Below are 65,776 nucleotides of genomic sequence, written 5' to 3' on the forward strand. Positions count from 1 at the left end.
TTATGGTAAAATAAAAGAGGAATATGATGTTTTCTTTTTTTTTCGTACTCTTGTGTCATAAATATTGACCTTTCTGCACTATAGAAAAAAGGTAAGTAAGCACTGACATTAAAAAAAAAAAATAAATCTAAAATAGCACAATCAGAATAATATGCGGTTTAAAAGATTGTATGATAACTAATGCAACGTGTTCGAAGACAAGAAAATTATTTTCAAAAAGTATTTACACAGACATTTCGGAAAATTAACGCTGTCTCCATTTTGCTAGAATTCAAGTATAATTTTAACATCGCATATAGAGATATTCTGACGTCACAGTTACATTGCTTATAACATTACGTTACAGACTCGATATTCCTTGAACGCTCCGCCCAACCTTTTGATAGCTCAAATTTACTAATAAATATTCATGAGGAATTAGTCCCAGGGGATAGCTCTGATTTGTCAGGGAGTAGTCATCTAATGAGGGAAATACACAATTTTATAAAATTAAATTGATATAGAGTAATAACGGTAATAATAGTAGAGGCATAATAATTTTCTATAGTTTACTATAGTGAACACTTTGACACTTTGATCTACTAAAGTGAACAATACAACACTTTGATTTACTAAAGTGATAACGTTGACACTTTGATTCACTTCAGTGATAACTGAAAACTTTGATTCACAATGGTGAACACTATAGAAACTTTGATTTACTATGGAAAAACCTTTATTTACTATGGTAATATATTTGCAAAATTTAATTTTCTATCGTTGACACTTTAAAAACTTGCTATGAAATAATGATGACATCTTTGACACTTTGATTTACTCTAGTTTACTATAGGTAACTATAGTAAACTATGGTTACCTATAGTATTTTTTGTTAGGGATATCTGCTACATGCTAATAGTAATAAATGGGAAATATGTATAAATAAACTGTGTATTTAACACTTACATATCTATCATATGTTTCTAATTTTATTGAAACTGCTGCTGTTAGGGATTGAATGCCAAATTTTGTCCTCTTTTCCGTTCAATTTTTAAATAAAATGTAGAGACAATTTATTTTGTAAATTTGTGGATTTTTGAAAAATACTAACAATACGGTGCTTTTTTTTCCAGATAGTCTTGTCTATTTTGGTCGTGTTTCCTTCAGGTGTATAAGCTAGTTTACCTGTAGAGCAAGGAAATACGTGTGAAAGTGTTTACAATAGTTAACTATAATGATTTAAAACTTTGAAAATTTCATCAGGTAAAAAAAGTGTTTTCAATGATTACGCCGTCGTAATTACCCGCCAGGTGGCGCGCGAGTTCTAAGGGGTATAAAAAAAACGAACATAGCGGAGAATTACAAACACTGGACGGTGCTGCGTTTAAAATGCGAATCTTCGCAAACAGTTGCTGTGATCACTGGGAGAAAGATTGATTTAATCGAAAGGTAAAAACATTTTTTTTAAGATATGACTTATTTACAACTGACAAAAAATATTACAGGTCAAAATAATCATTTTCCTTATGTGAACAATGTCGTCGCAATTACATAGGTCTAGTCGACATGTGCAAATATTGCACTCGCGCAAAATCATAGACATTTTACCTTTTTTTTTTTTTTTTTTTGCTTAGTAATAATAAAGATGATTCAGTTGCACTTACACTCTTTTAACTGATATTTTTTACTCAATAATGCAGGCTTGAAGCATACGACCGCAACAAGAATTTTAGGCAAAACCCTATCGTAATACCCGAAACAGTAGATGTGTTTTGGCCAACATGCAGATTCCAACAGTTAAGACAAGAACACAGACAATTGCTACCCAAGTTATCAACTACCCAGATCGAGAATTATTTTTTGTACAGAATGGCAGGTCAGTGGAAAATTAAATAACATCACTGTAGGTGAAACACAGTTAAGGTTTTTTGTTACCAATGTTAAAAAACGTATATGATTTTTTTACTCATTAGAAGATAACAAATGACCTCCGATATCAAGGCCCTAGAGAAAGGAAAAGATCTTCTGAAGGGTAACAGAATCTTAGCCTGCAGTATGTGTGTTTCCAGTGATGTGTACCTGTCTGGGATAGTTGGTGCAGCTATGAAACAAAAGGTTTTTATTTTTTCAGTAATTGGCTACCTCAAATATAATCAGTATTAAATTTGTATTACAATGATTTACTCTTTTTCTTAGTATAGGAAGAGTGAAAATAGTCAGAAACATTCATACTTAGTAATGCTAATGTAAACCTAATAGACAATATAAAATTTAAGTTTTATACATGCAATTATTATTTTAAAGAACCTCTGAATGTTACCTTTACCTATAGTTTTAACATAGTGTTTTATTTTTAGTTTTTAACACTTCTAATTTGTCTTCCAGGTTTCATATAATTTTAAAATAAGGTTTGGAAGAACCCATGGGGAACCCTTAAATTCACATTGTGAGTGCCCAGCTGGGAAAGGTCCATATGGGACATGCAAGCATATTGGAGCGTTTTTGTTGATGGTGGCAGCATTCATCGAAAAGGGGGAGATTTCTGTGATGAAAGGCTGCACAGAAAATTTACAAAATTTCCATGTGCCGAAGAAAATGTATGAAGGTTTGTATAATACTGAAAACATTCTATTATAAAACAATAGACAAAAGAGATAACTGAGCATTTATTTTAATGTGTTTTCTGCTTAATATAGATTTCAGGGCTAAAAAGTTCAGGATTTCCTAATGACTCTCACAATTGTAATTAATTTAGAACTATGAAATTCTTTTTTTACATCCAGGTAAGCCTCTTATTGCGGACAAAATCCGTTGGAAAAGGAAAATCTCTGAGGACATGCTTGAGGACCAAAGAAAAGAAAAGTACATGTACAAAAAAAATTCCACTGGATACTCAAGTTATGTTTACAACTGTATGGTGAATTATTGTACTGCCTCCTCCATGGACATAACTTTGAGATATTCAACACCTTCTACAAGTCTACTTTTAGAGAACTTTTTATTTCTTGGTATTTTTGTGCATCACGATGAATATGGCCGGAGCATATAGTGTTTGTCATGTTAATCTGTTGGTGCATCAAATTTTGTGTTTAAACCGATTTCAAAGAAACTTAAACAAGATTTAAAAACCAAATTCATTCACTGATATTGATGCGAGCTAGCACATTCAACTGTTGCATAACATTATCATTTCACAGGGGAGTGACACCCCCCTCCCCCCTCTATAGTAATTTTGCCTATATTAGAAATATTCATAAATAAATAATTATTTATTTCAGGTTGCATGTAGATGTCATGATTACCTTCAACTCCCCTTCACAGAATACATTGTAGACAGAGCACTGTGTGTAAGTTTTTTTTTAATTGATGACCTTTATTTCAATATTGCTTATTGATCTTGACTAATTTAATACTTACATATTTTTAAGGTAACTCCAGAAAAAGCAGAGACTATAGATAAAACTACAAAGCTACAAGCTAAAAGTAAATAATGGTTTAATGAGAGAAAGTGGAAGAAAACAGCATCCAGGTTCGGAGACATTTCAAAAATGACTTGCCGCAGAGAAATGTTCGAGTTTATATCAAAGAAATTAAATTTCTACTTCACCTATCATGCATGGTAGACAATATGAAATCAAAGCTATATGTAGATTTGAGGAATTTTCTGGTCTCAAAGATAAAAGATGTGAACTATCTGTATCTACAGATTTGAAGTTAAATGTCCTTATACTGGTAGAAATGAGGAAACCAAACCTGGGAAGAAATTCCCATTCCTTGTTGAGTTATCTGATGGCATTGTTACACTTAAAAACTCTCATAAATACTATGATCAACTGCAAGCTTTTTCTTTCCAAAAGAAAAATGTGTCATTTTGTTGTGTTTACTTTCTGTGAGATTTTGATTCTGAAAATTCAGTATGATGATGATTACATCAGGTTCAGTTTGCTACCAAAGTTGGAAATGTTTTACAAGAAACACTTTAGACGTTATGTTGCTTCTTGTTTGTAATTTCACTAAATAAGATGTTGACAGTCAGAATAAAATGTACATGTTTCAAGAGATGGCAAAATGTAGAAAATGCTAGCCCCCACTTTCAGATAATTCTTGAAAAAGAAAATTTACATAAAACTTTTTGTATGTCAAGGCTAGCAATAAAAAAATATTTTGTTTGATGTATTTCAACCAACCCTTCAAAATTACCCTTACCCAATTTTTTTTGTAATTTTTTTACCAGCAATTTGATTTTGTTTTTTCAGTTTCTGTAGTAAAATTTCTCTAGGATGATTTATGATTTTAATTTTTATTGCAATAAATAATAAAAATGTACAGTATAGTCATCTATATCTAATGAAAACATCAATATATATCCAAGTCTGTGATTTGTATGACAGTTATCATTTGTCCAATACTATACAGAAAAAACAAGCAAACAAAACAAAACCTAACTACCTACCCACCTTGAAAATGTGGGTTGGAGTTCACTAAACAAAAAAAAATTAATGATGGCCAAAGGTTGTAAATTTTGCAATTTTTACACTATAGAAAACATTTTTGATTTGTACCAGGAAACATACCATTATTACATTAATAAATTATGGAAAAATTCTTTTCAATTTATTTAATCAATCAGGCATACCCATCCACAATTGGTTTCCTAAAATTTGACAGAGAAAAAGCAAAAAAAAAAACAAACACTATTCTAGATGCAAGAATACATTTGCTAGATGGAAGTGGAGATCTTAGAATTTTGTATCTCTTATTGAGGCCAATGATCCTCTCTACGTGTATTCGTTTGGGCTGCAGTTCTCTTGTCCTTTACAACATCTTTTGGTTCAAGTTGAGATTTTCCCTTAAGCATTGTAGGAGTATTAACAAACACATCCATGGGTGCAACCAAATCTTGCACCATAATGCATCTGTCTGCCATTATACTATCTTTTGGTAAAAGCCTGTTTGATTTTGGCTTTGTTATATCAGAACACTCAATGATTTGTCTGTCGGAAGCAGAACCCCCAAAAGCATCACTAATAAAGGAAACTGCACCTTGTGGTGAACAACCGGTCATTGTTTTTAAAGTATCGCGATGCTTGTATCCAGACCATGTCACTGACTGGGCAATTACATCTGACGGCTTTTGAATTGGTATTTCGGTTGCATCAAGAATCACCCTGGTAGAGGGAAACTTTGAGAAATCCTCTGGCATGTGTTTATCAATAATATCTCGAGAAGGCCATATATCAAGTTCTTTCAGCTGAAAGTACATGAAGTTAATCCACATTTTAACTATTTTTGATACAGCTGTTTTACTAATCTCGAACATAAGATTTAATTCAAAATTCTCCCTAGCTTGGAGAAGTTTGATCAAAGTTAAGAAAAGCTGATCAATGGGTGAAATTATAGTTGGTTGATTTTTAAGATCTGAAGCTGCTGGGCCAAGACAACGAAAAAAAATTCAAAATGCTCAAAATCTGTAAATCCCGTGTAAAGTTAATTGCCTCAGAGCTTGTCCTAAACTTTTCAATTGAATAGCGACCATGAAGATTGATTGATTGATTGTATATTGTTTAACGTCCCTCTCGAGAATTTTTCACTCATATGGAGACGCCACCATTTGCCGATGGAGAGCTGCAAATTTTGTCCTTTACTCGGCACTCAGGGCCGTTGAGCAGGGAGGGATCTTTTTCGTGCCAGCACCTACTGCGACACGGGACCTCAGTTTATACGGTCTCATCCGAAGGACCGGTCTCCACGTCCCGCAGTGGGATTCGAACCCGCGACGTAAGGATTGACTCCTTACTTCGCGACTCTAGAGCAGACGATCTAACCACTGCGCCACGCGGGCGACGCGACCATGAAGAAGACTGCATTGAATACTCTTGTGCGAAAATTTCTCAACATGGGCTGAATTCATTTCTACTCGATTTTCTCTTTCCTCACTACTAATGGGAGACTCAACTGTGACCTCTTGCTGAACACCATGACAGTACTCAGTAGGTGTAGACATAGTGGACACACTTGCTTTATTTTTTGAGACTGAGGTTCCACGTTGTCGCTCTTCAGATGGAGACCTAAATTTTGAAAACTAATGGAACAGCATTCTCCTTAAGGCGTGCTCGTCCACCTGCAAATTTGAGAACAAATATATATTTTCAATGTAATTATGTCAACATCATAAAAAAATCATTGAAAGGATTAATCTGACCATTTTATTTGTATTTCAATAAATTGGAAGGCTTTGAAAAAAAAAATGTGCAAGAGTAAAAAAATAACAAATTTTGACGTATCCATGCAGAAATGTTTATGCCATAATGGGCTGTCTTCTTGATGGCATCTGAAACTAAAACTAAACAAAATCACAAAGCATCATAAAGTAAAACAAACCAATAAAAGAACAAAATATTAGTGCATGCACTTGTCATACAGATATAAAATACCCCCTGAGGTTGGTGTACAGATTTATATACATTACAAAATTAATTTATGCAGGGACTTAGTGACATGTGATGATAACTGTGCATGCACTAATTCTAAACTCAATAAAAATGAATGACACTAACATGTTTATTTCAAAAAAACCGATAAGAAATTTCTATGACACATCGATCTCTAAAATGAGTGTTTACACGAATGTGTGTCAGAGGAATCTCGGAATTTTTCGTAACAGTTTTTCACACTAAAATTGCATTGGGTTTTCACTTAACATAACTTCATATGTTATGAACATTTTTTTCTGTAAAAATTCGCATACTAACCTAATAGTGTGCACTTGTAATCAGAGGACATAAAATGTGCCCTGCAAACGACATCGTTTGGTCCATGTTTCCATAGTTGTTTGGTGAACGGATCCATGCGTTTCACGGCGTTTCTCTATTTTTTTAAGCATATGTTTATCTGCAGGGCTTTTGTGCCCCCCCAGACCCACAGCAACCGGGCACACAACTTCAGCATAATGATACTGTTTACAGACGTAAAGCAGAAGTTGCCTATACCCCTTAGTTCCCGCGCGCCACCTAGCGACTAAAAATAGTGCAGCGTAAACTATTGTCATTCTATTTCTAATATTTCAATGCATTTTTCCACCACAGTATTTAATGATATTCATCACCTTCATCACCTACATACGGAGTGTATATATCTCACTTCATTCGATACGCAAGAGCATGCTCTACGCATGAACAAATACTAAAACAAGATAAATTATTAAAAAGCAAGTTGATGAAACAAGAATATCAGCAGTCTCGTTTAAAGTCATCATGTCGTAAGTTCTATGGCCGATACCATGACCTTTTCAGCAATACAATTTATCATTCAGTCAAATTGTGGAAGTCAGTGGGTATCATTTAGTGAGCTCATTGATCACAGAACCTCTGGTTTCTTCTACTGATATATATTATGAATGAGTCACAGTTTTTTTTAATATAATCTGTGTACAGGTATATTTGATTTAATTCGATTGTCCTAAATCACTGTAATACAGGCAAGTAGCATCGTTAAGGAGGATAAAACAAACACGTTTAACCTATTTTGCCACATTTCAAAACAGTTTTCAATTGAAATAAGATAGAAAAAAGAAGGATATGGGGATAACGAACAGTATTCAGTCTCAAAGTCCATAAAACAATACAAAACAAGAGCAGAGCAACACGGACCCCGAAACATCAGAGGTAGGATCAGGTGCCATGGATGAGTTAGCATTCCCTGCCAACCGGTCACACCCATCGTGTGCTCCTTGTCATGATCAGGAAATAACGGAAAAATCCATCGTCAATTCAGTGTATAATAACTGACTAACAATTAGTATGAAAAACGTCAGTCAGCATTTGACTCAATGATAAATTGTATTTGCTGACAAGGTCATTGTATCGACCATAGAACTTACAAAATGATGACTTTAAACGAGACTGCTGATATTTTCGTTTCGTCACTTGCTTGTGAATAATTTACTTCGTTTAAGAAATTGTTCATACGTAGAGCATGCTCTTGCATATCGAATCAATCGAGATATATATACTCCGTATGCAAGTGATGAATGTATATAGCTGCAAAAGTAAGGGACGTTAACGACAGAAAAGTTAATGTCATCACGTTTATCATATAGCTAGATTGTTAGATAACCATTAGTGTTTTTTTCAAGTAAAATATCTAAATATAAAACAGAAGTGTCGGACTCTGTGGCATCTTTTATCTCAAAATCGTTTTTGAAACAAGTGTGAGTTGATACTAGGTACGAAATGACAATCCGGATTTGAAACTTACCCAACCCCTAATGTAAAACATTAGTTCAAGGAGGGACAGCTGTATCATTTCCTTAAAATGTTTTTGTATATTTGCTGCAATTGGATTATTATCTATCCATTAGCGATTTGTCGTCTTTTCCATAACAACGAAATGTTGCAATGCTCGAAATATTTGTACATTGCCCTGATTGAAATTTAATATTTTAGCATCGTTTTACATACTTGTAGGTACTTAATTTGTTAATAACATGAGTTAACAATGTGTTGATAAAAGCATTTATTTTCCAGAGTTTTTTTTCTTGAATAGATTAACAGCTAAGTTTTAATTTTAAAACTATAAATATCGTAGATAATTTTTGCCATGAAATAATAACGATAGCTTAGTTATTAAATTTAAAAATGTGTACATCCTTACCATCAAAAAGATACTTTTACTTCGGAGAAAAGACTGAACAATAAGTGAACGGTGAACAGGAAGGCGATCGCAAAGTAAACTCAGCAAAGAACAATCGGTGAACGTTTTGTGAACGTTGAACGCGAGTGAAAGGTGAAGGCTGTACGAAAAACTGTGAAAAGAGAGCAACCGGTGAACACACACTGAACGAATGCTGTACGGTTGATGAACCTATTGAAGATAAAATATGTTGAATTCTGTATGAATTTCATTTTGGGGCCAGAGGTCATTACGCAAACGAATCACAGAGCGATGTGCTATTTTGTCTGCATATTTCTGTCACGGTGCAACTTATTTTTGGTTTTTAGTTAATAACGATTGAAAAGAACTGATAAACAATATAGATATTTTTCAACCACTTGGTGTACACTAAATCTTCTTTTGTAGTGAATAAGGTTTTTGAATACTCTGATTAGCCTAAAACCACACTTAGCTTTTTAACCCGAAATTCCTTTGGAGTTATGCAAACTAAAAAGGCGATACCAGCGCATTTGACTTCAAATATTTTAAGAACTTATGAAATTGTCAGATTATTTTCAGCGGCAATCATACTTCTTTCACTATATTAAGATATTTCCTGAACTAGATTGCTTAAAATGAATGTAAACATTCAAATGTTGGAGCGAGGTGAACTACTCCTGGGTCATTGCACATCACAACATAGCAATACGGCAAGAGACTAAGGTACGTTTCTTTTCCCGTTCACAATACAATCTGACCTGATTTGCTTCGTATTGAGGACGTTTAATCCTGTGCTTTTGAGTCAATTTTAGTCTAGACCTTTATTTCTAAAATTCTACATCAAATTGAACTATATTCAATGAAAAACCTGTGATTAAATTACATTCAAGTAGGGTTATTCTTTAAAATATATAGTTTGTGGCGGAAGATTTTTTTTAGAAGAATATGATCAACTGTTCCTTTTTGGACTATATACAGTTCTATTAATTTTATATACATATTTTGCCACGCTGGTTGCACACAAAGCTGTTTTTTGCAGTGGTTCTTAAATATCTATTGCATTTCTTTTTTTAATGAATTCTTTCAAAAAATAATGACAAATATTGTTGAACACATTCCAAAAGTTCAAGAATAAACTGAGCCAATTTTAACATAAAATTTTCACTTTTTAGTAATATCTTACATTTTACATCATATACCCCCTATTTTGATGTTCTTTTCTGTATATTTAAAATATCTTTTCTGCATAAATTTAGCTAAAATTAAGACTTTATAATAATTTTCTTGCTTATTAAATTTGCGATGCAGAAATTCACATTCATGAGTGCAGAAAGGTCGAATAATTGATTATTCAGAGGAATTTGAAACGTTTTCTTTGTCACAATTTTAAAGTCTCTTTTTTAAATAGACTTATAGTTTATTTTGTTCCATGCTTTATTTAGATAAAAACATTTTTGTGAAAAGGTAGAAAATATATAGAGGATATCTATATTGTGTGATTTGATATTGGCTTTATCCAACGAGTTGAGTTGGTGTATATATTCGCTAGGCTTGCCGAGCGAATACACGCCATTTCAACGAGTTGGATAAAGCCAGTATCAAATCACACAATTATTGATGTTCTTTTTATCTCATACGACTTTCGTTTTAACAAAACTTTGAGACTTCCCCTTCAAAACTACATGAATGATTGCTTATTCAAATTAATGACGTATAACTTGATAACGTAGCACCGCTGATGTTGACATTGCCTCGAAAGAAAGTAGATCTGTTCAAAATTTAGAATTTTTGCTATCTGCGTCTTTGAAAACATCATGTGACAATTGCTGGAGCTTTACATCAAACGAACTGACTGAAAGTAGTAAGGAATAAGGGGATCGTGAAAATCAACTTTTTTTTCGATGGCAGTACAAAACGCGTTAGGCAAGGCTAGGGGCCTAGGCCTAGTTGTCTAGATTCATTGCTGATCCATGGTAAGTTACACCTACTTTACTAGGTAGGCATACGTAGTATGATATAAGAAAGCATTGTTGAAAATGTCAAAGGAGTCTTATAACAACAACTTAACTGGCAGGCTTTACTTTCTCCGAAAACGATTTAGGGGGGGGGGGGGGGGTTAACATCTATCTTCAAGTAGACAATACAGCTGGTTCCTTGATAAAATAAGACACTTCTTTGACATATACCAGTCTTTTTCTTGCTTTTAACGATATTATTGTCCTTAATCATTAATTTTATAAGGACAACAATTTTCACGAATAAAAGTTTCAATAAAATAAAATCTTGAAGCGAGGGATCGTGTCAAAACCGGAAATGCTATTGATAAAGCATCTACCCGTTGATAAAGCATAAGTTTATCCAACGGCCTGTATCACCAACACGTATGAGATAAAATATTTTATTACGACACAAATTTCAGTGCAAAAAGGTCATTTCAAATGTACTATATCACCAAAAGAAGCATATTGACCCTCATTTCGGATTTGATTTTTTACGATGCTACATGTGTAGAAACTCAAAATAAACTTGACAAAGGTTTAAGACATTAAATATCAGGAGCCAACCTCGTTAAGAACGTTGGGAATATGACACCATCGATTTTTAAAATTCACACTTCTGATCTAAAATACGTAACCATAATTTTCGCTTCTGTCAGTCCTGTTTATCGTCAGTTTTAATTTAAATAATTTTGAGTTTCTTTAATCCAAATTTAGCATAAAACAGACTAGAAGTAACTGCTTTCATTGTTTTTTGAAGGTGACAACATTGTCTTTGTATGTAAGGCTCATTATGTAGATTTTACTTTAGCAGAACTTGGATTTAATTCTACAAATGGTTAACTCATAGTTTCATTTCTCATTTCTCAATCTATTGGATTCCTATGGGTACAAATTGCGCTCCGTTATTAGCAGTCTTATTTTTGTATTCATATGAAGCAGAATTTATGGAAAATCTTATGCGTGAAAAGAAGAATACACTTACTGTGGCCTTCAACTCGACATTTAGATATATTGACGACGTATTGTCAATAAATAATGATAATTTCCATTCCTACGTCGATACGATATATCCTGGTGAGCTTGAGATAAAAGACACCACAGAATCCGACCCTTCTTCTTCATACTTGGATATTTTACTTGAAAAAGACACTAATGGTAATCTAACAACCAGGCTATATGATAAATCTGATGAATTTAACTTTTCTATCGTCAACTTCCCTTACTGATACAGGAATATATCTCCATCACCTGCATACGGAATATATATATCTCAGTTGATTCGATACGCAAGAGCATGCTCTAAATAAAAGAAATTTCTTAAACGAGGTAAATTATTGACAAATAAGTTGATGAAACAAGAATATCAGCAGTCCCATTTATAATAATCATTTTGCAAGTTCTATGGTCAATACAATGACCTTGTCAGCAAATACAATTTATCGTTGAATCAAATACTGGCTAAGGTTTTTTTTCTATACTTATCGTTATTAACCTGGTATGCAGTGAATTGATTATGGATTTTTCTGGTATTTAACAATTATGACAAGGAGCACACGGCGGGTGTAAGCGGTCGGTAGGGGATGCTCACTCCTCCATGGCATTTGATCCTACCTCTGATATTTTAGGACGTTCGTGTTTGCTCTGCTCTGTATTTTTTATGGTCTTTTGATCTTGAATACTGTTCGTTAACTCCATATGTTTTCATTATACAATGGTTCAAAAGCAAGGTCAAGAAAGTAGTTGATTTAAAAAATTATCAAATGTGTAAACTTCTTCTTAAGATTGTTCTCTTCCAATCAAACACAATCAATAAATAAAATGAAGATTAGAAATTATCGACAAATATATAATGTAACACATCTGAGGGTTTTTCTAGTCTGGCAACAAATTGATGCAGGTGCTGAACCAACTGTGCCATCTGACCAGAGCGAAAAAGAAGACCGCCTGGCAAATGCACATTGGTCATTATTTCCGAACAAAATGACAAACATGATAATTTTCACTTGAAAAGTTTATTTTCCTATGAAAAAAGATCACTCGAATTAAGATGATTGAAAAAAATTAGATTATTATTATCTAACTGTGCATAGAAACATCATTCCTGTCTTTCAGGTGTAATGTATATGAACAGAGCAGTTGATGTTAATATAATTTAACTTAGAAAATAATGTGTGGGAACATGGTATTCCAAGTTTAGAAAGAATATCACAACATATGCTTCTTATATATATGAATTAAATTGGAATACAATGACAGATGATACAAACAAATTTTTATCAGGAAATTACACAAACAACCTGTATCCTTGGTACATGAGTTAAATGGACACGTCTTACTGCATAACTTTGTATATTTAGCTCACCTGAGCTAAAATCTGAAGTGAGCTTTTCTGATTACCCGTTGTCCGTCGTCCTTAACTCCGTTCCTCCGTCTGTAAACTTTTTTTTCATTTTCAACTTCTCCTCAAGAATCACTGGGCTAAATTTAACTAATCTTGGTAAAAAACATTCCTGGATAAAGGGAAAATTTTATTCTTAAAATAATAGACCAATTCTCCTTCCAAGGTGAGATAATCAAGAAAATACAAAAATAGGGTAAGGTTATTAAAAGCTCTTCCTCTCAAGATTAACTAGGCTAGAAAAGTACAGGGGCCAGAATAAAGTATCAAAGTTTTACATAGAAATACACGAGGGCTGTTCAATACAAAATGTTCTCGGTGCTCAAAAAGCAGCAAAAACGCTTTTCAAGTATTTACAAATGTACCCTTCATTATTTCTATTACTAAATTTTTTTGAATCACATGTCCGTTACATTTTTATCCAATTTCTGACTGTTTTTAAATTGCATTTTTGAGCATTGCCCTTCGTATACTGGAATATGGCAGATCCTATGACTTCCTTGACATGTCTGATTTTCTGCATGGTGTTTTGTTTTTCAAGTTTGGAAAATGAAACAAGTGAAAGGATAACAGTTATATATTGTTGGTTCGACAAAACATTAACAACCTGTTTATCCCCAAAACTACTTTACTCTGCATGGCTTGTGGGTCTGGACGCAGACATGACAAAATTTAAAGTAGTGGATTACTGATTCTGGTTCCATCCTCTTATAAAAATTTAGGTCTTATTTTGCAAAAGATTGCTTTCTAGACTTCTCCAGATATTGAACTGCCTCTCCGAATAAGAATTTGAACAAGACTACTAATACTTAAGAAAATGACATATAAAATTATTTTTATGCTGATGAAATTTGCTGCTTTTTTCAGACCTTGGCTATTTTTGTAAAGTACATCTCATTGTAAATGTGTTTTAAGGGTTTAAAGAAATGAAAACAAGTTTGAAGTTCGACAAACGTGGATAACTTCAATATTTGATTTTTAAAGATAATTGTTCATGTATTCTAACACGCTGTTGTTTTCACTCATTTTGAAAAAGAATAGGGTACATATAACCATTGAGTACTAAGCTGTTTTTTACAGTGAAATGTTTCTTTAAAACATTGCTAACTCCACCCAAAATAATGCCTATCAATTCTGCAATCTTTCTTATATTCAATCAGACATTATCAGTGATTATTTGTTAAATCTTTGTAAACATTGCATTGTTGTTGTAAGTATTTGTCGTTAAGGACGGTACACATTTTTGATGCCAATTATATCATTTTTGTTCATTGAAATCCACCTGCTCATGTGTGTTTAAAACATACATTGGTTGATGTAAATTTTACATATTTCAGTTAATAAATCTTTGTGATTCTTAACAGGTTTTACTGCAGCTTTAATGGAGCGTTTAATTCTTTACTGATTCTTGGCTATTCATTTTGAATGCAGTGTATCGAATAGCCCTTGTTTTCCACCGTCTCAGAACGAATCTATGTGATAAAAAATGATCGAATAAACTTTTATCAACTTATTAAAGATTCAATAATTAGAGAAAGTCAATCCTAATGGTAATATGATTTTTATGTTGATTGTTATTGAGCTGATGACATTGTTTCTTGAACGTCCCTAGTATAAAACAGACATTAGTTGCTGTCATATTCACATATTTCAGGGAATATTTCTGTAGAATTCATAACAAGTTTTCAGAGCTTTCATGAAGCGTTTAATTCCGCTCTTGTTCACTGATTCTTTACCATTCATTAATGATGCAGTGTATCGAATATCCCTTGTTTTCCAGCTTCTCACAAGGAAACTGTGTGATGAAAAGTGGTCAAATAAACTGTAATCAATTCACTAAAGATTTATTTATGACAGAAAGTCAAACTAAATGTCATTTTATTTCTATATTGTATGTCATAGAGCTCAGGAAATTATATATTGAAAAACCCTCGTATAAGAAAATAAATATAATTAAAAAAATCTTCTGAAGAACCACTGCACCATAAAAGCTAAAACTTACGTTAAAGCATCCTGGGGTAGAGTAGATTCTAAATTGTTCACATCATAACTTCCACAGGTAGGGCGGGGCCACAATAGAATAGAATCCAAGTTTTACATGGAAATATATACGCAGCACAGTTAAGGTTACAGAAAAGAGGCGGGGCCTAAAATTTACGGGAAATGTTTACTATGACGTCACACATAATATAAGGTCTTAAAAATACCACAAAATTAAATCATTTGCTATTTCAAACAGCTGGGTAGCTGTATACTACATACAAAATATTACATGCACTTATGTCATTTGTTAAATCCCACACATCAGTATACATGTATAAACGATGTATCGATCACAATGCACTCGTCAATGTGACGTCATCTCGCAAAAATGACTCGTTTGTTCACAGTGAGAGGCTGATCAAGTAACATTTTGTACAATGAAAATTTCTTTTGTTTTCAAATGAAATATTATTTGCAGTTAAATAAAAGGCCCTTAACTTGAATACGATGGATATTTTAGCATTTTATTTTCAAACTCTCCATACATCCCCCAGATAAGTGATACTGTTGTGTGTTTATATTCAGATTCATTGGAAAAGTAATGAAAGGGTCCTAATAAATCGATTTATTGCAAGGGCATGCCGTTAATGTATCTTTTTTAAGTTTTTACACTTAAGATATTTGAAAAGTGCTGCGAACCTCATGGAATCATGCAAATAAATTAATTATAGCTATATTTAATGTAATTGACCAGCAAAATATTCAACCTGTCGCCCAACAAATTAAATTTTAGCAATTAAATTAGGGAATCTATAGGGTCTATAGGTTCGCAGCTCTTTTCACAAACTACATATAGTGTTGAAAAGGATTTTAGATTAAACTAAGATTTTTAACTTGGTTTTGCCCTTGCAATATTGGAATTTAAAGATGACTTCTAAACTGCAAGTATAATTGCTTAAATCATGTTACGTCGACATTACGTGGCAAGTCTAAATAAAAAAATCTAAATGTCCCCAACATGTAGATTTATACCACATTGCATTTTTGATAAATTGACGTCCAAAAAAGAAACTCCCATTGTAATAAAGTATGTATTTTTTTATCTTAAAGAATCGCCGATATTTCCATTTGTAACCTTAACTATGCTGCGTAGGAAAAAAACTTTAGATATCTTCTCAAGAACCACTGAGCCAGAAAAGCTGAAACGTATATGGAAGTATCCTGGTGTAGTGCTGACTCTGAATTGTTCAAATCATGACCCCTGAGGGTAAAGCAGGACCACAATAGAGTATCCAAGTTCACACTGAAGAATATGGGGAAAACTTTACAAATCTTCTACTCAAGAATAGCTGGACAAAAAAACCCTGAAACTTATGTGAAGGCATCCTGTTGTAGTACAGATTGTAACTTGTTCGAATCATGATTATTTTAGGAATGTCAAGGACAAGATAGTTCTACAAAAGGATGATCTGTTAAATGACAGAATAGCCAACGTTAAGTACTCAGGTGAGTGATATAGCCCATGGGCCTCTTGTTAATTATAAGTTCCACAATAATGGGATTTGATATGAAAAGATGTATTGATTAATAAGGATGGTTGCAGAAAGGTAAAATTTTGAACATTTTAGATTTCGCATTTCTTATTATCTAGATTTTTTGCTCACTTTCCAACAATAAACCCCCCAAAATATATTCATATTCAGGCATCCATTATTTTGTTTGTATCATCTGTTAAATCTACAAAAATTGCATGGCAAAGAGAAACAAAAATACTATTATTAAAATTGCAAAACATCTAAATTGTAAAAGAAAATACGACAATATAATGTCTAGAAGAAAAAGTGCATAATGTCTTCAAAACTACACGTATTTATCACAAGTATAATTAGAATGTGCATTCCACATGTTGTAGTTATTTCTATTTTAGTAAGCTTAATATTCAATACAAGCCGAACAATTAATACTTTTGACAACACTATAATAGACTCAATGGAGATATTGATATTTCTTGAGTAAATGAATAAATACATGATCAATACATTAAAAGTAAATAGGAATTTATTTTATACAATCTACAAAGTTGACCTCAGAACATTTCTAATATGAACGACCTTTTTTTTTTTTTTTTTTTTTTTTTTTAACATATAAATATATGATTCAAATTTGAATCTTAAAGGCATAAAGCGTACATAAGCAAGGATAGAACGGAATAAAATTATATATTTTTAAGGTCCTATAAATAGGAATACTAAGTAAGTATTCGATTCAACCGAAGAACGAAAAAAGGAAACAAGGTATGTGTAAGCGATTATTCAATATTTTGAAAATATATTTTTTAAATAAAAAAGATAAAAAGTTTAATTTTTATATTGTATTACAACCTTGTTGATATTTATTATAGAGTACATTCGAAACCATATTATAGAAAAAAAGAAAATATTAAATTACTTTTTTAGACTTGAAGCAGCATTTTCAAAAGAGGGGTTGGTGTGTGTGAGGGTGTGTGAGGGGGGGGGGGGTCCCAAAATGATCTAATAAGCAAAAAGAGAATAATTTTCCAAATACTTGACATTGTCAGAGCACAATCTTATATTTTACTCCTCGATCTTACTACGGGTATGTCATCTTCAATTGAAACATAATTTCAGCAAATATTAAATTTTTTTTGTTGATGAAAATAGTGTTTTTCATGATTTCTTGTAAATCTGGGGTCTATTTCCATGCATACTTTGGATTTAGAGAAACAATATGCATTACTACTAAACTCATATTTAAGATTTGTTTGAAATGTTTATGCTGCAATGTCACGTCTTAACAAAGATGAAAGCAACGGGACTAACGATGATAATAACAGGAGTTACGCAACAGAAGGTTGCACTGCATTTAGTGTACATCAGTCTGCTTTGCAGCGGTTGAATGTACGTCTCCAAATGCGACAGCAAGGAACACGGATGACAGACCAAGAACTGGTCGACCGCGGGTTGCCACATCCAGACAGGGCAGTCAGATCCCCCTTCAGCAATCAATTCAGAACTGTTGTACAAACTACTGATATAATTGCTGGTCGAAGAAATCAGCACGAAAGGGCATAAATTGTTCGCAAGAGACTGAAAGAAGCTGTTATTCGTCCAAGACATCCGTACATTGAAAACCCACTAGCGCTGATACGTTAGAAAGGACATATCGATTGGTTTTCCCTTAGACTTTTGAGGGCAATAAAAATTATATTAATTGAACTTTTCAATTTACAACATACGACATGTTTGCTTTTTTCACAACATACTCTAAAACCAGTTTTATGAAAATAAGGTTTAAACTGGAAATTAACTTACATTATCATGTTTGATCTGAATATATATATATTTTTTTAGTATATAAAGAACTTTATTCGGTAATAACCAATATTTGCCCCCCAAAATCAAACTTTGACAAAGAAATAATTAATAATGTTCTTTAAAAGGGTATATATGCTGACTTCAAAACACTGAATATTTTGATTAGCAATGACGTACTATGTTTGCAATGACGTCACGAAAATGACGTAAATTTAAAATTTCCATGATTTGTACAGAAAAATGTATATTTTACATCGATATTTTGATTAAAAATCACCGAGCACAGATTTGATCAGGCTTAATATTTTGATATTATGTGTAGAATGATAATATCAATGAAATATTGTTCCTGAAAAAAACTTGTGCTCTATAAATTTTAAAGCTAAAATTTTTGAAATTTTGTCCATTTTGTCCTCTTTCTTAAAAATGACAAAAAAATCGAACTAGTTTGTGACGTCACAAAAACAAAAATTCTCAATAAACTACTTTGAAACTATAATATGATCTGTTAATTTATATTTCTTATACAATTTATAAGATTCAGCAAATATCAAGAATTTTTCAAAATTTGACTTTTGTGGGAGCAAATATATGCAATATACCGCATATAGTTCTTTTAAAAATTATTATTTATGTATTCAAACCATATTTTCTAATGATATTAGCTAACGAATTATTATAAAATTAAAAATCTAAGCGACTCCCCCCTCCCCACCGTAGAAATATTATAGATTACGTGCAAGTAGCTATTTGTACGTTAATATGTCAAGTCAAAAGCAGAGATGGTTACTTTAACGCATTGAAAAGGGATTTAAATCTATCAATTCTGCTAAGCATATTTCAACTACGTTCCTTCCTCCTCCCTTTTCTAATCCAAGTTGTTTTATAAACATCAACATTAGCTTTTTGCACTGTCAGTCCAAAGAGTTGAACTCTCTATATATGAGCATCATGAGAAAATGTATTTAAATCTCTCAAATCCAGATTGCGCACAAGTTTTTCGCTCCCTTTTCCTACCAGTTGTTTTCGAAAAATCATCTTTAACTTTTTGTACAGTCTTTTGAAAGCTTTCCACACTCTTATCAATTTGAAGAAATGTTTTGAATTCATTCAGCATCTTTATTCTTTTTTCATACCCTACTTGCTTTTTAGTTTCTTCAGCTTGTATCATTTGGTCAATTTCTTCAACAGCTGAAAAAAGACCAGGTCTTAAAGCAATTTCTTTCAACCTATTTTTGCACAACTCCATTTCATTCATCATTTCTCTTGTCGAATCAAAAAGACTATCTATGTCATCTTCAATTTCCTTTAGATATTTTTCATTTGTCATTTTCTCTCCTATTGCCCTTTCGTAACGTTCTTTCTTTTCTCGATAAGTTTCTATTTTTTTCTCGGTAACATATTTAAAAATATATTTTCCGTTTTTGTGCTGTTTCCAGTGGCACTTGCCGCTACAGACCTTGCAATTACCTTTAGAATCCATTGCAGAGCAACGAATTTTCTGGTCATCATCGGCAAATTCACAATTATCATGGCAAGACATGTTACAAATGAGACAATTGGTAACATGCTGCCCTGGGGGCAGATCAAGCTTTATCTGCTTTGTATATTCTGCTTCATATGTAAAATCCCGGTTACTTTCGATTTCATTCAGATGCTTTTTGAAAAGCGTTAATGTATTTTGTAATTCATTAATTTTTGATAGACCTGCTTTAACCTTGGGTTCAACATTTGCTAAAATAGCCTGCAGGTGCTCCCTTTGTTTAAGAACTTCTTTGGTTAACACAAGGCTCTTTGGTGTAAATAATTTCAGGTTTTGAAAGAAATCTTGAAGACTTTTATAACACAACTCCCAAAAATTAGGGGAAAGAGAAGCGTTTTGCAAATTCTTATTGCTTGCGAATAAAGCAGAATTATTGAAAGGAAACCAGAACCGAAAGGGTAGATCGGCTGCTTTTAGACAGGAGAGAACTGGAGGCTCTGCTCCGTCGGAAAATGTTATCAGTGTACAAATATTTGATTCAATATCTTTTCCAAGAAGAGACATTATCGAATAAAATATATTTGTCTGGGTAGCTGTAAGACGCGTGTCAGGGGCTTTGACAATAAAACAAACAGCATCTATGAATGATACGCCTTGTTTGCCTTCAGTTGAAAATAAATGACTTATTTGATCAACAATTGCCTTGTTCTTCTGGATTTTACGTGTATCTCCGAATCCTGGTATGTCTATGATGTTGAGAGTGTAGTCCAACCGACTTCCTTCTTGTGGGTCGATCTTGTATATGGTGATCCATTCTGCTGGACACTCTGCCTACGTAAGAATAATAACAACTATAAATACACATTCAATTATCTTTTTTCGTTTATAATATTTACCCTCAACATTAAACTTCTGTTATTTGTTTAAGGAACTCCTAATCATCTCCACACGTGAAAAGAGTATGCCTCACAAGAAGACATTAAATAACATCTGTGATTTTGTTGCTTAGTTGTTTTAGCCAGCAGAATTAATGACGTTTTATTATAAAAATCAGACAGTTCAGTAATATCTTTTTGCTACATGTATGTAATTTATTAAATTACACTTACTGGCAACTGCTAAAAAGAACTTCAATTACAAAGTACCCAAATTACTTAATAATAAGTGATTCTTCACACGCAATCACATTTACTTATTTCATTGACCAAATCTCTACTAATGAATAAGAATATCTACGTGATTTTCAGTCTTTTTTTCTTCATGATCTACTTTGACCAGGGTGAATCGGAAAGGGTCTTCAAAACTGACACCCAATATATAATTCATAAAACTGTCCACCAGTGTGCTCTTTCCCGATCCTTTCTCACCAACAAGCATAATTGTTCTTTCATATTCAATTCCAATTGAAGGGTTTCCTAATCAATGAAATGTTTTAATTAGTACAAGAAAAAAGAAAAATAACAACATCAATATTGTGTTATCATGAAACTTGGTTATTGTGAATATACCTAAAGTAAGATGCCTTGTCTTTGCACGGAGATTACAGGCCTCTCTATTTTCCTCGGCTACTAATTGGTACATTACGGGATCCGTACTTTTAATTTTGATAGAAAAACGTAGCATTTTTGTTGCTAAGGATCTGAGTGTATTGATGGGATCACTTTGTTCACTGTAAACTCCTTCCACGTCATTGGCAACACTTCTGACTTGGAATACATATGGGGTATTTGCCATAAGCCCACTTACAGTAAATCTGTTCGTTGTGTCATTTGTACTGCAAAACTTCCATTTATCATTTATGTTTAGACTTTTATATCTTATTTGATAATAATCTATTTCCTCCTCTAAAGTCTCCCAATACAGCTCCACAGAATCAGACTTCACATACAATACACATGGTTTACCCCGTATCTAGAATAAGATAAAAAGAATCATTCGAGTTTGCAATTTACCTCGATTTTTAAATTTTAAATAAAATATCTTTCTTCCGCTTCTAACACTTTATTTTGATTGGATGAATGATACACTATATCGTAAAATTTGGGTTGCCAAATAATTGCGTCAAAAACGTCTCAAACCACATGATGTCACGTTTAAATTTTGTAAAATTTAAGCTTCTTTTAAGGACAGTCAACTTTTCCATCACGATTAATGAGTAAATATGAAATTATAAAGAATCAATTTAATAAAATAATAGCCGTACGGTTTATAATTGTGTTATAACGTGCACAAATTGGAATAATAACGGATTATTACATTTTGCTTGATTACATTTTGCGTCGAATTCAAAATAGATTACAATAAAGCAAAATGTAACAACATAATTTTGAAGATTATTTAATTTTGCGTAATTACATTTTGCGTCGAGATCAATACAAAATGTAGTAATGCGAAATATAAAAATTCGATTTTTGGATTACTACATTTTTTATTGCTAAATTTTGTGTTGAGATTAAGCAAAGGCCAGACTGAATACAATTTTCTATAGAGTAGTGGCAGGAGAAAGGATAATGAAACAAAAGGAAAAATGGATTGATGCAGATTACAATAAATCAAAGCTACACGTATTTAAAATGAGCTTAATATTCAACTATATGCGTTGCAAATTAGAAACGTGCGTGCCGGGGCGAGGTTGCTGTTGGAGGGGGGTGTTAATTCTATTGACCAGTGTACGTTTGCATTTTGATAGACACATGCAATAAATAAAAAAAAGAAAGACTATTCATTTGTATAGGCGGGAGTTAATATATTGCTGGAAGAGTGTTTAGTGACAATTATGATTCCATACTGTTCTAAACAAATTTCTCTCGATCTCTTTCGTTCACTCCAATGATAAAATGGATTCTGCATATTCATAGTTATACAATGATCAACATATGAAGAAAACACCCAACCAAATGACCGCCCTCCTTGCTAGACATACACAAACATCTCCAATTTGCTAAGCAGTGTATACTTGCCGAGCATGCATTTCAATAGCTTATAATGAACTTATAGTCAAACTTTTGTAATTAGAAATGTTATTGGTCGGAAATCTCTATAGACTGATTTGTTTGAAAATGTCAATCACAATTTAATTAATGTTTTATAATTAAGTACGATGTAATAAATAAAAGTCAGAGTTAAATATGATACATTTAGATTAAGTTATGTAGGTAAATTTAGCCTCATTGTCATAGTTCTAAATATTTTGTAAAGCTTTCTTCCCACATGTTAACAAGTATTTATCTCAAAGGATTGGATGAAACTACCCATGGGATAAATCTATGCTTTATCCACGGGTAGGTACTTAATCAATAGCACCTCCGGTTTTGACACGATCCCTCCTAGACGCCTCATGATTCAAATTTACCAATACATGTTCTTGAATTGGTAAAAATTCTTGCTATTGCCTTATAAAATTAATAATAATGAGCACGGATTTTGTTAAGACTCGTATAATTAATAGAAGTGTCAAGTTTTAGCAAAGTATCCATATCGGTTACTGTAGAGGCGGATACCGGATGTTAACCTACTCTCACCCATAGAACGTTTAGCAACGTAGGAGGGTCATTCAAAAAGTTTGTAGACTTTTGTTATACTTTTTTTATTTAACGTCATATTTAAACCAATTTTGATACAAATTTTTTTTACAACAGATTCAAAGCAAAGAAATTGTAATATATCTAGATTTTTGTCGAAATTATCAAAGATTTAAGACAGTAAAAACAGGGTAACGGAGCAGTGTCAAAATTGAGTTTTTGACTGATTATTCACTTTACATATCTATAACCATACCTCTGTAAAATTGTCCTTAACTGAAATAAAATTCAAATACTTATATTTAGTATTGTTTCATTTCTTCAAAAGCTAAAAGTTAATGTAATTAATACATTGCTTTTTAAGATATCATTTTCTATAGACAGATAGCCTTGATTAAAAAAGCAAAAAATCATGACGTCGAAGGACGTCAGGAGCAGCGAATAGCTATATAATTTTGTTTTGCATTTGGAAACTTTAAAAACAAACTCGGAAAATGCCAGGAAACCAGGAAAATTCATAAAATGAAATGTGTATTTGTTTATAATGGAACAGACAATTTTTGAGGGGTCAAGACTTTATATTTGGCGATGAGCGTTCTGCAAAGAAACAGATTATAGTTCAAAATCTTGTCAAAAGAGTAAGTAACGTCATGAAACATGATGTGCGCTTCACTGTTGAACCTGTAAGAGCAGAGTTACATGGTAAAGGATTTGAAAACATTGACAATCTTTGTATTTAAGTTATACTCAAATTATTGTTAGCATACTTTGTGTCAAGTGTTATGGATACGTTTTAATGAATGGGGAATACAATACAAAATGTGTATAAATGAAAAGGCACTGTGAGTTTGAGAAATTTTCTTTAACGTTGTTTTTGACGTTACAATGTTTTTGACCGTGCTCCGTGGTGACAAAATATGCTGCTTTTAAAATTGTCTAACATGAGTTCCGTTTAATCAAATAGAATGAAACTTCAGAAATTTATAAAAAAAAATATCTTTTTACATATAAAAATGTACTGATATTAAACTTTGTAAAAATAATTTTATTATGACGAACATTGTCTACGTATTTTTTGAATGACCCTCGTACAATCTAATTAAAATTACGTGTTAGATCCGCTCGCATACTCGCTACTCGTTTGATAAAGCCAATATGAAAGCACACTACCTGGACATTATCTTTATTTTAAGAACACTTTATTGTTTGTGCTAAAAGGAATATAAAACTGAATAAATTATTATATTTGTTTAATTACATTTTGATTTATTGTATTTCGCGTTGTCTTCATAGTACAAATAAAATAACGCAAAATCTAACAACGAAACAGCACATTATTACATTTTGCGTTGATTTTGACGCAAAAAGTTATAACGAAAAAGGTTATAATCTAAAAATCGTGTTTTTACATTTTGAGTTATTACATTTTGCGGGGATCTTGACGCAAAATGTTTTAACGCAAAATGTATTTATCCTATTTTATTACATTTCGCTTGTTTATATACTCACCGTCAATGAAAACGCAACACTCTAATTTTAGGGTGAAAAGTATATACGGGTTATAAATATGTACAAAAAAGTTAGGACATCTTTTACTTTGCCAAATCAGTTATTTAACGGTTGAATGATTTTTTTCCTCTACCGGAAGTTGCTTTTTAGCCCTCTTCACAGAAATCAAATTTTTGCATTTTTAATAAAATTTTTAACAATATTTTGGGTTTTCGAGGTTTTGTAGCTGTTTATCATAAGTAATGTACTAAAATGCCGGGAAATAAACCATTCTTTCTTTACCGGATGTGATTCCTATATTTCCTCAAAATGACTGATTTTCATTGCTAAAGCTGGAGATTCTCAAAATAAAGAAAAAAAGAGCTGCAGATGCAAAATGTACACTATTTAACCACTCATCAGGCTCATGTGTTTCAATAGCATAAATAACAGTTTCTTGAACGGAAGTCCAAGAGTTACTATACTACGCCAAGTTAGAGAAAATTCGACCGCAGTATCTGAACAACAGGCAATTAAAAATGCCCAAGAATATTTATTTCGCTCAGATAAAGACATTGATAAACCTAATGCATGGTAGAAATCGGACTGCGTACATTTATGTTGTACATGGCGGACTAGCATGTTTTGATTAAATTGTAAGAAGGGGGAGGTGTTTTATTTAAATGTTATCTGTTCAGGGGGCTAAAAAATCAACTTTCGGTTATGGAATGAAAACCATTCAATTACTAAATAACTGATTTGGCAATGTAAAAAATGTCCTAACTTGTTTGGTACATAGTTATATCCCGTTTATAATTTTTCACCCTTTAAGTAGAGTGTTGCGTTTTCATTGACGGGGAGTATACATTTTGCTTTGTAACAGTTGTATAGATTGTGCTGCTTTTGAATATATTCTTTAATGAAAGTTATTTATACATCAAAAAGTAAAAATTGACCGTTTAAAACAATCTGTATTTACCCTTTTCTTTGTTTCGACATGTTCTTTGCTTTTCTCTGGAACTTCTCTTTTTTCCAGTCTGTGAGAAATGGATAATAGGTAATCAAAATGACAAAACAGCTCTCTTTCTTTTTTAATATAATGATTCCAAGCTCTATTAACGAATTAGAAATGATATATATTCATAGATATTATGCATGCAATTTTTTGCAAAAAGAAAATTATAATTTTAATGCAGATTATTATTTTAGATGAAAGATAAATAAATTAAAAAAAAACACAAACACTTGTGAAGGACCATCAACATTTTCTCCTTCCAATTTAGGTTTGGAATATTTGAGCATATTCGAGGAAATAACATGGCCTCTAAATGGTTTCTGTTTCAGATGCTGTTCTGAACATGTTTTGCACATAGGTTCCTCGCAATTTTCACAAAAAAAATCCGCTGATAAACTTTTATTTTCTCTTTTACAAGGCTCACACAGAAAGCTGTTGCCAAAATTATCAGTGATTTCATGCTCACGACTGAATTTCAGATGTATTTCTACGCAATTTTTACACAGGTGCTCATCACAATCATGGCAATACTTCATAGCTTTTGCATGATTTTCATCGATCTTACAAATATCGCATGACACATCATCTCGATTTTGAAGTTTAATAAAGCCAGAAATATCCGTATCAATTTTATGATTTCGGAATTGCTTTTGTTTGATGTGATGACCAGCGCAATCATTACACAATGGCTGGAGATCTGAACAATCTGTGCAATATGCATCAGCTAGTACGTCTTTTCCATCTATCTTGCATACATCACAAAAAACCTGCTCCTTTCCTATGTTTAGTAGAAGTGATAAATCTTTACAGAGTTTATGTCCTCGAAAAATCTTCTGTCGCATATGCTGTCTGCCACACTCAGAGCACAAAGGTTCTTGGTCATCGCAATCATGACAAAAGCAATTGGCCTTAGTATCTATGCCTTCTTCCTTACATACTGCGCAAAGAACAGAAGAATTACCTATTGTACATATTGAAATTTGACTTATATCGTCACAAATTGAATGGTGTCTGAATTGTCGCTGCTTGATGTGTTGACGTGCGCACTCCCTGCACAAAGGTTCTGGCTCATCGCAGTCTTTACAAAATGAATCGGCTTGAGTTTTACCCCCTTCAGTTGTACAAGGCTTGCAAAAAAGTTCATCGTTTTTGGGCAAATTTGCTATATCTTTGCTGATCATGTGATTTCTGAATAACTTTTGTCTAAGATGTTGAGCTGCACAGTCTTCGCAAAGTGCTTCTATTTCTTTGCAAGTCAGACAGAAAGAAGTAGCACGCTTGTGCTCGCCATCAAGTAGACACATCTCGCAGTTAATGTTATTGCTTTTTAGAATAGAAGCAAAAGCTTCCATATCAGGGGACAATGAATGGTCACGGAAAATTTTCTGTCTAATGTGATGTCGACCGCATACATCACACAATGGTTCAGGTATCTTACAAGAAGTACAGAAGCAGGATGCAGTTCGGTATTCTCCGATATCAGTGCAAAGAGTACAATTGAATGTTTTAGCATCTCTATCTATGTTATTTTGTGTAACCTGAAAATAAAAAAGGATCTCGTAACATCGTGTAATGTCCTCATTCTGTAATGCCTCTGAAGCCTGATGCATCAAAGAAATCGTTCAGTTTCCTTTTCAATATTGTATTTATGAGGGAAATATCTGCAATATGCAAATTTAACCATCACTTGAAAAATTTGTTGTTTGATAACGTTTTTTTAATTCTTCTTAAATAAAAATCAGCTTTCATGAAGTTATAAAAATCTTATGTAATTTGAGGTATTAAATGATCTTTAAAGTAGTCGTAGCTAGCAATTTCAAATTCGATCAATTAAACAGACTCGTTTAAATAATTATTTCGTAAGTTCAATCATGGTCTACACAACGACCTTGTCAGCAAATACTGACTGACATTTTTCATACTAATTGTTAGTTCTTAATTCATACATTGATTTTAATTCATACATTAATTTGATGACGGATTTTCCCGATATGTATCAATCATCTTAGGGAGCCTTGTAATCTGACATAATAAAATATTGATTAAATTAATAATAAAATAATGACAAGGAGAACACGGCGAGTGTGATCGATCGGCAGGGAATGCTCATTTCTCAATGGCACCTGTTCCCACCTCTGATGTTTTGGAGGTACATGTTCGCTCTGCTCCTTTTGTATTATGATTTTCGATTTTGAATGCTGTACTCATTAAACATAAAGGACATCTAAACACAGGTTGAAACAAGTGACATGGAGGAGTAGCATTCCCAAAAAATTATACAAATATGGAAAGGACGTACCTGTGCAAATTTTGTGTACAACTTATCCAGGTTGGTGCAGATGGAATGACTTTTAAATATCTCAGATGCTATATGTCTTTTTGAGCAAGGCAGGCAAAAATATTCTGGATCTTCGCATGTTTCACAGAACGCGTAGGCTGGAACCTTTTCATTCAGACATTCACAAATTTCGCAAAATAACTTCTTATATTCTTCAATGTCAGTGACAGTATGAGACTTGGTTGACCTTTGAAATTGATGACGCTTTCCACATGGATTACAAAGGTATATCTGTTCTTCTTTACACACCAATGATGCAGGTACCGATTCCCCTATTTCGTGACAAAGGTGACAATGACTTGCTGGATAAGTGTCTTCAATTTGTACCTAGTATGAGAGTGACATTTTCAGCTGATGTTGAAAGAGAATTAATAAGGCATATGTTTTGAGTAATATTACCTTAAGACAGGGGTTATGATCTACTGATCTTTTATTACAGATACAAATATTTAGTACCGTATGTTAACTTCATTTTTAATACCAGTTTTATAAAATGTTTAAGTTGTATTGATCGGGTAATTGAAGTTGGATGGTAAAACAATAAAACTAAGAAATTAGATCAAATATCTTTGTATTACAATAAAGAATCCAGTGTATGTGTGCAAGACAATTTGTCACCAGAAAGATAACGCAAACTATTGTCCAATTCTTAGACACTATTAAAGGGCAGAAGATGAGCTCAATAGTTAAAAACTCTCTAATCGAAGCATCGGACTAGATAAGCTATATCTTAAAAACGGCCTAAGAATATGCTAATGAACTATCTAACAGATGTAGTTGTTGCATTCATCTAAGCTATTTAATCCCGCATGTGCGGATCAAGATTTTTTTTCCAGGGGGGGGGGGGGTGTTGTTCCACCCCAGTCCAAAAAAAAAAATAATAAATCCAGAAATTTGACAAGCCAAAACAAGTAAAATCGCCCAAACTTCAAGAACCTATTTCGTATTTTCATACCAATTTAACACAAATTTACCTTTAAAAGGAAGGGTCTGCGTTTTTTGAGGAGGGTTCATGGTAACTATTTTCTTGCTTTAATATATAAATTTGATAACTCCCCCCCCCCCTCTAGATCAGCAAATGAATCCCTTATAGCTACAGATTCAATGAAAATTGAATGCATAACAGGTTTGTAGGTGTTGAGTACTCTGTATATTTTGCCATAAATCCCATTTATTACTATTAGCATCAAGGGTGGGACGTGTAATGTCCTAGTTCATAACCTTAAATTTTGGTAAGAGTTATTTCCCCCTTTGTAATAATTGATAAAATAAATAATTATAAAAATTACGGGCAAAAAAGCATTTTAAATTGTCATTTTATTCCTGTTTCAATGTATCTTCCCACCGGAGTATTTAATGATATTCTTATTATTTAAATTTTTATTTTCAAAAATGCTTTTTTCCATAGGCCCCAATGGAATCTTTGTTAATAAACTAATTCTTAAGTAGCGGAATTGTTTTTAAATGCTTCAATATAATATCTAAGTGTTTTGTACTTGACCACTATTTAAGGGTATTGAATTTGGTCCCATTAAGGGATGGAAATCCTTAATTTTTTTCTCTCTAGCACTTGTGATTTGAAGATAGCAAAATTTTAATAAGCCAGTTTTGGGGTATTTCAATGCGGTGACTCATTCGAGGTATCAAGAATTAAGCATAAAATCCCATGAAGTACATTTTTTGCACTTTAAGAAATGGATCTTAAATAAACACCTTCAAATGTAAGGTTATCTGATTTAGTTTGAAGAGAGAAGAATACATAACCAATTTACGAAACCAAATACATTGGTATTGATTGATGCCATTCTAAATTCTAAAGTTCTGTCAAGCTGTCAAGCTACTTCTATTGAAATGTACATTCATACAAAATTAGGAAATTCTTTTGCGTCTAGGAGAAATATTTTCCAAATGGTTTAAAGTATTAAAGCACATTAACTTTTACAAAATATTGTTCATACACAATTTGCCCAGGCAATTCTACAAGATTGGCTGTAGAAAATTAACTAGAGAATCTTAAGCAATGTAGAGGACTACTGCTGCTGGTAAAATACAATTGTAGCTAATAAATAAAGCAAAATGAACAAGCTAATTCAGAGAATTTGTGTCCCCCGCTTAGGGAAAAAGTAAACCATGCGCAGTTCGTGGAGGGGGGGGGGGTGTCGGATCCCCCTGACTTAAGTTGTAAATAATTAAATTTGTAGAATTATTAAATGTATACATGTATACTGAAGCAAATGAAATACAAGTATGTCAATATGCATATAAAGATTTGATTGCTTATTCTTTATTATGTGTATAGGAGATTCTTTTTACGTGGAATATTTATCACACTGTAATAATGATTTTATAACCTCATAAATTTTTCATTTCACATGCTGAATACTATCATTTAGTAAAAAAAAAGTATTTAAAAAAAAAAGGAAAGGTTCAACCGAGATTCGATCCCGGGACCTCTGTCATACGAAGCGAGAGACATGACCATTGGACCACGGTATCGCTTTACCGAAGATGAAGTATATGCAGAACTGAAGTCATATACATGTATTTATTCATGTTCGGTATTCTCAAAATTTTACACAATCCATGGTGTTTGATTTATTTAGCCTTTATTAAACATTTCTAATAGATGTAATAAGAACATAAAGTCCGCCGAGAACCTGTTTTATAAGCAATAACTTTCCTCATGCCCCTGCGCTAAAAATAGCGACATGTAATACTATAAATACTAATAAAACAAACGGGGCGGGGCACTTTGAGAGGGGCGAGAGGCGTCCTAGGGAGTTTTGGTAAAAAATTACATTGCATAAGCTCAAAATCTTCTTGAAATATCACCCGGAAATGATAGTATTACACACAGACAGAATGTATAAATTCACGACCTTGAATTTTGACATTTTGACCTCAAAATCAATAGGGGTCTTCATTAGGCCACAGGGAGTTGTTATATAAAATTTCATTGCAATAGCTCAAATGGTTCTAGAGATAAGGTGTGGAAACGAAAGTGTTTTAACAGACAGAATTTGCTAATCTATGACTTGACCTTTGACCTTTTGACCTCAAAATCAATAGGGGTCTTCTTTAGTCCATAGGGAGTTGCTTTGCTAAATTTCATTGCAAAAGCTCAAAGGGTTCTCGAGATATCGTGTGGAAACGAAATCGTTACAGACAGACAGAAAGACGGACGGACGGACGGACAAACCCAAATTAATATCCCTCACTTTTCAAGCGGGGGACAAAAGGAAGACATTATCCTTTGAACGAATAGATTAAAAATATCAGATGAATGTTGAAATTTCGCAGTAACAGATTGAGAGACTTTATAAAAAACAATCTTTATTTCTGTCTACGAACCACAACAGGTGAAAATAGAATGGGATTTCATAAAACAGTATTAAATGGACCAAATTTGATTTTCACTTTTAATTCATACACAATAGAGAAATATTATTTGGGAAAAAAATGTTTATTAATTGAACTGAAACATAATTTTTTGCAAGCATTAGCTAGGTAAGTCAAAATTGTTCAGTGAAATAATGCAGTTTTTTCATTACTTTGAAGCATTTAAGGGGGATGTACAAGCCATATTGGATCTAGTCTGGTGTAAAATAAGAAATATCAAGAATGCGCTTTATACTCTACTAAACTAGCCCAAAGTTACTCAAAGTGCTAATGCACTTATTACCTACTGTTAGAGACCAAAATTAATAAATAATTAAGTTTATTTTGTTTTAATTAGGAGGAAATTAATCATGTTAGAACTGCGCAGCTACAGCATTCACGAGATGAAAAATGCATTGAAAATGGTGTTAGTTTGATTCATTGATAATATGGCTACAACCATTTGTTTCTCTTTTTTCTTGTCATTATCCATAATTCTTGAAAATTTGATTTTTCATATGGGTGTCTTCCTGAGGCCATGTGTTTACTTCGTCCGCCATTCCTCTGTCACACAGAGTTCGAATAACATTGATTTTAGAATAAATTCGACCATAATAACATCAAGACAAGAAATTACTAATTAATAATCATTAGGTTATATTACTTGCTACTTTTATTTGTTGCATCGCATCGTCTGATTAATGTAAAAACGTGATTTTAACCCCACTCCAGCAAATCGGGAAAAACTGTTCTGTTTACAGCTCGAATTTCCTTGTTAAAATCATTCCACTGAGCACGTGGTTGGCATGTGCATATATCTGCTGTGGATAGATACGTTTATTACCATGATTATATTTAATTTTTCATGGAACAAGTCTTGATAATTTGTTGGTTTCGTTAAAACTCAAGAAAAAAGATAAAAAATGTCCTAAACATATGTGTTTACGTCGGGTCTTTTTTTTCTGTGGCGATAGAAGTTATTTTCAAATGGGGCACTGCAAGGAGGATGCTTAGCATTTAATTTGAAAATGTTAAACAATATGCAGTGCATGAAAAACAAATAATAATTACATGTCTTACATTCGAAAAGTTGGTACATATGTATATTTTGTTTAGCAGTTAGATAGAAACAATAGGCAGTTATAAGATTTCCTTCAGGCACCTTACATAAATAGTTAGATTTCTTGCAATGACCCACACATTGTATGGAGTAATGTTTGGACATAAAAACGCATCATATCTCATTATGTTGACAACGTTGTAAGCTCTCGCTCATTGAACATACGAAGCTTGATAAAATATATTGATTTGTTTCTTTGAAATTTAGAAACAAGCACAATGTTTGCAAAGAAAGGTCCATTGCACATGTTATGTCTATCATCGGGAAAAAAGTGAGAGGAGTAATGTTTGGATATAAAAACGCATCATATTTGGATATAAAAACGCATCATATCTCATTATGTTGACAACGTTGTAAGCTCTCGCTCATTGAACATACGAAGCTTGATAAAATATATTGATTTGTTTCTTTGAAATTTAGAAACAAGCACAATGTTTGCAAAGAAAGGTCCATTGCACATGCTATGTCTATCATCGGGAAAAAAGTGAGAGGCTACCCACCCACCCCCCGAAAATCCTATGTTTGTTTGTTTTTCTAAATAGTGCCAAAGATTCAAAAAGTTTGCATTACTTAAGTATGTGATGGAACATGTACTAGCCTTATAAGACCATTTGTTATAAAAATGTTTGGTTACCCTCTCTCCCGATCTACTGTCTATCTAGAAATGGCCCGACTCAATTTTTTTACATCCCATTACACGAAATTTTTTTTCTTTCGTCAACAAATATTTTTAAATTTTAAGGAATTTTTTTCTCATAATACCGACCGAATAATTTTTCCCTGAGTTGGGAGGACCACCAAACGTCATTTTAAAGATGGTATAAAATAATTAATTATGTTTATTTTTTTTCCTTTACTCTGTAAAATTGTAATTTTGACAAAATGGGCAAATTAAAAAAAGTTTTTTTTTTACTCATTAAATCTTCTAACCCACTCTGAATGATTTCATTCCTTTTCAAATTTTGCTCCGCTGTAATGAAAATTGTAAATGTTTATTTGACAGAGCATACGAGGGGTGATCAAAAAGTAAAAGGAATCTTAGGTATTTGGTTATATTATTGTTGAAATATTCGAGTATTTTTCAAAGTGTAAATTGAAAGTCTTTGATAGCATATTGCTTAATTAAAAACACATCCCAAGATAACATAACAAGTATCAAATTTAACCATCTGCCGTCCTTCACTAAAACGATCTATCCAATCATTGATTGAATTTAAAGGAAGTCATTTGTCTTAATAAACTGTGAACAAATTCTTATACAGTACTTCAAAGGCATTTTTAAGATATACCATAAATATTTTAGTCGTTTGTTGAACGAGTTCCACTGAGACAATCATTTTTCGTCACAAGTACATGCAAAATGACGTCATTTTCACATTGTGAGCAAAACTTCAGCATATGCTATTTATAGAACTTGTGTTTGGCAATGTGTGCACCAAATTTGTTTCTAATCTGAATTGTGGTTTTGAAGATACACATGTATAGAAATAGTTCGCGAACTTTTTGATCAACCCTCGTACTATTAGGTACTAAAACAAGGTCATTCATATCGATTTTATGTGTTTAATTTCTTTCTGTTTCAATGGTGATAATTAATCTTTTAATAGATATTATAAGTTATCTGTGGCAAACTTACAAACTCTCAATTTTTAACTTTGATGGTGCTCATTTTACCTTTACTTGAATCAAAGAGTTTTAGATTTTTTTTTATATCAATACGTTCACTATTTAACAACTGTTCGATAATAATACTAAATAAATTACTTCAAGAAACGCTATAACACATTTCCTCTTTTAAAAGTGTTCATATTATTTGAAATATTTTGCAACTGTAATTCTCTTCTACATTTAAAGATTGTTATGTCCCTCCATATTAAGAAGAGGTCTGGAAAACAAAATTCTGTGCTAAAAATAGACCACGTGCTGCTATCCATGAACTACTTTCATGGTTCTTTACACTCTTTTTGAAGACAACGATACATTGTTTTGAACTTGAAATTATCATATAAAAGTGCAAAATTTAGACATTTTCTCAACAAATGGTTGTAGAGAGAACATTAATGCACAGTTTGCGTATTTTTTTTTGATTTTTTAAGGCTTTGCTGAATTCTGTAGCTGCGCAGTTTTAAGGAGCATATCAAAAGCATTTTTCTGCAAAAGTATAGATTATATATGCACAACATGCATTCAGTTATGCATATTTATTGTATCTTTATCATAAAGACTTAAAATTTGATCAAAATATAATGTATTTTAGCCATCTGAAGAAATGTTTACATTTTGTTCTCACTGCACTAAAGGTGGCCGTACATCCCCCTTAAATAGTGAAAGTGGAAATACTTAAACATATATTCAAGTAACCTTGTTTATGTAATCTAGTGTTCTATTCAATTTTTTTCATCCTTTTATGTTATTATTGACATTCAGTTACTTGATATCAATAAGTTTAAAGCACATTATTGGTCATTACATTTTGATTGTATAGTAGCTGTATAGATCAGATAAGGATATTTTTATCATCGCATAAATGTTGATAAAAACGAATGTATTGAGGCTAGAAGCTATTATTCATAGAAATGGAAGTCAATGAACGAAACACTTAAAACAAGGCAAACTCAGGTATAGTTTATTTCCCATAATAACAATAGAAATTTTAAATTAAATGAAATAAGCGAAAGGCACTAAATAGAAATTTCGCCAACTGTTATACCTTTACAGTAAAAAAAAATACCGTTTCAATGCAATGGGGCATTGGGACAATATAGTTGATGTGTAACTGGTCAACTTTTTTCCCCACAAAACAATGTAAAATAAATTCAGAAGATTCTGTCGATACATGTTTAATTAGATATTGGGACTCAACAAAAATTTCCAATTCATATTTTTTGGTCTACCGAACATTTGTTTTCAGAATTTAGATTAATTATTAAATGCATTCTGTAATGTACAAAATACTTCATCAACCCTTTACTGAACATAAAATGGGACATCTTTTCCATGATTATGTCATGTACAGTACATTACAATAGTGTATAGACTTTTACTAACGACAGAAATCGTCAGTTGTTTACTAGTTCATCACTTTTAAACATTAAAAAAAAAAAGATAATTACATTTTCTAGAATTGTCAGAAAATTTTATTATTAGCGTGAGATCGTAGTAAATATGGGCTGTAAAAATTAGGTCCTTTCATTTAAATGTAGTCTTAACAATGACAAAGAATTAATTCTACCTTCTCCATGCTTGGCCCACCGACTTCGCCTGGATCCTTATCAGGCCTGTCACGAACTACTTCTTCCATTTTATTTTGGTATTGTATATAAGCTAACCTGTTAAAAATAATGCATATAAGTTTAAATCTGTATTAATCCGATATGCAGGGATTCGGTACATTGCCATAATGAGAGCTTTTGATATATGTGTATCACTAAGTGTAAAACCTGGATTGTTGCAGAAAAAATAGGAAATCAAAATAAGTTTATTGAGAGTTCCATTTTTATTTTCAAAACGATATATTTATAGTTCCATACAGCAATGGGAGTGTGGTTTTAAGTAACGAAAAGTCGTTGATATTAATTAGTTTTTTCCTTGAGAAGTAAAAAATAATTTTTTTTAATGATTTACTGTCTTGAACATGTTTTGAATCTTTATTTGTAAGGATTTTTATATATATAATGTAACAATCAAGTCAAAGTACGGTAACTCAAATTTAATTTAATTTTCGGGAATATATTTATATTATTATTTATATTATTATCAAGCCTCTTGCGATGCTTTCTAACTAGAAATGCGACTTATTTAGCTGATTAGTCAAATCATGTTGCATTACTAGTGAGTACCACAAAAATACTAAGGACATTAATGCTTGAAAAAAGTTTTTTATCTGCATTTGAGTCACCGAGTAGACAGAGATCTACGATTTCCCAGCAAACATTTACAAACAATATTTATAAATATGATTTATAAATACACAAAGTTCAAAGGTTTGTAAAGCGTTAGGTGGGTAATCCGCTAGATCTACACATATTTACGAGATTCAGTGAATAGAAGTTTCGTATGCATTTTTGTCCCAAAATGGTAAAAACTGAGGTTCCATGCACTTTATTTAGTATAAATATCTTTGGCTGACCATAAAAAGTTTTACATTAGTACAGATATTGTGTAAATTGATCTTAATCACTTGTCTATGATAAAATGTTAACTTATCGTAATCAAACATGTTTTGTCATTCTGTCATCGGATTGGACAGTTGTTATCGGTAATCAACTATTTGCAAATTAAAAAAAAAACAGCCATAAAAGGTAGATTCCTCGGACATACATCTCCCCCTACTGCACCAAGATCTGCCCATTTTCTTTTCATAAAAGAACGTATTGTTACAAACCAGGCCGACATCTTCTGTCATGTAGTATAAAAATTATAGATAAAGCAGTAATCCTTATTAACTAAAATGTGTCGGAGCTATTGTAACTGTTCAAAAGGCGTCATAATTATTCACTTATGTTTGAAATATTTCAAAATTGCTGTAGATAAACCATAACTCGTCGTTGGAAAAGAGGCCTAAAAAGGCCGTTATGTCATATCATCTTTTATCATGAGAAATTACTGTGTATAGAGCTTAAAAGTTTTTTGTTATTGTTATTTTGTTATATATTTTTTGGTAATCTCAGTTTCACTATAAGCACTTTATAAGGGGACCTGTTTTTGTATTTATTTGAATCAAAATTTGTCCGAAATCTTATGCCTGAATAAAAGAAAACATTGACTGTGGCCTACAGTTCTACATTTAAATAAATCGACGACGCATTGTCAATTAAAAATGGTTATTTCCATTCTGTTGTCGAAACGATATATCCCGATGATCTTGAGATGAAAGATACCACTGAGTCTGACTCATGAAAGAGATAAAGATAACAAATGGATTTAAAGATCAAAAGTCCATAAGATAATACAAAAGAGGAACAGAGAAAAAAAACTGCAAAACATCAGAGGTGGGATCAGGTGCCATGGAAAAGCCAGTGAGCATCTCGCACCGGCCGGTCACATCCGCCGTCTGTTAATTATCATAATTGGGAAAAAACGGGAAAATCCATCGTGAATTTACTGTATAAATTATGGACTAACAATAAATATTAAAAACGACAATCATTTTATCGAACGTATAACCTACGAAATGATAACTTTAAACGAGGCTGCTGACATTCTTGCTTCATCAAATTTTTTGTCAATAATTTACCTCGTTGTAATGATTGATTGATTGCAAACTGTTTAACATCAATCTCCAGAATATTTCACTGATATGGAGACGTCACCATTGCCGGTGAAGGGTGGCAAATTGAGGCCTATGCTCGGCACTTATGGCCTTTGAGCAGGGAGGGATCTTTATCGTACCACACCTGCTGTGACACGGGGCCTCGGTTTATACGATCTCATCCGAAAGACCGCCCCATTTAGTCGCCTTTTACGACAAGCAAGGGGGTACTGAGGACCTATTCTAACACGGATCCCCACGGGGCTACCTCGTTGTAAAAATTGTTTATATGTAGACCATGCTTTTGCGTATCGATTCATCTGAGACACATTAATTTGCTGCATAAGTAAGGGAAGTTGATGATTGTAGAATTAAAGTCACCAGGTTTATCATCTAGCTTGGTTGTTAGCTTACCATAAATTATTAACATCTTTTTCTAGTAAAAAAAAATGCACTTAATGCGATATTTTTGCATACTAGGGCTGATCAATGAATAAAGTCATTTGTGCTCGGAAAGAAACAAAAAAAGCTTTTTAATTGTTTCATTCAAATATTTTCTTTTAATTAAAACACGTCTGTAACTTTTTCTCTAATTCCTGATTATTTTTAGGACACATTTTAGAGTATGACCCTTCATATACTGGATTATGGCAGATCCTATGATTTCCTGGACTTGTTTTTTCTTTTTAAAAAGTGAGGTTTTTTTTCAACTTTGAACAAGTCAAAGGGTACAAAATCTGGCGAATATTGTTGGTGTGACAAAACTTTGGTAATTTTCCGTTTATCCCCCAAACTCATTAAGCCATTCTAATTCTCCTCATGTATTCGGACGCTGTCATGAAGAAATTTTATGTAGCAGATTCCTGATTTGTTCCTTTCTCTCATAAACCTTTCGATTTAAAAAAAAATCTTTTTATACTTCTCCAGAAATTGAATCGCCTCCCCGAATAAATAGAACAACAACATCACTAAAGTTTAAAAAAAATCATATAAAACTGTTTTTGTGCTCTTGCAATTCTTTGTATTTCTCAAGTGCATCTTATTGTAATTTTGTATTGAGGGTTCAAGCAATGAATTCAAGTTTCACTTAAAAGTTTATATTTGAATTTCAAACAAACGTTGATAACTACAATTTTCGATTAAAAAAAAATGTTTCACTCATTTTCCCAACATAGGGTAACCACAGAGTACAAAGCTTTTTTTATTGTCAAATATTTCTGTAAAACAGTGTAAACTACCGCCAAAATTATGGCTTTTATTTTGCTATGAGTCAATCAAACATCATGATAATTTGTTGAATTTTGGCAAAGAGTAATTTGTCTGTAAGCTTTTGTCGCCAAGGACGGTGCCCATTTTTGATGTCTATTATATTATTTTGTTCATATAAATCCATGTGTTTATAAAAAATAAATTGGTTATAGATTTTACATATTTTAGTGAATATTTCTTTGACGTTCTTAGCGAGTTTTACAGGAGCTTTCATAGAGCGTTTAGTTTTATACTAGTAAAAAACGATGTAAGATTATTGATTATTTTTGGTAGAAAACATAGGTTCTAGGTTGTCAGAAGAATCGGACTTTTAAGTACATGTATTATTATATGTGTATAATTTTATTCTGTTTAAAAAAACATGTAGGAAGTATATTTATTTTATCTTTTAAATTCTTAAACGTTAGGTTATTTAGTAAATATTTGTTTATCACACAGATATAGTTTACCCATTTAAAGATCAAAATATAAATATTTCAAATTCCGATTTATATGCTTTGCTATTGAGAATGATTATTATTTTCTTTTGCAAAGCAGAAAGGGTTTATACGTTCTGCCTATCCTGCCTCTCTTTGCATTATATCCCATCAGACAGGTCAGTTAATTTTGCTTTATAGGCTGAAAAAAGTTTTTATTTGACTTGCAAGTATGCGGTATATATTATACATGTAAAGTGCTTTCCTCTTTCTTCTCTGATTCAATGCAGCGAAAATAGTAAAGAGTGTGTAGAGGGGCATTCGGGAAGAATATATTAAGAAGGATATGGAGATAACGAACAGTATTCAATCTCAATGTCCATTAAACAATATACAAAATCAAGCAGAGCAAACATGGACCTCCGAAACATCAGAGGTGGGATCAGGTGCAATCTAAATATAATTGTGTAATTGTATGCAAGAGATAGTTGTATAATTGTATTATGTTAAACAGTTCAGGTATTGGTGACCTAAATATTCACTTCCTGAATTGAAAGAAGATTACCTGATTTACACGTCTCTGGCTCGAATGCTTATAAATGTTTAGAATTTAATGTTTTTGTCTAATTTTGGTTTTAATATGCAATGAAATTGGTAATGTCTCCCTTAAATCATCAATTTACCTGACAAAAATACTGCGTTTTGAAATGCGCAAATTGTGATCTCTATTTTTAGAAAAGGTTGGACTTCTCAAATAAACCCAAATTACTTCACACCCTTATATTTTATGATAAACTAACCATTTTTTTCAAGTAACCAGGCCACGTTGTATTTACTTAGGCTGTATAGTAAATTATAGTACTTACTATTTGGTTCTGACTAAGCAACGGTGAAACCACACCCCAGTCATATCCATTTGTTATGCTTGTTTAGCCATGGAGAACCACTCGGAATTCCTCGAATGACTCGTACCTCACACATAAACCTCGGACCATCTTGTCGATTTAGTCATGTGATCTTATTTGAATTTTATCAATAGTTACATTTTTGAAATCCAAGTTACTTTGTTGCACGCCCAACACTGTTCTTGCTTTCAAACACTACTAATATTTGATTGTAAGGAACAAGCGGAATTACACATATAAAAGAATTTTTCCCGAAGATTTTAAGGCAGAGCGAAATTATGAAATAAGTGACAAGACAGTTTCCGGCGGAGAAATGTGTCGACTTGATATGTATTACTCAAAGTATCACATCCGAGGTTTTAATGGAGGGAAGCGGAGTCAGCCGAGGATAACCGATTGATGAAGAACAAAAAGCTTGTGCTGTCTCAAACCTTGTAACTTCAATTAATATAATTATGCAAAATCAAAATAAAACTAAAAAAATCTTTCAAATAAAATTGATCAATATGTAAATAGGATATTAGCATTACCAAGAAAAATATGCCGAGATTTTTCATCGCTGTTGACATTATCCTGGTTCCGCGGCACATCCTAATATACGAAGCATATCAATGACAGGGTTGTTCGGTAAATTCGTAGACTTTTGTCATATCCTTTTATTTGACGTTATATGTTAAACAAATTTTGTAGAAATATTTTAAAAATAAATTCAAATGATCAGTATCAAAAATTTTGGAAACATCATAACTTACTTAAAACTTTTCCAGAATAAAAAAATGTAAACATCAGGTAAAAATGTAGTAATTTACAAGCAATTATCTAAATAAGGTCTTTAGTCATATTATCTGTAAAATAAAGCAAATACAAATAAAATCCTAAACGTTAAAAGTAAGATTTGTTGCATCAATTCATAATCTAACTTATAACTGGATATTTTGCTTCGTATAAAAGATATCAATTTGAGAGGAGAGATAGTCCTTATTGAAAATGACATTTTAGAACCTCACGAAAGATGAAATAACAAAGCAATTTTATGTTGTACTCGGTAAAAATTTTGAATAAATTTTTAAAATGTTATAGGAATCACAACAATATGTCATAAGCGAGTAGTGCATCTGTGTGTAAATGGCACATGTGGTATTTTAGTGACAGAACTCTGTATCGGACGAGGACAATTTGTGGAAAAAGAATTAACTGTAAAAATCTGAACAAAACCTTCAAAAATGGAACGTCATGGAATGCCATAGGCGCTTGGCTAACTTTAATGTCACTTTTTTTTATGGAGACAGTGTACAATCCACAGTGGTCAGTACCCTTAAAGTCAACCCCATTTACCGACTTAAACAAACTTTTAATCAAACCAATGCAGAACAGTTCCCTTCCGGATTTTCAAATAGTCATGACAATTCATCATCCATTTCGTGTTATTCGATTGCTCCTTGCCGCCGGTAGATATCATATGCTTGATTATTGTTCAATTGTTTTAAAAATATTTTACTTTAGATTTTGAAGAATGTCTTCTGTAGAAAGGAAACTCTGAGTACAATTCATTCGCAGAATTAAATTAAAGTTCCAATTCATTTAGCTAAAAAGGAGTCAAACACACAAAATTCTTACTAATTTATAAGCTGAGTCTCATATATTGATTTGATATTTTCCATCACATTATACCTATACAGTTTCATGGGAGATCTGAATGGTAGAAAAGTAATTTTGCAGGAAAATTCCATCAAACAGCTCATTTACGTCATTTAATTTCTATGTTAAAACATTCTAGATCAGGCACCGGGGCCACGAACATTTTATTTTACTCAACTCAAATCTGTGTAGAGTAAACTTTACTTTACTCTCCCGAGTTGCGACTGAAAAAAGTGTGCCACGAACGCTAAAGAAACTCAACTCACCAGAGTAACAAAACTCTGCATGAAACTCAAATTGTTTTTAATGATATAAGAGGTCTTACCAATAAAAATAAATTCAAAAACCTTTAAACGCCTTTTCTGTGTTCATTTTTCCGTTCCATTCATGATTTTCTGCATAATAACATAGAACTATGACGTCATATTTGTTTTGATGACGTTACATGTGTATGGAACGCCTGTCGAAGCAAATGGAAGGGGTTCCATTAGACTCGGTAATATATGACATAATTTTGCCGCAAAGTAGTTTAATAGAAGAAACACCTCTAAGTCTAGACGTTAAAAAAATACAGTTTGAAGATTGCGAACTTACACCTTTGGCCTCTAGCACTCCAAATCCAAAGAGAAAACCAACTTGGAGTGAATTGGAACAAAATATTCTGTTGGAAGAAGTAACAAAAAATGAAAAGACGCTTTTCGGGAAATTTAAAGGACCTGGCTGAGGGAAAAGAGAGCGAGAAGAGGCCTGGGAAAATGTGGCCAGGGCAGTAAATGAGTATGTTTTAATTTTCTTTCCTTGATAGTGTATTTATTTATTTTATTTGTACATTCTAAAAGAGGCATAGGCCTAGCTCAGTAGCTGTGTTATCGACGATACGGCCGACTCAAGTTTTTTTTAAATGGAAAACACCTGTTACTATATATAGATACCATGTTACATGTTCATTGAAAGGCTGGTTGCCCCCCCCGCACTATATACTATAGAAAGTAATTGAAAGTTGGCATTGAAAAAGTTGTTTTACCCCCCCCCCCCCGTCCCCCAACAACAACACACACACACACACGAAATAGAATTTTCGAGAGAAAAAAATTCTCTGGCTGCCCCTGCACTCCCCCCCCCCACTTTCAAAAACGATGCTACGTGGCTGATATTTGTAATCATTTGTGGACAAGTTTTATATTTCATAGCTGCAAGTTTGTTACATGATCTTCATTTCACTTGTTATAAATAATTCTTGTTCTTAACAAAAGATTTAGATAGTCTATGAAATAAAACAAACACACTAAAGAGTTTCAAGTATTGAACTAGATTTCTTATGACAATTTGTTTTATTTACGGTTTATTTCTGTGGTACAGAGTAGGCATTTGTCTTCGGACAGGAAAGGAGGCTTCCAAGCAATATGCGAATTTGAAAACCAGAGGTACATACCTAAGATACATATGATTTTTACTATTCCGAAAAAATACAAAACGCATTTCAGTTGAAGTCATATTGGCGTATCTTTTTGATAACAAAATTTAGAAAAAAATCTTTCTATTTGTTTTATAACTTTTTATAAAGATAGAAATTTCCTGAAAAGTATAATAAATTTAAATAAATCGCGTTTCATAGATATTAAAAGTCTAAAACAATTACCGATATGCCTTACTCCTAGCTCATTTAAATAAAACATAGTTAAAGGTCAATTTAATTAATACAGAAAAGTTCAAAATCTGTAAAATTATTAATTTAAAGGTAAATAACATATATATGTATTATGTGTATATCAACACTAAGCATCATTATTGATTTTAATAGCAAAGGACAAACTGTCGCAAATGAAACGACCCAAGACAGGTGGAGGTCCAAAGCCCCCATCACCAACCCCTGTTGAGCAAGCCATGCTGGATACGTTGGAGGGAAGGCCGTCAATGCAGGGATTGGACTCTGGTTTTGATTCTGGTGGTAAGAATACTGTCTTAATGGTTTGAACATATTTTATTGTAATCTTATGACAAGTTAAAATAAGAGACCTTTATGCCAAACACGATATAAATAATACAAAAAACTGTCATAAGTCATTGCATGAATTTGTGTTTAATTTTAAAGATATGGAGGTGGATTGTTCGTCTGGAGAGTGCCCTCGAGCTCAGTCTGATTTTAACTCCACAACTTCAGCTACATGTATCCCCAGTACTCAAAACTCCTGCGCAGCAAAAAGTCAGAAAGGGCCTGAAAAGAAAACTAAAAGTTTAATCGAACTGCAGAAAGACTTACTAATGACAGAAAAGAAGAAGATGGAGATGGAGATGGAGGTATTGAAGCTGAAAAAGGAGAAGTTGGTTGAGGAAATGGGGGCTCTTGCGTATTCAAAAAGAGAAGTTATTAAAATAAATTATTCATACTGATTTTAACGTTTCTTTTTATTTTCTGCTTAATTTCCAAAAAAAGTACGGGCTATGTGGTCTCGAACTGCTTTTCCCTCATTGCGTCCTCCATCAGTCGGCAACACAGCTTCATCAACTATTTGTCCAGTCACAGGGGGCACATCAATGATGTCTTGTCGCTCAATGCCGAGATTGTGAAGTACAACACAGGCAACAACAATTTCACATGCTTGTTCGGGTTGAACTCGTAATCCTTTATTGAAGAAAATAAGCCGTTTAGATGGGAAAAATAATTAATTTAAAAAAAAGAAGAAAAATTTAACAGAAAATCACATTTACTTCAATAATTTATTTCCGTAATTTACGATGGGGACATTCATTGACCCCCTCCTTATATGTTACATTTGTATCAATGGAGGGTCTAGGAATACAAGATAAATATGTACTGTATAACATACCTATCTGGAGACACGGAAACCTTCTTTTTAAGATTCCGAAAGCCTGTTCTTTTGTTACCCGAGTGCGACACAGAGCAGTGTTAAATTTCTCCTCGGCTAACCAGATACGGAACCATCAAATACTTCCTTAACGCATAACCCGAATCTCCCAGTATTAATCCTGTGCGGGCACCTGATGAAAAAAAAATCTTTTTTTTAAAAATGTCTTTATTCAACACAAGCATCCGTGTCAATGTCAAACTCATTATTAATAGTTAAATTATTCTTATCACATTACTTCTTACCAGTCTCAAACAATCTTGCAAGAGACGACTCTTTAAAAACACGCGAGTCATGAACGCTCCCAGGCCATTTTGCAACACAATTTACGAAACGGAAAGATGCATCACAAGCCATCTAAGGAAAAAAAAAATTCTGCAATAATGAATAATAAAGCTTAGATCGGAAAGGATTGAGAAAGAGAGAGGGTTAATTTAAAATGAAATCAGAAATATTTTACGATAATTGTCTATCGCATTTTACTTGGAATTGAATAGTAATCGTGTTTGTTTTCCCTGAAATTATTTGTGTATGACATTTAAAGCCAGTCAAAAATATTGTTTGTAATTACAAAACTGCTATTTATACTTTACTGAAAATATTTCATCATATTAAGTTATGTCATTCGTCAGCTTCAGAAAAAAAATAATCGCGGATCAGCTTGTATACTCTTAATAACACAATTTCATTGAGAAAAATTAAGGCCTACGAATCGAACAACTGAATTTAAGGATTTATTATTTTTAAAAAAAAACATTTACATGCCTCGCCACACCATAATAGCAGATTGTCTCAATATTGTAATTTATTCATCAACCAAAATAGAAGGTTAAACAGATTTTTTAGCTTTGGAGTGGTTTTTAGAAGCAAAAGAAGTGATATAAACTATTTTTTATATTTACAATATGAATCTACAAGACTATTGATATTCAATATTTGTTTAAATCAAATTGTTTGAACTTCGACTATTCATATTTTACTCGACAAACTTTTCAGGCTTATAAATATAAGTACGCAGAAATTATTCAATGAAGGTTTTCACATCTTAAATGGAGATAGATTAAATAAACCTTGTTTTATTCACCCCGGAATTGTAATATTTTGACCCATATCTGAAAAATTGCATTCACCTCCCCCCTTTCTTTCAGTGGCGTAGCATCGTTTTTGAAAGTGGGGGGCCAGGCAGAGAAAAATTTTTTTTTACTTACCTTAAAAAGTTGAGAAGCCCAAAAAAAAGTAAAAAAAAAAAAAAAAAAAAAAAGGTAAATGTTGCCCAAACTCGAAAATCCTATTTCGGGGGGGAGGGGGGGGGGGGTATAGGTAAACTTTTTCTCAGTGTCAACTACTTTTAGTACCAATTCTTATACTACATTTTCGGTACATTTCTAAAAGTGGGGGGGGGGGGGGGCAACCAGGCTTTCAATTAACATTTCCTATAGTGTAAGTTAGGTTGGGAAAAAAAGTGGGGGGGGGGGGGCAGGCCCCCCCCCCTGGCCCCCCGGATACTAAGCCCCTGCTTATTAATTTTCTTCGTTTTTAAACTATCAATAATCAACATCCACTAAATAAAAATGATTTAGGAAAATTTTAAAGCAAACTGAAACAATTGTTGTTAAATAGTCACCTGAACATTTAAAGCGTAGTATCCTTTCCTGCAAACAAACTCAGCCTCATTTTGCAATGGACATCTAATACGGATCAAAGTACCGTCGACACAGCAAACCACATTCGGAAAGCCTTTAAAGTACATGTATACAGGAAACATTTTCTTACCATTGTGTACATTAGTACATATTGAGCTTTAAAAAAAAAAAGAATATATCTTAAAAATATTTATATAAATTTGATAGGACATGCGCACCATACCATCGAAACCTGTTAAACTTTATTATCTCCCTTTCAAAAGAGCGTGGTGTGATCATTTCATGGATGTTTGTTTTGAATTAATGGATGTAAATTTCAGCTACATAAAGATACTAATAAAAAGAATTGGAGGTTAGTGCATTTTTTTAAATTTTCCACATGCTATTATTTTGCATCAGTTGTCAGACAATATATTTATAGCCTAAATATAGTGCGTGTTTTAACGTTAGGCCTCTAAAAATATGTTGATCAGTTTTCCAGTTAAAGTTGTGCAAAGTTTGTGACCTGTCATGTTATGTAAAAGAAATTTGTACCTGCTAAACCGTAAAATTTTGTACGTTTCTCGGCAATTTCAGGAACTGACGGAAAACGAATGTATTGCCTTGTCAAATTGCAAAGAAGGGAGGTAACTCCTCGAACTGCCCGTCCTGCTGCCGACTTTGAGATTGCAAGGGAGTCCCCAATCAACTGATAAAAGGCACCAGTGGCATAGAACCGCAGGGCCAGAAGCACTTGCAGTAGGGTAGGAAGAGGCGAACTTCTCTTTGTTTTGTGTTTTAACCCATTTTCTAAAACACCGCAAATAAACATAATGGTGGCGGATCTAAAACGGTATCTGCTGAAAATTTCCTCCTCCGCCAAAGATTCCAGTGGGTTTGTCCGATCCTGCATACGACGAGGTACCCTTACAATATTTCTCATAATCATGCGCCTGGCAGCCATTTTTGTGTTGAGTCGACTTCTGAGACAGCTACATAGCTATCCCAGATATTTTGAGTAAAACTCTAGAAAAAACTCTATGTGAGCAAGACTCAAGTTTCGTGGCACACTTTATTGAGTTCAACTCAGCGATTGGAGTAAAAAACTCAAATTTGAGTAAAATACAGCCCTTGAGTTCGACTCAAGATGTTTGTGGCCCCGGGGCCAGGTTGAAGCACACAATTACTTAGTGTTCAAGTCTCCAAGGTTGGGAAATTGCCCCGTAGTCATCCATGAAACCGTTGCTTTTATGCTCAGATCCTTTTTTGCACTCTTCTCATGAAATATAAGTCTTTATTTTTAACTATTTCGATAGAGTGCTTGCCAGTGGGGACTTTCTTGCTATTTTTTTTTTAAAACTGACTTGCAACCGAGAGCTCTTCCAAAATTTGTCAACAACACTTTAACTAAATGACCCTTCTGTACGCTAAGTAATGAAGACATTGTTTGAAACTGTTTTTCACCAGTGGGATACTTAAATGTTTATCAACAACACAAATCTTTTGCTTATTTAGAAATGAGGAAATTGTTTTGAATGTTTGGGCATGGGGTCATTAACCATTCCTCTGAAGTTTAATGTATACACGATCATTAAGTACTATCTATGATAAGTGACAATCGATTTGTAGTATACCCGGTCATTAAGTACTATCTATGATAAGTGATAATCAGTTTGTTGTATACCCGGTCATTAAGTACTATCTATGATAAGTGATAATCAGTTTGTAGTATACCCGGTCATTAAGTACTATCTATGATAAGTGATAATCAGTTTGTTGTATACCCGGTCATTAAGTACTATCTATGATAAGTGATAATCAGTTTGTAGTATACCCGGTCATTAAGTACTATCTATGATAAGTGATAATCAGTTTGTAGTATACCCGGTCATTAAGTACTATCTATGATAAGTGATAATCAGTTTGTTGTATACCCGGTCATTAAGTACTATCTATGATAAGTGACAATCGGTTTGTAGTATACCCGGTCATTAAGTACTATCTATGATAAGTGATAATCAGTTTGTTGTATACCCGGTCATTAAGTACTATCTATGATAAGTGATAATCAGTTTGTAGTATACCCGGTCATTAAGTACTATCTATGATAAGTGATAATCAGTTTGTAGTATACCCGGTCATTAAGTACTATCTATGATAAGTGATAATCAGTTTGTAGTATACCCGGTCATTAAGTACTATCTATGATAAGTGATAATCAATTTGTAGTATACCCGGTCATTAAGTACTATCTATGATAAGTGACAATCGGTTTGTAGTATACCCGGTCATTAAGTACTATCTATGATAAGTGATAATCAGTTTGTTGTATACCCGGTCATTAAGTACTATCTATGATAAGTGATAATCAGTTTGTAGTATACCCGGTCATTAAGTACTATCTATGATAAGTGATAATCAGTTTGTAGTATACCCGGTCATTAAGTACTATCTATGATAAGTGATAATCAGTTTGTAGTATACCCGGTCATTAAGTACTATCTATGATAAGTGATAATCAATTTGTAGTATACCCGGTCATTAAGTACTATCTATGATAAGTGATAATCAGTTTGTTGTATACCCGGTCATTAAGTACTATCTATGATTAGTGACAATCGGTTTGTAGTATACAGGATCATTAAGTACTATCTATGATAAGTGACAATCAGTTTGTAGTATACCCGGTCATTAAGTACTATCTATGATAAGTGACAATCGGTTTGTAGTATACCCGGTCATTAAGTACTATCTATGATAAGTGACAATCGGTTTGTTGTATACCCGATTATTAAGTACTATCTATGATTAGTGACAATCGGTTTGTTGTATACAGGATCATTAAGTGCTGTCTATGATAAGTGACAATCGGTTTGTTGTATACCGGGTCATAAAGTACTATCTATGATTAGTGACAATCGGTTTGTTAAAATAAAAATCATATACACAAATAATAAAAACAACGTATGTAATAATTATTTATTTAAGAAAAAATCATATGCGGTAACAAGATAAAATTTCTTTTTTATTGATACTAAAAATGATTGAAATAAAATATTAGAAACCAGGAGCAAGCCCCTGTTAGCTAGCTTTATTCTCAGTGCCCTAGATTTTGCATGTTGACAGAAATGTTATTTAAAAATTACGATCGAGACAAAATTATAAATCACAAAAAATATAGATTTTGCGTAAATGACACTGACATAACTTTAAAAAATAGATCAAAGATTCGTTATAAAATGCGTAAGACGGGTTTAATGAGGTTTGACCATTAAGTCACCATTAAGCTCGGTAGCTTAATGAAGTTTGGACATTAATCACCTGTAAGTTGCAGCTTAAGGGTGGCTTAATAGAGTTAACTTTTTTAAGCACCATTAAGTCATTATTAAGTCACCATTAAGCCACCATTAAGCAATTGCTTAAAGGTGGTCTTTCGTCTTGTGATATCAATAAGTAATGTTGATTTTGAAATAGTTCATACGTAGTTCATGTTTTAAGTATCAAATCAACAAAGATCTATAAAGCATGTTCTCAGACGATAAAGATAAATTACTGCGATTTCTAGTTTTGCATAAAAAAAAATTCAAAATCCATTTGACGAAAAAGGATTAGTGTATAAAAACTGTATATTAGTCAGCATATGGCGTGTTAATTTAATTTTGATGAATGTTTTCCCAAAGTAAACTTTGTATCAAATGATGTCGATATTTTTTTTTTTAGAATTGTCAGTAAACGATAACAGACATCTTATCATGCATTTCTGTAAAATTAAATTTAGATCACAGCAACAATTAGCGTAAGAGCTAAGACAGAAGCGATAAGAATTATGTCACTTCCAACCTTAAACAAAGAAAATCTTAGACTGCTTTGCGTTGTTATGAAGCATATTTACAAATGCGTAGAGGTCGTGCATTTATCTAAAATGTATCCCTGTAAATGCCTTTGCTCAATGATACCCATATTTAGTGACATTATGATAGCAATAAGAGGCGCGTTTGTTAAGCTCTCCGTTATCCAAGTATCGTCCCCTCTACAAAGACAAATGAGCGGACTAAATCCTCCTACAAGTTTTCCTTTTGTGCTCTTGCTTCTAGTTTGTGGTCTTGGGAACGTGTCATCAAATCGTTTAGGTAAATATATATCCTGTGGATATACTGCTTTTCTTCATAACATTCAATAAGTTGCTAGAAAAAGAATTAGATAAATAGATCGATGAAACAGATGTGTCAGACTTTGTGGTATCCTTTATCAACTCATTGGGATATATTTTATCGACATAAGAATGGAAATAACCAAATGTTGATTGACAATGCGTGTAGGTATATTCAAATGTCGGGTTGTGAGACACAGCAAGTGGTTTCTAGATGATAGAAAGATAGAAAGAAAATTATATAGAAATAAATATTAGTTTTTGTTCATTTTGGTTTACAGTATGGGAGGAATGCACAGATGAACTTGGCACTCGGGAGTGTTTACGATACAAAGATGAAGATTGTGTTGGTGTATACGAGACTTGGGCCAGGGCAAACTGCGCTCTGCGATGTGGATACTGTCCGAGTAAGTTGACTCGTCGCTCGCTATGTGAAAGGGGATTATATATCAAGTTCAATTCTCAGCTCTAATTAGACCTTGGCTTCATGGTAATCTTACAACCAAGCTATATGATAAACGTGATGACTAACTTTTCTATCGTCAACTTCCTTTACTTATGCAGCAATATACATGAACCTTCATCAACTGCATACGGAGTATATATATATATATCTCAGTTGATTCGATTCGCAAGAGCATTCTCTACGTATGAACAATTTCTAAAACGAGGTTTATTATTGACAAGCAAGTTGATGAAACAAGAATATCAGCAGTCTCGTTTAATCATTTCGTAAGTTTTATTGTTGATACAATGACCTTGTCAGCAAATACAATATATCATTGAGTCAAATGCTGACTGATGTTTTCTATATTAATTGTTAGTGTATTATTTTTACAAGGAATTTTCCCGTTATTCGCCGATCAAGACAAGAAGCACACGGCGGATATGACCGGTCAGTAGTGATGCTCATTCCTCCATGGCACATAATCACACCTCTGATGTTTCGGAGGTCCGTGTTTGCTCTTCTCCTAATTTGTAATGTTTTTTTTTTAAATTTGCATTGAATAATGTTCGCTATCTTCATATCATTCTTGCACGTCATACAGTTCAGAACAATATATATTGAACATCTTTCTGATATTCTGAAGTCATTATAAATATGATGAGTTTTGTAAAGTTCGACTGATTTATTGTAAGTTTTTTAATGTGCGATTCTACAATTTTTCATTAAAAGAAACGTTTCACATCTACATCTATGCTTAGACTCTGACCATTGATCTCAGGGCGTTTTAATTTATCAACAGAATTAAAACTTATATTCTTAATTTTTTATAAACAGTCATTCCCACGTTAAATGAACCTGTATATTTACTTAACTTCTCTTAGGTCATTAACAAAGTTTATTTGCTTAAGGTATGTCACTCGTAAAATTTGTCCAATCAAGGATTTTTTAGAAGTATATTTTGGATAAGTACTCATAAGTAACTCAAAATTGCAGAGAAAAAAGGGGTCATTGTTTATCTTAATGATCTATGGTACAATGAAGTTTACCTTTCTGCACTTAAATTTTAACTCTTTGGTTGATTACTTTAACCTTTATAATATCTTATCAGATGTAACAATGACAATAAATATGATTTCATTCTACGTAAAATATTTTGAATAATATTTATCATTAAACAAATCTTGCAGATTAATGCGCGTAAATTATTGTGTGACCTTTTTGCACTAAAAAGTACCATATTTGGGGTATATAAAACTAAATAGACAATAAAATATTTTCTTAAATGAAGGATATGGAGATAACGAATCAAACTTTTTACGACGTAGTGCTGATCAGTTATAAATGTCGAGAACTTTAAAAAAAAACAATGAAAGAAAAAAGTCGTGATCAGTGATGTTAATTTTGAAACATTGGTCACAATTTGTGAGTTTTGGGCGAAAATTGTGTAAATTTTATCTTGACTTATTTTTTTACATTTTTTTTTAAAAACTTAACGAGTGAAATACCTTAAACCATTCTGATCGTATACACAAGAACTCCGATGTTAGAATTAAAAAAAAAAGATGCATGAGTTTCTTATTGACAATGTCTAATTGTTTTTGGATTTAGATATACAGTTTATATTGACGAGGTATTGTCAATTACAATGTTTCTTTTTTTCTATTTTATGTCCTTGCGATGTAACCATGTGATCTTGAAAAATACTAGAGCGTCTGTTTCCGCGTTTAATTTTTTTATATTTTACTAGAAAAAGATGTGAATGTTAACCTGACAACTAAGTTTTATGAAAATCGAGATGTCTTAACATTTGAATCCTCAACTTCCCAAATTCAGTACTTATGGAATAATATACCTTCACCATCTGCATACGAGGTTTATTTATCTTCGTTGATTTGATACTCAAGAGCATAATCTACATATGAATACTTTTTAAAACAAAGTAAATGGTTGACAAACAAGATGACGAAGCAAAAGTATCAGCATTCTCGTTTAAATCTGTCATTTTGTAAGGTCTGTAGTTGATACGATGACCTTTTCAGCAAATACAATTTATCATTAAGTCAAATGCTGTTTTTCCTCTTATTCCCTATTTATAACAAGGAGCACTCAGGGGATGCTCTCTCCTCTTTGGCACCTGATCCCATGCACCTTTGATGTTTTGAAGGTCCGTGTTTGTTCTGCCCAAATTTGTGCTGTTTAATGAATTTTTGATTGTGTCTTCTGTTTGCCATATTATTCATGCAAACGGAAGCAGTGATTCATGAATTCGTTTTTTTTTACCTCTCTTTCCCGAAATAACCCTGTTTCAATTCTAATACAGGGTGCTTGCTGAAGTAACTGCCACTATATTTGGTGTCCCTATAACATTGACGCGACCTTTCGAACAGGATTCGCCCTGAACCTCCTGATCACGAAACAAACATACTATTTCTAAGTTACCCTTTCTAAAGCTGTTCACTGCTGTCACCATGAAATTTCTTTCGTGTGTTTCAAAGAGAAGATAGTCTACATGGATACTGCTCCCATTTGTATTATTATCATGGTGTTTTATGTTACAGTAAAAAGGCTACCCTGTGTCGACAACATTAACTACTGCAGTGATTTCGGGGCAGATGTGTGTCATCAAGATGTATATGGACAATACATGAGGGAAAACTGCAGAAAAACATGTAACTTCTGTAGAGGTATTTTTACTGCCAGAAAAAAAAAATCAAAATTATGCAGCTGCTTTTATTTCATTTATTTGATAAAAAAAACACTAATAAAAAGAATATTCTTGTTTGAAACATAAGAAATGATCTTGAACCAAAACTTCCTGGCCTATCAGATTGTTAGAATACACAAATGAATATCTGCTCCCCACCATTTACTTTTGGGTTATTTGATATGTAATATCTGGTTCAACGTGCAACATATTCCTGTTGTGAGTGACTTGTGATTTTATATATATGACTTCCCTTATAGTTCCAACAGAGTACCTAGTCTCTACTTCCACCTGGACAGCTACACCAGGTAGGTCAACTCTAACAGATAAATCAGATATATCATTACCACATATCTAATACAACCAGTACAACCCCACCAAGTAGGTCGACTCTGACAGCTATATAAGGTAATTTAGCTCCCTAATCACTCAGGTAGCACAAAAATATGCAAAGTGTCAACTTAAAATATAAAAATATATATTAAATATGCCGTTATCACAACATCAGTAAAGGCAGGTGTAAATATGCCAGGAAAACCAGAAGTGCTAATAACACAACATTAGCTAAGACAGGTGTAAATAATAAACTGTGAATCAGCTCAAACAAGGACATAGTCACTACAAGTGCAAAAACACCAAAAAATATATATGTGTTGAGGATACCAGCTAGGTAATCAAATACCTCTTACAGTCACTACCAGTACCATGACACCAGGAAAGATAGGTGTCACTACTAGTGTAGTAGGAAAGGAGAAATCCACGGCGAAAACATATGGCTGAACCGGGAATCGAAACCGGTACACTGTATTACTAGTCAGGTGCTCTAACCACTGAGCTGATATCCACGGTCCGTTACTCTCAAACACTAGTAAATCAGGTAAAGATGTACATGAAAGATACCTCTCACAGAGTTCTAGTCAATACCAGTACCGTACCTCAAAGAGCTCTACATGTTCAAATTAATATTTAATATTGTGGTATTTCTAGTGCAAAGTAATCATTTCATATTTATTTCTTGCTAGTTAAACATGCACGTGTTATTTTGTAGTAACTGTTTGTGTTTTCTTTTTAGAACAAACAACGACTTATAACCCAGGTAATGAGGATCTCTCAGGTTTATGTTACACCTAATGTGATATATCTGTTAAATATCGATATTGGTACTTTTGGTTTGCATGAAAGGAAACCGAAAATACAATGTATTTGACTGAATGCACCTTTTACTAATATTTCTTTTGCATTAAACAGTATTATTTTTGTGTCACAATAATCGAAGATTCGGGGCATGTAGATTTGCCTTTCTGTCTGTCTGTCTGCGTTTATCCTTGGAGGAAAAGGCCAATTAAAACAAAAACTTGAATTGTGGCTATCAATTTTGTACTGCAAAAGTAAGGAATAGGATATTTCATAGGTATTTGTGATCCTTTATAGGATCCCAGCAAGTTTATAAATTGTTATTGACCTTGAAATTTTATTAGCATTGGCCATACTATTTAAATGATTAAAGCTAAATCCTACATGTATATATACTTCACATATTTAAACCTCTTGATAACACCTTTCTGTCCGTAAACCCTAAATTTTCACTACTGACCTTGGAACTTTGCTCACTTCAAAACACTTTAAACTTGGTCATAACTTTCGAACATTAGTATTTTAAAGATGTATTAATCGTAGTAAAACGGTCCCTTAGAAACCTGGTATTTTGAGCACCGTTATCTTTAACTCGTTCTCTAGCTTTCCTGTGAGTGTTTCATTCTATTCATCAAATACCTAATACTCCTGTCTCAGGTCCCCCAAGAAAGAGTTGATAATTCTCCGCTTCGTCAGAAATTTTGAATCGATGGTACATGTACATCTAAGTAAGCGTCCTGAGGTCCTTCAGTGTGATGGAAACATACAACGATGAATCACTGCTTTTTGTTAATTACTGCTAACGTCATTTCCTGTTTTAAGTAAATTTGAAATTGATGTTTTTATTTTTGCAAAAACAAAATAAGAATTGCTGATAATTACATGAATTTAAGGCATGAAATTCAAATGAAAGTGTTAAAACCTGATCACTTTGTCAGAGTTGATAAACCTTTGTAGAAAAAATATTTTATTATGTAATACTTCCACAGGTTCATGTATATATACATGATACAATTCATTTTTAGAAATAAGTTATATTCAAATAAACATAAACCCTCACATTCCACAAGCAACAAATATTATTTTAAATGATGTAAAAGTTGTTTGAAGAAATTAACAGTGAATAAGGTAGCAAGAGAACACATGTTTTTAATTAGAGATAATGCAAGCCTATCAAAAATTTTAATTTTAGTTGTGGAGATAAAAGATAGGTGTAGAGCTATCAACCTTTCCTATGTAAACAAGACCTGTGTCATGCTTTTGTTTACATAAGCTGAATATGCTAATATATGTTCATTCAAAGCAGATCTTTTTTTTTCAATAATGAAAGACAGTTTCTTTCTAGTGATTTGCTGAATCTCGTTTTGACACAGAACTGATACTTTCTATATGTAAACAAAACCAAGGCACAATCTTTGTTTACATTATGAAAAGTTTTAAGTTCTTGATCAACAAATAATGTTCGAATTTAGCTAATCATTACAAATGCCTTAGTCAATAATTGTAAACGTTATAATTGGTTAATATAAAATTTCAGATGAAACTGTGTCCATGAACATTAAAATAAAAATGTGCATTATATTGATACATGTATTCATGAAATAAGAAAACACTGAGAAGAAATAAGAAACATCTTTAAATATCAGTTAAACACGGTTACTTCGATTGACAGTCATTTTGCTTCTGATAATAAATAATTTTTCATTATATTATACCAAACAGTCAATATCATGTTTTTTTTAATTTGAGCTCAAGAATGGTGTTCTGACAGAAGATACTGTTGGCGCTATCCTGCTGAGAAGTGTGTAGGTTTTTATGAGAACTGGTTCAGAAAAAATTGTCCATACAGATGTGGATATTGCCCAAGTAAGACTAAAATTATCATACAATTCTGCTGTAAGTATTTGTGTAGCATGCATAGCATAGCGATACTACAAAATAAAACTAACTACGTCCGTCCTTTTGTCGGTAGAAGGTTTGAATTTGATATTTTTCACATATATTTATCTTGGTAATCCGACTTTTGATCTTTGAATGAGACACTTGAGTTAATATGTTTATGTCAAGCGGCACATAAGCAATTAAAAGCAAAGAGGTGTCAAAATAGGCTATATTTTTATGTTTAAATAAGTAAAATTCCAACGTTGTTGAGTTGACCTTGAACAATATAATACCTTGAATATATTATGATCATGAACTCTTGACATATGGTAAAATAAAATATATTCGTTAGGTCAAAATTTCAATTTTTTTAGGAAAACAATTGCGTTGTTTGTATTTGATTTCATAGTTCGGAAATTTTTAGAAGTAATTTATTTAAAAGTAAACATTTGCAGGGTGGTTAAAAATTCGTTGGCATACGTCTCTCCACAGCCCAAACTTTACGAAAATTAAACCCCCACTAAAGGTCATGATTTCAAAATAGAGTAATTTTTATTTTGATAGGTAGGCTTTAATAATTGTGATTATGCACGTCACATTATTTTAAATGTATACACTTTAATTACTTGAAAGTATAAACAATACAATTACCACACTCATTAAAATTCAAATAGAATTCTAATGAAAATATGCTGAAAGGAAAAAGAAACGCATAATAATCTTTTGAATGAAATCAAAACTATTATTTCCAATATGTTGTCCAGTATTGTTATGAAACATTTGATTCAACTTTAATTAACAAGTTACAAAAATCTTTTGTGACTTGACTCATAACTCCTGAGTTATTAAAATTGATATATCGATATCGATACCCCCCAAAATTAAAATAAAAAATCTCATCATCTTCCTTGCACATCAGTAACAGCCCTGATTTTCCTGTGCAATGAGTTCACCAGAGCATTTATCTTTCTCATAGGATTATCATTCAAGCCTACCGACGGTAGTCTTAATGGTTGAGAGTAATTGTGTTCTTACAATGCCAACAACCCCCTCTCCCATGAATTTCACGAAAATTCGATTTAGGATAGAATTTACAGAATCCAGCTGGTTTGGTACACGTAGATGTTTGTGAGTAAGTATCGACAAACACTGGCTACATTTTCACAGCGTGAACATGCTAAAAACATTACACATACAACGCGTACGTGCGCATATGAGAGTAAAATCGACGTAAAGTTGACAAGCTTGCGCACCAACTTAGAGCAGAGAGTTTCTCTCAATATTAGGATGAAACTAAGAGTATGACTATCTGCTGTATAAATAGTGGTTTCAGTGATAACGCCTTGACAATAGCCGACCTTTCTTGATGTGACCTTGTTACGCGCCAATGTCACAATCATGGTTGGTTGGAAACCTTTTAATTTAATCTCTGACAACCAAAAAACTGTTTTGGTTTAAAAGTTTAAAAAAACTGCACAGGAACATGTTGTTGCTTTTTTATTCAATTATGCAATTCAATACACTAGACCCAAAATAACTTCTGTCAGCCATATCATGATTGCAAGAAATTTATACAGACTGCAAACGATGTCTATCACTCTAATGCATTTCATGGCACTACAATATGTGATCACAAAATTGTTATCATAAACATGCACGTGTTTTGGGATTTTCAACACTTCCCCTACGTGACACCATATATTTCATGGTTGTGTAGTTTTAACCAGCGATTTAAGTGCACAGTAAGGAAGAAGAATATGGAGATAACGAACAGTATTCAATCTCAAAGTCAATAAAACAATACAAAATAAGAGCAGAGCAAACACGAACCCCGAAACAACAGAGGTGGGATCAGGTGCCATGGAGGAGTGAGCATCCCGTGCCGACCGGTCACACCCGACGTGTGCTCCTTGTCATGATCCTGAAATAACGGAAATATCCGTCGTCAATTCAGTGTATAAATAATGGACAAACAATTAATATGAAAAACGTCAGTCAGCATTAGACTCAATGATAAATTGTATTTGCTGACAAGGTCATTGTATCGACCATATAATTTTCGAAATGATTACTTTAATCAAGACTGCTGCTATTTCTGCTTCATCAACTTGCTTGTCAATAATTTACCTCGTTTCAGAAATTGTTCATACGTAGAGCATGTTCTTGCGTATCGAATCAATTGAGATATATATACTGTAGATGCAGGTGATGAAGGTATATTGCTGCATAAGTAGGGGAAGTTGACGATAGAAAAGTTAAAGTTATCACGTTTATCATATAGTTTGGTTGTTAGATTACCATTAGCCATTAACCAAAATACAACATCTTACCAATTATCATAATTTTAGGCCACAAAGTTAAATATTTTTGCATATTATGCTCTTATGCGTTTCTTTTGCCGTTCAGTATATGTATTGATTTCTGTATTACAAAAACCGTTGTCAGTGACAAAATCAGTTTTTATAACAAACAACCTCCCTTAACCCCCCTCTTCATCAATATCATTTCTAATAAATATTTAAATAAAATTATTTATTTTAGTCAGGAATCGTAGTTGTATTTGATTTTTAGGTTTCTGAAAGATTAATTTTATACATTTGGTCTAACTTCCATAAAAATTGGCTCAACTTGAGAATCTTATTCTACATAATAATGGGAGAATAAAGAATATATTTACATTTTCTGAAAATCCCCATACACTTTTTCCTGATGTACATGTGTTAAGGTCTTTTGCTTTAACGCTAGCAGTAAAGAAGGTACAGTTTTGGCTTGTATGTGCTCTAAAATTTCATGTTTTTAAAAAGTCGTGAAATTGGCTATTACTGTAGTTGAGTAGATGAATATGATAAATCATTAAAGAATATGGAAGAGGACCGTTCTGGAAATATGACGTCACTAATTTAGTACATTTCTAAGATAAATGCAGAAAAGCCTTAAAATGACTCATTTCTGTGCTTATTTTCCTTCAGAAAATACTCGTATTGTCTGCCACTGTCGCCCGCTTCAGTTTTTGGATATATTATGTAAACTGCTTTGATAAACAACATATCTCAAAATCTTTCTGAGCGACGGTGGCAGATCATGTTTTCTGAGAGGACATTCCACTGATAATTGATGTCTTCTGCAATTTTTTTTATTTATAAAATACGGGAAAATGCACACGTTGATGAGGTCACAATTAGCATTTAAGTGGTCATATGAGAAAAACGATTTGAGTACTCTTAATGCCTGGAATTCCTATGATTCAGAAAAAAATGAATTTTAATTTCATATATAACTTTCAATTTTTGGGAAAAAAAGGGCTGAATGTGTATTGAAAGTGTACCTTCTTCTTAATATCTATACTTCATAAGATAAACAAATGTTGATGCTTTAATTCATTCTGTGCACGTGTTCTTTGATTGATATATTTCTTTCTTAAAATATATTACAGATATGGATATTTTCTTTCAAGACATGTGTATGCTACAAACTTCAGAACATAAATATGATGTAATACGTGACAAAACCTTATAATCAATAAAAAAAATTGACCGTATATATTTCCATTTCTTTACGTCAAATACTTTGCAATAATTTAATTTTAAGTCTACACATATATATTTTATGTTTCATATGTACACATATATTTATTTTATCAGATCTTCTACCACCTTGTGAGGATCTAGACCCAAGTTGTGAAGCTTACTCTTTAGAAGCCTGTACCAACCTAACATACAGAGCCTACATGAGAGAAAACTGCAGGAAAAGATGCAACGAGTGTAAATGTAAGTTTGTCAACTCAGTCTGTATTAACCAAGCATGAAGAGCTTATATGCGAGAAAACTGCCAGATGTACGAGGGTCATTCAAAAAATACGTAGACAATGTTCCTCATCATCACATTATTTTTACAAAACATAATATTAGTGCATTTTCATATTTAGAAAGGTATATTTTATAGATTTCATTTTGTTTGATTAAATGAAACTCATGATAGCCAATTTTGAAAACAACATGTATTGTCACCATGGAGCACGCGGTCAAAACATTGTAACGTCAAACACAACGTTAAAGAAAATTTCTCAAACTCACCGTGCCTTTTCATTTTACACACGGTTTGTATCGTATTCTTCATTTATTAAAATGTATCCACAACACTTGACACCTAGTATGCTAACAATCATTCGAGTATACTTTAAATAATATTGTTAATGTTTTCAAATCCTTTACCATGTAACTCTGCTTTTACAGTTTCCGCAACAGTGAAGCACACATCACGTTTCATGACGTTACTGAGTCTTTTGACAAGATTTTGAACTATCATCTGTTTCTTTGCAGAATGCCCAGCACCCAATTTAAAGTCTTTACCCCTCAAAAATTGTCTGTTCAATTATAAACAAATACATGGATCATTTTATGTATTTTCCTGGTTTCTCCAGCATTTTCGAAGTTTGTTTTAAGTTTTCTAAATACAAAACAAAATTATATTGTTACTCGCTGTTCCGTGACGTCCTTCGACGTCATGATCTTTTGCTTTTTTAATCAAGACTATCTGTCTATAGAACTTGATATCTTTTAAACAAAGCAATGTAATACATTAACTGTTAGCTTTTGGAGAAATGAAACAATACTAATTTTAAGTATCTAAATTTTATTTCATTTAATTACAATTTTAAAGAGATATGGCTATTGATATGAAGAGTGATTAATCAGTCAATAACTCAATTTCGACCCTGCTCCGTGACCCCGTTTTTACTGTCTTAAATCTTTAAATAATTTTGACAAAAATCGAGATATATTCCAATTTCTTTGCTCAAAATATTTGAATCTGTTGTTAAAATATATGTATCAAATTTGGTTAAAATATGACGTTAAATAAAAAAGTTATGACAAAAGTCTACGAACTTTTTGAATGACCCTCGTAATTTTAAATTGTCTAAAAATTCTTTGGAATTTTTGAGTATCCACATCTGATTTACACAACTTTTTGAATATAATGTTGAACACTACTCTCTATAATTCTAGATGTTGATGTTCAACTGAAGGTAAATGTAACACAACATTATTTCTACAGCATTGTATCTTAGCAAAACTAAAGAGTTTGGAACTACTTAATCTTATAATATCTATCATTTCATTTCTACAGACCCAGGACAGAATCTTGCGCCAATCACACCGCCTTATGGAGTCTATACCACGACCACCGCGAGTGTGCTGTCAACAAGTAAAGGTATATAACCCCCTTTTCTCTACAAAAAATGTATTTCAAGGGAAATGCGAATGTTGAGCCAAATAAAATATCTAAGTGACAATATTATTTTGCTACATAAAGAGCAGAAAGCAGTAAAAAAATGAATTAATCACCAATTCAACATGTAGTTTGCCATCAATACCTCTTGTTAAATATCCAAATGATAAAAAATGAATATATTTAGTTCTTTTATGATGCGTGGCTCAGTAGTTAGAGCGTCCGCTCTAGAGTCGCGAAGTAAGAAGTTGATTCTTACGTCGCGGGTTTGAAATACACTGTTGGAGGGAGTGGTTCTTTGGATGACACCGGATAAAGCGATGTCCCGGGTTCGCTGTAGGTGCTGGCACGAAAATGAGATCCCTCATTGCCCAATGGCCTTGAGTGCCGTGTATAGGGCAAAATTTGTACTTCTCCACCGGCAAGTGATGGCGTATTTATATAAGTGAAAAAACATTTGAGAGACACGATAAACAATATAAAATCAATCAAAACCTTTTTAAATGCGGATTGACATTATTGTATAGGGTGTAATATATTGCACGTTTTTTTTTAATTTGCTAAATTGTATATAAAAAAAAGAAATATTAATAAGAAAACAGAAACGACAAACTTTATTCTGCTATCTTTCATTCTGCATTCAGTGGTATATTAGTATATTAGTATATTAGCAACATGGTTGACACGGGTATTTCTCATGGGAAAATGTCGTTAATACATTTTAAAGGCCAAGCAAGGATATACTGCAAAAAGTATAGGTACGACGGTTTTCAAATAGTCTGTCTGTCATATACAAAATACTCATATGAAAGTGAACATGTACATATATATACTTGACACAACATATATAGCTTTTACCATGAAATTCTACATAAATCTTAAATTCATTGACGGTATGTATAATTCGTCAAAATAAAAAAAAAACTAGATGCTGTCATGAGACAGTAATACCCGCACTAAGGTGTTTGCTTCTAAATGCACACTTCTTCATATTGGGCTTTACCAAGGAAAAAGTCAATATAATTCAATAATTTACATAATACATGTATTCATCAAATTGAGCATAATATGCTTAGGTGACCATGTAGCTGCAGATCTGCAGCGTTATGGTTTTATATATTTGTCTTTGACCATAACGCTACAGATTCCCATATGCAAAAAAGGTGCAATTAACGCGCAATATTTTCTGCGCACTTTTGGGCAGAATTTCTCCACTTTCTAGCACTAGTCAATCAACTACCTGTCACTCCCTAAATTTAGACACATTCTGTAGCCAATATGTATATTTTGTCCACCTCCCAGCCTTTTATAGTCGTCTCTTCAGGCAATAAACTCGCTTGATGTGAATTTTCAGCAATCTAACAAATAATTTTAATCAAGCGAGTTTATCACGTGTAGAGACGACTATAAAAGGATTGGAGATGGATAAAATATACAGATTTGTTAAATAATGTGCCTAGAATTAGAGTGAAAGGTATTAAATTGACCGATGCTGGAAAGTGGAGAAATTCTCCCCAGAAGTGCGCAAAAAATATTGCGCCGTAAATTGCACCTTTTTTGCATTACAGGATCTGTAGTCAAAGACTAATATAGATTAAAATATTAATAAAATACTAATATAAAACCATAACGCTACAGATCTGCAGCTAGTGACCATGTGACCCATGGGCCTCCATACTATAGGTATTTCATATTTTTAATTCATTACTAGTCGGAAATTAAACAACAGAATTAAATTAATGATGTAAATTAGGCTTGATAAAGGGGGGGGGGTATAAATTTTTGGCACATAACTGGAAGTTTTTAAATCTATTTTCTCATATAGATTAACAACAAATAATATTATTCAAATTAGTGTAAAGCGTTTTTGATGAATTTGTTCAAAATAAGTAAAATTTATTTATATTTGATTAGGCAGAAACCCCTCTCCCATCAACACACACACACAAACACACCTTATTTGTCTGTTTTTGGAAATAGGCCTAGATGGCAAAGTTAAAATAAACCATCTTTTGTAAATGATAATTTTCAATTTGTTCTTACACTTTACATGCATCATATTGGGCTTGCGTCACGTATCCAACTGAAGTACTAGTTTTACCATTGGCATTATCATTTTAGATTTCACTGCACGTGCAGTAGGCTATACTAGTGTGCATCATTGAATATATGTCAGTAGGAATTATTTCATTTTGTGTCTTAACTGGATTATATTTCATGAAGATGACAGGGCTTAAATAATGACAATCGGTAAGTACAAGTTTTGGTATAGATTTGGGTAAAATAGTGTGAAATGCAAACGGTTAGGTTCAAGTTTAAAGGATCAAAGGTCATCCGATGCTACAATAGACGGATTTCACATTCTGAAGAGTTATCGCCCGTTATCAACGTTACATTCAGTTACAAGATCCAGATTTTTTTTCTGGGAGGGAAGGGGGGGGGGGGTTCCAGACCAGAATTTCCTGAGAAGCAAAAAAAAAAAAAAGAAGTTATGGTTTGGTCTGTTTTCTAGGGTGGAGGGACACTTAGGGCATCCAAAGACATTTTTATTTCCTCCAGTATATATTATAGTCCTGCAAATTCCGGGGGAGGGGGGTGTTGGTGTTGATGGGGCGATCTCCCAATCCACTTACCTGTCCCTGTAATGACAAATGATCATGTGACTCCTAAACAGTAGGAAACTTTTTCCATTTGACTATACATAATTTTGTTTCTTGTGTTATTATGTTATGTAAATTTAATGGCATAAAGGTCATGAATTAACCCCTAGAGGTCATCCCCACTCTCCTAATGAGCTGGAAATGTTCACAATATGACTGCATTAAATTAAATAAAAGTGCATCAATGATAAGATTACTTGACATTTTATTCATGAATTTGTGTCAACCTATCTTCCTAGAATTAGGAATGAGAATCATTCAGAGATGGACCACATTAAACTATTTGTATAAACATTTTTTTTTAAATGTAAAAACAAGTAGTATTTTACATACATGAACAAACAGGGGTCTGGGAAGGGGTGAGGGGAAGGATCGAGTTAATATTTCTTTATGTCTTAATGGTTGAAAACTCCTAAAATGAATGTTGACCTCATATCTAACTTGTCCTCATTATTTTTCAAGTGGTGGTGTCCCCATATGAGTGAAAAATTCCTGAGAGGGATGATTAACAACAAACAAAATGACATAAAAACACAATATTGATTTGCGTTAAGAAATATGCAGGGGATTTTTTCCATCATAAATCTTCTTCTCAAGAACAGCAAGGGCATTCTTGTCCCCCATTTTGGGGAAAGGGAGGGGACATTAAATCTCATTTGTCTGTCAGTCTGTCCATCTTATTGACAGCTAGTATGTGCATCTGTCACAATAAATTTAACCTTGGTCATAACTTTTGAATAATAAGAGATAGCTTTCATATTTCACATGCACATTACCACAAAACTTTCTAAATATACTATGATTTTTTAACCCAAGTGAGACCTTGACCTTAAAGTTTTACATACTTTCCAAAAAATAACATTTTAAATTGATTATTTTGAAAGAGAAAAGAAAGGGCATTCAAATTATACA

General features: G+C 32.7%; 2 protein-coding genes, 1 long non-coding RNA gene and 2 pseudogenes across 3 annotated transcripts in view; 2 read left to right on the forward strand and 3 right to left on the reverse strand.

Moving 5' to 3' along the window:
* Positions 1 to 19,296: 19,296 nt before the first annotated feature.
* LOC134248210 (uncharacterized) lies at positions 19,297 to 36,006 on the reverse strand. The gene is made up of 7 exons (XM_062730627.1): positions 35,923 to 36,006; positions 28,154 to 28,519; positions 26,083 to 27,392; positions 25,819 to 25,876; positions 21,339 to 21,741; positions 21,067 to 21,245; positions 19,297 to 20,661 (listed from the first exon to the last, which is right to left on the reverse strand). The coding sequence occupies exons 1-7, from the start codon at positions 35,989 to 35,991 to the stop codon at positions 19,297 to 19,299; spliced, it is 3,750 nt and encodes a 1,249-aa protein (XP_062586611.1). The 5' UTR covers positions 35,992 to 36,006.
* Positions 36,007 to 42,641: 6,635 nt separating this feature from the next.
* On the forward strand, positions 42,642 to 44,560 carry LOC134248220 (uncharacterized; annotated as a pseudogene).
* LOC134248164 (putative nuclease HARBI1) lies at positions 44,248 to 45,113 on the reverse strand (annotated as a pseudogene).
* Positions 45,114 to 45,224: 111 nt separating this feature from the next.
* On the reverse strand, positions 45,225 to 47,319 carry LOC134248173 (uncharacterized). Its single transcript, XR_009987990.1, has 3 exons — positions 47,214 to 47,319; positions 46,661 to 46,773; positions 45,225 to 45,393 (listed from the first exon to the last, which is right to left on the reverse strand). It is a non-coding gene; the product is annotated as an uncharacterized LOC134248173 (long non-coding RNA).
* Positions 47,320 to 50,631: 3,312 nt separating this feature from the next.
* The window catches only part of LOC134248186 (uncharacterized), a 33,540-nt gene continuing 18,395 nt past the window's right edge, over positions 50,632 to 65,776 (forward strand). The window contains exons 1-8 of the mRNA XM_062730614.1: positions 50,632 to 50,788; positions 51,090 to 51,215; positions 53,815 to 53,940; positions 54,221 to 54,268; positions 55,033 to 55,056; positions 56,844 to 56,960; positions 60,617 to 60,742; positions 62,103 to 62,186. Of these exons, the coding sequence (XP_062586598.1) occupies positions 50,632 to 50,788; positions 51,090 to 51,215; positions 53,815 to 53,940; positions 54,221 to 54,268; positions 55,033 to 55,056; positions 56,844 to 56,960; positions 60,617 to 60,742; positions 62,103 to 62,186 (808 nt within the window). The remainder of the gene's footprint in view (positions 50,789 to 51,089; positions 51,216 to 53,814; positions 53,941 to 54,220; positions 54,269 to 55,032; positions 55,057 to 56,843; positions 56,961 to 60,616; positions 60,743 to 62,102; positions 62,187 to 65,776) is intronic.

Source organism: Saccostrea cucullata, unplaced genomic scaffold, assembly GCF_032062105.1.
Source record: "Saccostrea cucullata isolate Sc308-1 unplaced genomic scaffold, CSIRO_AGI_Scuc_v1 ctg1948, whole genome shotgun sequence".
NCBI lineage: Eukaryota > Metazoa > Mollusca > Bivalvia > Ostreida > Ostreidae > Saccostrea > Saccostrea cuccullata.

Excerpts from the sequence above, each read along its gene's own strand:
- LOC134248210 (XM_062730627.1), bottom strand. The coding sequence starts at position 35,991 with ATGGAAGAAGTAGTTCGTGACAGGCCTGATAAGGATCCAGGCGAAGTC. Across the intron at positions 21,742-25,818 it reads ATGTCGAAACAAAGAAAAGG|ATACGGGGTAAACCATGTGT; the intron begins GTAAATACAGAT and ends ATCTTATTCTAG. Across the intron at positions 20,662-21,066 it reads AAAAAAAGACTGAAAATCAC|GCAGAGTGTCCAGCAGAATG; the intron begins GTAGATATTCTT and ends ATTCTTACGTAG.